The 72,089-nt window shown below is 50.7% G+C and overlaps 1 non-coding gene and 6 pseudogenes across 1 annotated transcript; all 7 read left to right on the top strand.

Moving 5' to 3' along the window:
* Positions 1-22,565: 22,565 nt before the first annotated feature.
* Positions 22,566-22,756, top strand: LOC143429489 (U2 spliceosomal RNA). Its single transcript, XR_013102551.1, has one exon. It is a non-coding gene; the product is annotated as a U2 spliceosomal RNA (small nuclear RNA).
* A 7,352-nt stretch (positions 22,757-30,108) lies between these two features.
* LOC143429511 (U2 spliceosomal RNA) lies at positions 30,109-30,315 on the top strand (annotated as a pseudogene).
* A 7,352-nt stretch (positions 30,316-37,667) lies between these two features.
* Positions 37,668-37,874, top strand: LOC143429509 (U2 spliceosomal RNA; annotated as a pseudogene).
* Positions 37,875-45,164: 7,290 nt separating this feature from the next.
* Positions 45,165-45,371, top strand: LOC143429508 (U2 spliceosomal RNA; annotated as a pseudogene).
* Positions 45,372-52,708: 7,337 nt separating this feature from the next.
* LOC143429497 (U2 spliceosomal RNA) lies at positions 52,709-52,886 on the top strand (annotated as a pseudogene).
* A 7,299-nt stretch (positions 52,887-60,185) lies between these two features.
* On the top strand, positions 60,186-60,356 carry LOC143429540 (U2 spliceosomal RNA; annotated as a pseudogene).
* A 7,300-nt stretch (positions 60,357-67,656) lies between these two features.
* Positions 67,657-67,863, top strand: LOC143429507 (U2 spliceosomal RNA; annotated as a pseudogene).
* Positions 67,864-72,089: the final 4,226 nt, after the last annotated feature.

Below are 72,089 nucleotides of genomic sequence, written 5' to 3'. Positions count from 1 at the left end.
TTGTACCGCTATCGCAAATCTCAAGATCAGGAGTTTTCAAACGCGACGGCTTCTTATATTATGAGTTCGGTACTATAACGAAAGGGTGCTTACAAAATGATGGAAGTAGCTCGATTAAACAGGGAAGGGACCACGGATCGGTCGTGCCTTCCACTTGACGCTGCTAATGGAAGGGAGGACGCGGAATATAATCACAGTATACAGTAGCGTAACTGTCATAATTTTGTTCTGCAAAGAATTTAATGCGCATGCACGTCATTGAATCTCAGTTCGCAATGCCATCTTAACTTCTGCCTCACTTGCTCCTTATTTTCCTTTTCTCTTTCTTTCTTAGCAGGCAAAAAGACAGTTAAACAAAAATAGTTTTGTTTCATAAAAAATCGAATTTCATGATATTATAAGTATATAAAATGATTATATATGAAAAATAATTTTGAAATAATCATTTCAATTATTAAATCAATATTAAGACAATTTGACAAAATTAATATTCATGATACTTATTATTATATAAATAATATATAAAAATGAAAAATAAATAAATTTTTTTCAGAGATAACACAAATGAAATTACAGAACCAAATGTATCTACGGAAAAAGAAGAACTACATTGGTATATGAAATTATATTTTGCATTTTTTTGTTATTTTATATATAAATTTATAGTTCTGTAATACATATTTCTTTTGTTGTAATAATATATATGCAGAAGAGGCTGCAAAAGTTGAAGACGAAAATAGGAAATATATATTAATAGTGGGGGCGTGTACCGGGAGTAAAAGATGACACTCGACCTTTTGCTCTCAATTTTGATATAATAAACAACAATAACAATGGTGGTATAAAAAGTTTCTTATAGTGGGGGCGATGCTGTGACCACGATTCCTTCAAGTCGCTACGCGACTTTATTGGAACTCTAAACGAATTTGCAATTCTCGACGAATGCAATGGGTGTTCTGAACGAACTGTTTTGAGCGAACTATTCTAACCGAACTGTTGCGAGGGCGAAAACGTCGCCCCTTAAAAATGCGTACAGAAAAGGATGGGAAAGCCTAGAATGAAAAGGATGGATGCGCGGACGGGGAAAGTGAACGCTTCACGAAACGCAAGGGATGGAAATTGGTCATAAATAAACCAAGGTTAAGGATCTACCGTACGACGAAATCTTAAAGGAAACAATTGCTGGGCCCGGATGATGGACACGAACCAGGCGGGTGTCGGGTTTAGGAAACGCGCGGGCCTGGTCGCCAAGTGCTAACCCGCGGTAACCAGACCTGCGCTGTGTCATGGGAACGCATTGTTATCTAGCTAGAAAATTTACAACAGGAAAATACTTGGAATCGTAACCGCCACAATAGAATAATTAAAATTATATTTTATATTTTTTTGTAATTTTCTGTAATACATATTTTTGTTGTTGTAGTAATATATGTGCATAAGAGATTGTAACAGTTGAAAAAGGCAATAGGTAATATATATTATTAGAATAATGCATTTTTGTAACTTTAATTTTTAAATTTATAAATTATACCTCAATTGTTTTCAGAATGGAGAAACCTCTGAAATAATTCTACCAACCTGCCATTCTACTACCAGTAATGTTGAGACAGTAATAATGAAACCGTAAGTTTATATTTTTAATGTATTTTATTTTCTTTTACTTTTATTTATTTAATTATATGATTGTGTATCATATATTTAAAAATCCCTTTTTATGAATCTAACAGATTTGAATATTACAGAGGCACATTTGCTGAGAAGTCTGGAACGAGCCTGGTGATGACTTGTACAAAGAAATTGTTGGATGATAGACTCAGAATAAAAAGATTATATGTTTGTTATCGATATATATATATAGTAAGATGTAGAGGAAAATGGAGTAACAACTTCATTGCTCAACGTTTACTGGGCGTATTTATTACTGGTCCACCCGAAGGTTCGTACAAGAATGCCTTCTTAGGCCATTCGTACTAGCCTCGAGGACACCCTCTACGTTATGGCCCATTCGTATGTTTAGACAAGGCCCCGGAGAGGGGTGATTCCGCAGGGAAATGCACACGGCCCTCGTTGACCGCCCGTGCACTCTGTTACCCGATATTTCTTACAATATATATATATATATATATATGTATAATTTAATATTATATATAACTATTAGGTGTATATAAAATAACTTTAAAATAAAATATACAGTATATAATATATATCTTGTACTTTTCATTATATTTTCTTCTGTTGCTTATCTTACGTAATATTTATATTTCTTACATTTTTATAGTCATAATAACATGTATTTTATATTTTTTTAGACTTTTGCTTTCTTTCCTTATTTTTCAGTGCATTAGAAATAATACAACTATTACTTTTATTAAATTTAGATTAACTGGATATGAAAATACGTCGGGGAGACATAGAAAGAGAGCCGAAAAGTAAAGAGTAAGTGAGACAAAAGTTCAGGTGGCACTGCGAAGTGAGATTCCATTCTTTTGCAGGCTGACATCAAAGTTGCCTACAGAGAGTTGCTTAACTGTATATTGTGATATAACGGCGTAACTGTGAGTGGGAAACGATGACGAACGCAAAAGGGAGATACGTGTATCGCAAACAAGTAGAGACCGGTGCACCGCAAGGATACAGCAGAGACACATTTTTCTTGTCCGTTTCTTCAACGCGGCCGGTGATTAGGGCAAGCGGAAAAAGGCTAAATTCGAACTTCAACGTTCTTCTGTCATTCGTCTTTTTTTCTTGCTGCTCGATTCTTTTTCCCCGAACCCGCCTCGTATAATAGGGGGTTAGCCCGTGGTCCGCTTTCCGTTCAGAGTCACTACCACATAAATGTCCGATTATTTTCGCCAGCTGATTGATGGCAGGTTTCCGTGACCAAATTTACTAGCACTCTTAAATAAACGCCGGTGTACCATTAAAATACATGATAGCAGATCAAAAGGTTGAAGGAAGAACTAATAGATGGTCCTATGGAATATGGAAAGATCGACGAAAAATACTCGTTTAGGAAATTTTAGTTTCTCGAAAAGTATAGCGCGTATCGTATATGAGTTTTATGGTCTTTATCGACAGCATTTGAGAAGCATGAAAATCGAGAAAAATATAGTTGATGGAAATACAGAGAAAATTCATACGAGAAGGAAGTTAATGAGAGTACATTGAACGCGTTTTCTTTAGAGTATTCAGACTTCAGTCCCGCTGATATTGTTTGCTATACTGACACAAGTTGAGGAGAACGAGAAAAGAATTGTGACGGTCAGTTTTATGGATGAGAGAGGTGATGCAAAGGTAAACCAGGCGGTAGGTTTATGATTTTATAGTTGGAAATAAATTTCGGAATATATTTATTTTTTCAACAATTTGTGCCCAGCAATTAAGACTGTACAGATCAAGCCCAGAACCGGTAATGACAGACAAAACGAACTAGATATTGAATTAATCCTTCACGAAGATAATCTGCTTGAGGCCATTCGTCTTCTCGATGACTCTGCAATTGTTGGCATTGCACAACCGACAACTCTGATGGACAACATTTTATCCATCTTTGATCGTTCTATTGTCACAACCTTCTACGAGAAGCATGGAATCATTGAAAAAAAACTGAACGAATATTCCCGTCATATTCCCAACATTCGGAGCTTTTTCAACAACTATGAATAAATATCGAAGGGATCAGGCACTATTTACACATATTAATATTCGATAAAATAATATTAAAACCAAAAAGACCTAAAAATGGCACCACGAAGGTACCAATGGAAGACGATGTAATAGTTTATGGTCAGACATTGGAAGAACATAATCAAAATCTTGTGGAATTTCTCGATAGGTTATGACAACACAACTTAAAATTAGAATCCGATAAACGTGACTATTTAAAATCAGAACTTCAGTACCCAGAACATATCATAACTGAGCATGAAGTGAAATTCAAAACAGAAAAGGTAAAGGTTGTTCCAGATTTTCCGGAACCAAAAATGCTCAAGCAAGTAAAACAGTTCCTTGGATTGGCGGGGTATTACCTTAAATTTATAAAGGGATTTTCTGAAATAGCGCATCCATTTAACTTTTTTCTAGTCAAGAATACATAAAAAACGTTTTCGAAGGTTAAGGGAAGCACTGTGATAGATAAACCGCTGGAATGGCTGTATAAAAATAAGGACCCGTCTTCACGCCTAATACGATGGCGAATCGCATTAGAAGAATTCGAATACGAAATAAAATATAAAAGGGGCACCTGAAGGTAATAAAGGTCATTGTATACACCCCTCACAGAGAATCTGTATTTCCTAAAGTACGTAATACGCCTGGCCACTGTATACATTAGATTTGAATGAATAGTTACTATTTTGCAATGTTTCCTGACAACGCGGGATACAACTCATTGAGGAACATGCCAAGAAGAATCCGGATACTTACATTGTATTTCATGATGAAGAATAGTTTTTTCAGCACCAGATGATATCCAACGGATCTTAAAGCAACATCACTGTACAACAGTAAGGGGACATAAAGGCAGGAAGAAAACGTATACCCGTATTGTTTAAATAATTACTATAGGAAGAACATGATTGAAGACATTAAAAATTTTGTTCGAAATTGTTTGGAGTGTCAACGTATTAAAGCGAACAGAAAACCGGGCATTACACCACTAGAATTAACAGATATACCAAAACAATTTAATGATAAAGTCGCATTGAACATTGTCGGACCGCTTAGAAAAACGTCAAGAGGACATAAGTATATATTAAGACGCAATGTTTGTTAACAAAACATAGTTGGGCCTGGCCCTTGGGTAATTACACCGAGAAAGCTGCACTAATGTCTTTTTAAAACATTATATTTATAAATATTGGGCACTCAAAACGGTATTAACAGATAACGGTCGAAATTTCGTGTCGGATTTTATGAAGACATTTGAAAAAATTGTCGGAATTGTACATATATCTACTACTGTTATTCACCGCGAAAGTAATGGCTTCTTCAAAATAAGCCACCAGGTATTAAAGGACTACTTGAAGATGTATATAACATCGAACAAAACGGCTGGGACGACTACCTAAACCTAGCCATTTTTAATTACAACACTAATGTATATGAAGCCACTAAATATACCCCGTACGAGCTAGTATACGGACGTTACGCTAATTTATCATCCAGCAGAAGAGTAAAGACAGTAACACACGTAGACGTACTAAACGAGTTGACACATCGTATAAAGAACCTCCAAAGGAATGCTATGTGCAACCAAGAGGAAGCTAAAAGAAAAACCAAAGAAAATTATGACCGAACTTGCAGACCCTATAACTTCAAGAAGGGGGATTATGCATACGTAATGAGTTATGAATGAAAGTCGGGCAGAGCAAGTGGACTGAACAACCCATTTGAACGGTCCTATCTAGTTTTAGATGTTCCATGCGAAACGAATATTTTAATTCGGAAAGGTCGAAGGTCCATGTTGATACATAAAAACAAATGTAAATTTGCTAATTTGAATATTTCAGGACTCTAATGGTTCGCACACATGGTAACGAGGTGCAGTATGATGTTTGCGAGTTCGAAAATCTGCTAACCTTTGGAAGCGGGAATAAACCGGTTACCGTAAGTCGCCGTCGCGGAACATTATTATGAATATCTTCAAATATGTAATATTGAAATATATATTGTAAATAAAAGATTAATATATGTAGTTAAAATACCGATTCTCCAAACGAATTTCTGCATGCAATACAAAGTACACTCCATACCCAGCGTCCAAACGGACGGTAGTATCATGTGTCCAGAAGCTCTACAAGATTACGCGATTACAAATATAGAAACAACACAAATGTCACCAAGTTCCTTCTTTTTCTTTAAGAACTGTAAAAGATTAAGTAACGTGCACTATTACAGTCGAAGTACCGCATAGCAAACGAAAAGAATTGTTTAGGACGCTGGTTAAGAGAAATCTTCGATAATAATATTAAATTCTGCATAGTCTTTGTAGGAATTATGCGATATACTTTATATCTATCACTTCAAACAGAAAACGATTGGATAATTATCCCGCATAAAAATGATCAATTCTTACTACTTTGCGGTCAAAATTACTAGGCCAAGTATCATACACTTAGAACTTAACTGTAGCTACCACAGGTTTTGTAATATTGGAACCCATACGCATGTCTAATAAAATTGTTACAGAATTACGATTTGATCATCCAAACTATAATTCTTCTCTTATATACGAAACTTACCAACAATTATTACAATCATAGACGAATTGAAAGTTATACATATTGAGATAGCAACGAGATTTTGAACATACCTTGCATATGAATTGTGGTCTACATTGATTATTTATGTAAGTTACAAGCTTTGATTAATGCAGTTTATTAAGTCTTGTTTTTCATCATCAACACGATCTTGCATTCATAATATGTATAATAATTATATTAACCACGATAAGACATACGAAACCGTTCCCATGAATTAAGCCAACTAGAAGGCGATATAATGAAGATATTGTCTAAAATAGACAATTTCTTCATTCTAAGCAAAGGGGTGTCGTTCCCATTAATATTAATTTAAGTATTCTTAGTGTCACCATCGCTCATTAGTCATACTTTTACTTCTTTTACTCATGCTGGATTCCTCATCTTTCAAATCTATTCTCCACCCTTCTATATCGTCATAGCTCAAAGTTTAGTCACCTAAACCTTTAAATAACTCTACTTTTCCATTTTTCGCCAGTCTTCATCTTGTCACACGAACGTCGGTCTTTAATTATTTTGATTTACTTGTTATCCCAAAGCCCGCTTCAATAGTCGAGACACTGAGGCAGAACCGGGCATCGCAGAATGAATGAGTGAGTGTGTGTGATGCCAGCGGTTATATGAGTAACTTGAAAATGAATGACAAGTGTAAAAACGGAAAGACGAAAGAATTGATATGCGAACCTGAAATTGAATGTAATCAAGAAATAGACCCTCAACCCGATTTAGATTGTTACAATACACATTAAACGTATTATTTTAACGAAATATTGGATTTAATTAGTCAGAATCTTATTTGAAACAGATATAGAAATGTTTAACATGTGCGCTCAAAAGTTATTGTTTATTAACAGAAATATCGCTATTGAAAATGTTATGCATGTTATGTGCGTGTTGTCTTTGAGTTGTTCAATGTCCTCGAATATTAGATCTGTGCAAAAACTTTCATTCGCGTAACCAGCTAACATTGAAAGACGGGTTATTTTATAGCAGTACTTTTCTCAAAGTTTCTAAACAAATTTTTTACTTTTTAATTGCTTAAGCCGCATGGCATTTTATAAATATGTTAAATTCTAACAATTTGTTTATACGTCTGATGCAACATTATTATTTATTAAACGGTTTTCTCATATTATTTTTACCAATGTGTCCCAAGTCCCAGTAGGTAATGGATAGGGTGTGATTCTTAACTTTTCATTCTAAGAAACCTTTTCCTTTGATAAAATTATGATTCGGCTTCGTTTTTCAATTATTCACAAGAAAACTGAGAGCATATAGAAACAAGTTTGATGTGTCTCTCCTGTGAGACATATGCAATACTGGAGCGTACATTAGATAAATGAAATTCTTAAATTGTATAAAAACATTTGATTCAATGGAAATATTTGTTGTATGCTTATATTGAAAATTAACTTATTGTTATTACGTTAATAGTATTATAATGACTACGCTAAGTTCGATTTTACTCTCGATGAAGAGTATACGACGGTGTTTTTAACCACCTTGTTCCTTCAGACGCTCGTTATTTAATGATATGCGTCTTCAGCTCTATTTTCCAGTGTCACCCTGGTTTTCTTCTTTCCGCGCTCCTTGCCTTGATGCCTTCTTCGCATAATCATGCTTCGCACGAAGTGTTGGACCATTCAAGAGACGGGTTGACAGAAATCGTACGCTGACAAGAAATAATAGTAACACCGGACGTGCTGTTGCCTTCCGCTCTGAGTAGTTACTAATTACCCAATTAATTGATGCAACGTTAAATAAATAAAAAGAAAGAAAAGTAATAAAACAGTACGTATACATGTATCGTTCACTTCACTGTACGGTTATTGTCACATCAAACAGGCTTGATAATTCTGATATAACTTTTAACCAATAGTGTCACTCTGTAATTAAAAAAAGAATAAATAATAAAAGATACTATTATATGACTAATTCTCTGCTGACATTGACAGCGCAATGTAAACTCTTTAAGACTCATTCTATCATAAACATCTTAATCATAGCTTCAGACTTGTAACTCTTCTAGTCTCCTTATCCTGTGCTCTGCCCTTCACCTGTCCGCTAACCTTTCTATCTCAGCTTATTCACACTTAACCGTATAAATATTAAGTAGCTTTCGCCATCATCATTCTTAGATTACTATTAATCATTACTAGTGTGCGGAATCTGTGTCAAAATATTGTAAAAACCTCTAAGGTCTCTCAACACTTGGTGTTTTCCACATTCTAGGTAGCACTTACGGTTAGTGTTATAAGGCCCTAACCGTAAGTGCTTTTAGGCATATTTTCGATGAGTGTAGATAAGAAACTACGAAGTAAAAATTATTGGTTTACTAACATTCTTTACAGAAATGACAATATAATATGTAATACTATTACGTATACGGCATTTCGAAATCTGGCAATGGCGAAGAAAGCCTTTCCAAAATTCAACCGTTAGATTGGTTGCTTATTGTAAAGCGACTATTCAAACTATTATACCTTTTTAATACCCCGAATAAAGGAATGTATGTCGATAAAAGTTTAGAAAATTTTAATTTCCTTTCGTGAACGGCTTTCTTTCAAGCGATATATAAAAGTTAAAGGACACAAATTTGGACTAAAATTGACTAAATTATGCATGGAATACACGTTTAATCTGATACTTAACTATGGAAGAGAAGGGATACTGTAAGAAAAGAAGTTCCAACGTCGAGACGTTGACGGAAAAACTTTTCGATTCGTATAGAAAATATTAGGCACTTATAATTCTTATAAAACGAATTAAATTATTTGAATTAAAAATATACCGGCTAGCAGTAGTGGCAATAAAGAAATATTCGTCGTAGAATTGACTAGAGCGATTCATGGTGTGCAGGATGATGAAGTTGTCTTTGAGGGGAACGTTTTTAACGACCGTTACATTAAAGTCGTACAAGTACAAGAGTAAAGGAATTACACTGTAAATATGCTTACTAATTTTAGGATTTTTTAATCGATGAAAAAACAATTTCATTAAGTAAATAATGAATAATAAGATAAGTAAAATCTTTCAATTTTACAATTACAAAATGAAGTAAATGAATTAAAATTTATTCTTTATTCCGTACTACCTGCAACGTAACAAAATCCTTAAACTTCAATGTCATTTCTCATATTAGACCAAAATTTCAGACACTTTTTGTTGTTCATTTTTGTTTTCATCCTTAACAATTGCAGATAAAAAGGGTAAGTCTAAAATAGGTTTTTAAGAAAAAACGGAGATATATAAATTATAGTGAAATTAATACGTTACAGTTAAGATGTGATCCCATGTATATACACAAATATTTTATTTGATAATATTGGGAGACACTTTTCTCAGAGCAATAATTCATATTTCGTTCTGATATACAATAATGCAATTATTCAGGATGGGCTATGGCGTTGAGAGTGTCCTCGAAGCTAATACGAATGATCTAAGATGGCATTACTGTACGAATCCTCGGGTTAAGAGCAACTCGAATAAAGTATTTTAGCAAGCCTATGTATCGCTTAGCCAGCAAAATAATATTGAGAACATATTTTAGCACTTAAAAATATCAGCAATGAAAGTTTCTCCATTTTTAGAAACTGTAACCATGAAATTGCGGTAAATTCCTGAAAATATTATTTTATAAATGAATATTTTGTAAAGTTCTCATTTTCTACACGTACAGTTATGTTAGAAACCGTAGGAGGATGACGTAAACTCCATATGGGTGAAGATTACTATATTATCGCGTCTCGCTTTGTGGAATTTCACCGCGTGTTTCACTCTGTGTTTGTAAGGTCCAGATCTAATGCGTGGTAACTCGTGGCGCTGTCCGCCAAACTAATTTTGGACAGCTTGTTTATTACTTAATACTTCCCGACCGTGTTCGAAAAAGTTGAAGCTAGTCATTGATTTCAATGTTCGGTTTCTCTTACAATTCGTCCATTTTTATAAGAGAGATTGTTTCGATTCCATTATTATTCGTTCGTTGGTAGTCGATGACTTACTCATTTCTTGTTGTTACAAGACTGACTTGTCGACTCGATAGAAGTGTTTTGGAAACTCGTCCGCTGTTCCCTTCATCGTATAGGGGATTGGCACTGTTGGCACTTGCCAGAACGATGCAAATTGCCAATCAGTGTGCCCCTTCGAGTATCGTTTACATCCTCTTGTGCCTCCAGGAGTACTTTCGTTTCAAGTTCGAAGTTCCGCTGCGTGAACATATTGGATAGACTCTTAAGAAATACCTTCTTTACAACACGCTATGGTTAACGAGGACATCAACATTAAATTTTCTAAAGACAGAGAAAAAAATTGGCGGTAGTTGACCAAATTGTATATAGAGAGAGTTCTGAATTTAAATAAAACACTTTCGAGGAAGTATAGTTTATCAATTCAGTTGTAATTTTTTCTGTGATACCAGCGCCGTGCCGTTTCGATCATCGTACAATATCCAATTTATTCAGCAGTAAACCTTTCTATTTCAAACTATATTGATTAAAAGACATAATCAGGTGTTTCAATCGCCGTGAAATTCCCCTTGGAACCGTGTAATCCACGGTTTGATCCGGTCAGCTGCAACGGTGGTCCGTGGTCATTTCAGGGCTTCCCTCTTCGATTTTCCACCTCGTACCGATCGTTGGGCAGCATCACTCCGACTCGAAACGGTCCTTTATATTTTGGTAGCAATTAGCGACTACGTCCTGTCGGGGGTTCACTGGTTACTTGCACCAGCATCCAACTCATTCACGGTATACGTGCAAGCTTCCTTTCGTTTCAGTCATGCCTTTCTGCTTTTGGAAGATGTGTGATTTCCGCTCTTAATGTAGCCAGATTTAATCGACCGATAATGCTTTTATCGGTGTCGTGTTAATGCTACTGTTATGTCCACAGTGGTCTTATTGTACTCTTCATGTAGCCACCGTATTTAACCTGTGGCAGCCTTCCGACACTCGCCACTGGAGGGACAGCACCACTTACAGTTTCCCGATAGTACACAAATACCTACCCTTTCCAATATACACAGTTCTAACCTGTCTCTAATATCCCAGCGTTTAAGGCAGGGCCTGCTAGGTAGCCTTACTGATGAGTCCACTAGCAGGCCCAGGACGAAACGTTCTTTTCCTCTCTTTTCCCTCCTTCTTTCCTCTTCTATCCTACAGCAAACCGAAGCACTTCGCTTCAAACCTTTTGACCTACAATGACAAGTGAGGCTCGAGGCAAAGAATTTGGGTCATAAATAATGAACACGAACCTGACTCGTGGTACTTCGTTCGGACAACGAGCAATGAAACAGGCATCGAAACAACGAGCAATGAACGGGCCTGGCTCGTGATGTGTCATTCGAGATAAACAAAAATTAAACGAGTAAGTGTTCTCGATAATCTCAATCGAGGTTTGCTATTGTTCTTTCCTTCATTTGCTAAGGCACGTTCTTGCAAGTCAGGCACGTCAAAGACTAAACAAGTGCAACGGAATTCTTCATAAATTTTTGGAAATAACTTGCCAGTCCCAAGAATTGTCGTACCTGGTTTATATTTTCGGATGGTAACGTGTCCCTGATGGCGTCGATCTTTCGTTGATTTGGCCTCACTTCCTGATCGCATATTTCTCGGTTTAGGTACTTGATGGTTTGCTTGAAGAAGGAATATTTCTCCACTCTAAGAGTCAGGTCATGTGTTCGAAAAGCTTCCAATACTTTCCGTAGCTTGTCGATTCCCTTTTCTACTGTTGTCAAGGGTATAATAACATCGTCCAAGTTTGGGGAGATCCATTGTTCCTTTCAAAGGTTCAAAGACTTTATTTATCAGCCGTTGGAAAGCAGCTAATGTGTTTGTCCGAATTGAATGAATTTTCCGCAACAGGGGTTTAATAATAGCCTAATGCTAAATCAAGTCCTGTAAAATATCGACTGCCTCCCAACCTATCAATCTGATCATTGGTGAGTGGCTAAGATATGTGTTCTTTAAGGTTATCGCATTTAATCGGCGATAGTTAATGCACATTTTAGTATCTCCTGTCTATTATCATACGAGCGTGATTGATACTCTTATTATTTCAATCCTTGATAGGTTCGCGATGATCGACGATGAAATACAATCTCGAAACTCTTCGAGCAACGCGACGCATAATCTTCTCTCTTCGTTTCCGATGTTTCCCAAAATCAAATGAGGCAACATCTCGGCGGTATAAATATCTACCGCGGCGATTATCTGCGGTCTCTTGCAGTTCTTCAAATCGTTAAACGTTAGACGACTCCTCCGTTTCAACATCAAAACGTGCCCTTCTTACTGAAATCTCTTTTGAGCATTACGTTGTGCACTATAAAATACAGATAGAAATGAAAATGGGAAAGAAGAACACCAACTCACATCAAGCTATATTGAATCAGGAGAGACAGAAGAAACGTTCTGGGAACAGAGACATAAAGGAGATAATAGAAAAGAAATTCAGTATTCAGTATTCTGATAAGGAATTAATTAACTTAATAATGGATAGACAACTAAGTGCCAAATTTTCAAAAGTGATAAGACAAAGAAAAGAACAAGAGAGAAACAGAGATCTATCCGACCAAAATGAAAATTGGAATTCCACCTACAGAAGTGAATTCCACAACAAAGTTGAAATAAAGATGAAGAAGGAAATGAAAGACGGAATACTGAAAAGAGAAAAAGAAGCATGTGTTATAGTGTAACTATCAGCAAACAGTGATAAAGGCATCGAATATTATTACTTAATTAATAGAACGAATCAAACCTATTGTCATCACTCTCCATTTATCGAATACATGGTGACAATACGCTCACCTGTAGCAACAGCAATGTCCCAAGAGCCGTTACATTTGTCTTTCGTTCGAATCAAATTTCCAATAGTATTTTACAACCATAGGCCAAGTTATTTACGAAGCATGTAATTGTTCAGAGTCGAGGCGCTTTTCGGATTTGAAATTGAATATGGCCATCCATATGGCAAATAGATGTGACTAATGTATATTTGAATGGAAATATTAAGGAAGGTGTATATATATATATATATATTGAATTATTTGAAGATTGCTTAGAAGAATTAATATCTGATGCAAGTGAAGAAAATGGCTAGTGTGTTAATTAAAGAATTAGGAAGCCATTGTGACGAAGTATGTAAACTAAAGAAAGATATCTACGGGTTACGACAAGCAGGACGAGACTGGAACAAGATGTTGAGTCAGAAGTTGAAGAATCATGGATTATCACCAACGGCGGCTGATCCATATAGGGCATATAATGATACTGGAATACATCAAAAGTTTTGTATGGTCACTTATGTAGACGATATGTTAATTATCTCCTTGAATCATTAATGGATTAAGAAGATTAAAGATGGTTTACGTTCAAAATTTGACATAAAGGATCCCGGACTCGTTCGGTACTTAGGTTTAGGAATTGAAATACGTCAAGGCCAACTAATCATATCTCCCTAACTCAGACAAAATGTATTTTAGATCTGCTCAAACTGCAATCCGGTGAGTACTCTAATTGATAAAGGTGTTTCTTTTCACAGACCTCAGAAGAATACTGGAAACGATAGGAGATCGTACTGTGAATTCGTTGGTTGTCGTATATATATATACATCGGTAACGACGACAAGACTTGCGTATCACACGCAGATAACGTGTTGGGATTCAATTAATGCAACGACGCAATTCAATGAATGCAACGATGATACGCACTGAGCTGCAGCAAAAAGGGTTTTGAAATATCTAAAGGGTACTATTGATTGCAGTGTATTATTAAATTAGAAAATACGTTAAATTAGGTGGACCTTGAAATATATGTTAATGCCGACTGGGGAAGATGCCAAATTGATCACAGATCGGTTACTGGATATATGTTCACTGTATGTCAAGGTGCAATAATTTGGAGGTCCCGGAAACAAAGCTCTTGAAGGAGCTTTAATCATCTGACTTATATAACTATATTTAATGACAACCTGGGCGTTCAGTCACTGGCGAAAAATCCAATGGTCCGTTCCACGACGAAATATTTCGATATTAGGTACCATTTCTATTTGAGAGATTTTAGGAAGGAAAGGAATGTTAGGTTGATGCACACTTTTACAGACAAGATAGAGGTCGATGTAATGACGAAGTTTGTGACTGCCATCAAACACCGTTTTTGCATTGAAGCACTTTTTTATTGAAATAATTTTTTTTTCTTCGTATATTTTATTTTGTTCTTTAATTTAGAGTTGCCGTGAACAATTTTATTTCCTTATAGTTCAAGTTAAGTTTTTGTATATATAGAATGTAGCTTATTATGCGTAAAGCACGTATTGTTCGGTTCTCGGTGTGGTAGACTAGACGACCGATAATGGAAAGCAGTCAGTTGATGTGAGGTCAAAAACATGTTATGAAAAAGATAAAAGAAAAATTGGTTTTAGGTAAGGGCGGAATAAATAATAAACTATAAAAATCCTGATTCCAGGCTATAGAGAACTGCTGTTAGAGATGTACAGTGAAATCTGGAAAATAACAAGCATACCAGAAGCATGGAAGGAAGCGCTGATAATCCTATTGGACAAACGAGGAAATAAAACATTAAGGCCAATTGCACTAATCAACTGCATAGGAAAACTCTTAAAAGGAATTACCAACAGCAGACTGACTGAATGAACAGAAATTAATAATATTATGGATGAAAACCAAAATGGATTCAGAAAAAATTTAGGTACGATTGACAACTTATTATACCTAGCAGCAATACATAGGTAAGGCAAAGTTTTAAAAATTATAAGAAAACTGCAGCAGCATGGACATACAAGGCGTTTATGATAACGTAAACCACAAAGTCTTCAAAAAAATACTGAAAATAAAGAAATGTTCAAATAAGATAACAAATTATATAAATAACTGATTAAGTAACAAGAACAATGAGATTAATAAAAGACTACGATGACAATAAAAGAAGAACAAAATAAAGGTCTCCTACAATGAATAATATTTAGCCTCATATCATCTATAATATACATAAATACGGTAGGAATAACCGTAATATAGGAGAAGATGCAGAAGCATTACAATATGCTGATAATATCGTCCTTTTTACAAAAAGCTTAAATAAAAGAAAATCAAAAGAAAAAAAGTAAAAACCTGGAAAAACTACAACTAAAAGAATAAAAAGAAAGATAATATAAAAATACTAAATAGGTAAGAATCCTGGGAGTACCTTATTGGATAATGAATTAGAAATGAAGAGACACCCGGAACATCCTGAAATACATAACGCATATTAAAAAAGGAATATTTCTATACTATACAACAGAAAAAATTAAAACTTAGTGAATAAAGTATACCAAGCAGGGATAAAAATAGCTACAGGATATATAATAGAATCACTACACCGACAAACATTACGATTATCGAAGCCAGAGTTCTGGATATGGAGAACAGAGCAACTACTAGCCAGCTGTGTTATAACTATCCAGACAACACAGTAAATCCTATAACATTTCAAAAAGCAGCAGTGTATTACAGTGGCGCTCTCAGGTTCCGTAACACTACAGAGGTATCATCAGGATTACACGTATTGAAATGCACCAGAATCCAGTGCTGATATTGCGTGCCAATGACGTTCATTCATAAATTTTGTTAGCAGTGGCATAGGGTGACATTTTCCCAACCAAATTATAAACGAATATTAAAAATGATAAAACTAACTGGATACAGCAATTGTTGGTTGCAAGTGAAAATGTACACTCCTGGTTTAAAAAATTCATGAATGAACATATAACACGCGTGATATGGAACGAGTTGTTACCGCGTACCATCTTAACCATCGACGAATGCGAACAAAGATGGCTATGGAAGTGATGTCATGCGGCGCAAGTGACATCATAGAGCTCTTGCTGTGACAAAGTTGTGTTGTCAGGAAAAATACAGAATTAGAAACAAGTCATAACATAATGATGGATCTGTAATGTTATGGAGGTACATGGCAGCTAATAGGGTGGGAAATCTTATGTTCATCGATGGAATTTTAGATAAGATGAAATATTTCAGAATTTTGTTAAACAATTTGAAATTGAAGACAGTGTAGCGAAATTGAATTTACCGGTCAGACAATGATCCGAAGCATTCCGCAAAAATAGTGAAGGAATGGTTGCTGTATAATGTTCTGCACATATTACCACATACACCGAGAATCTCGATCTCAATCCTATTAATCATTTATGAGATAAGGTAGAAAGAAGACTGCGAAATACAATTATTACTTCGAAAGAAGAATTGAAATGAAATATTACGAAAATGTGGAAGTCAATAGATGCAAATATTACTTCTTATGAAAATTTTAAATTGTTCAACTTAAATCAGTATTAAATGTATTGTTTTGTAATGTCCGGTTATATTTGAATGCTTTGGGATTGAAGCGTGTTTTGAGGCAGCATGTAGAGCGAGCTAAGGATTGACATTTCGCAGAAAACAATACATTATTCTTCCAAACGGGACACTTACAAGTTTGTCGGTTGCGTGTCACAAGATGAAGGCTGGCGAAATATGGAAAAGTAGGGCTATTTAAGGGTTTCGGTGAAATGTACTTTGAACTATAACGGTACAGGAGGGTTGAGAATAGAGCTGAACAGTGAGGAGTCCAGCATATGTAAAAGGAGTGAAAGCATGATAACTAATGAGTGGTGGTGACACTAAAAATACTTAAACTAATATTGATAGGCATGACATAATGAAAATAAGACACGCAATAGACCTTTTGTTATAGCATCCAAATTCATTCAAAAACAGCTCGTAACCATCTCTCGTACTAGACATACAGTTTCATGAATAGTTGTCAAGAAGTGTATATAATTCGATAGAAACTTAGATATCTACATACAATAGTCAATAAAAATACTGTACCCTAAAAATCGTTTTAGCATCGTATCATTTATATATCACGAATGAAATGGTCGAAACTGTGATACAACATATATGTTTTCGACGATTATTATTTTTTACAATTTGGAGTTTTTGTTTTTACTTAATACATTAAAGTGATTCTACATATATTAAAAGTTAAGTCGAAGAGAAAAGAAGGAAACATTTTTGATCGAGGTTTCGTTTTTTCGATAAGATCGAGTTTGAAGTTTCCAGGAATGTATTTGACTGATTTATAAACTAATATACTACAAGTGATACAGTCAATGAGATATTATTCTAGTCGGAAGTATAGAGTGACATTATTTTCATGTAAAGTTTCACTTTTTAAAAAAGTGAATTGGTTTCACTAAATGAAGAAAAGGAAAAAAAGTCATTCTACATTCTTTTCTCGTTTTGTCATTAATTGTGCTATCCATATTATTTATATTCATTCATTGATCAGTCAAGCTTTATATCTTACAAATTTTCAAGCTCTATTTTCTCGAAACCAAAGTTCTGGACAAGAAAAATTTATTCCATATTTTCAACATACTTTTGCACATAGAATCATCTCCCGTTCGACTGACCGTGTTATCTAGAACACTGCATGTTCCATCATCGTTATCACCGTATATTTGGTATCAAAATCAGAATTTCATTAATTGGACTTCTAGTCACCCCATAATTTTACTATAAGTATCTCTCTTTTTATTTGTTTTTTCCCCTGTTTTTATTAAATATAGTGAATTGGAAATTTAATAATAAATTCTTTTCGTAATTGCCAATCGTTATAATATGTCATAAATAATATAATTGACAAAATTATAGGAGCTTGACAAGAAATGATCTCAGTGTGGTGTCCCAGCCGATATATCAAATCGATTTTGATTGCCATAGTAAGAATAATCGACTTTCACGGCGATCAAGAAAGACACGTGCAGACTTTGCGCCGTTATTTTCTTAAGCAAGAGAATCCCAGATTTCCGGTCGAGTGTTCTCATTTTTCGTATAGCTCTCGTGGTATGCAGACATTTTTCCAAATCTTATAATAAAGTAGTAGAACTTCCATTTTTTAATGCCCATATGCAATATGGTTGGTATACGACATTAGACTATTTCAAACAAACATAAATATATTGGATGTGGATATTTTTCAAGCAAATGAACGAAAACAAATTTCACGGTCACATTTATAAAAAATTTCAAAAAGCAAATATTTACTTTATATATACTTTTACTTAACGGAACGTCTGTACGCTTTGAATGCTATACGACTTGTGAGGCCACTCCATAAAAATACTCGGATCCTCCCTCTTAAAGAAAATTGGCAACGTAAAGTCTGCACGTGTTTTTCTTTCAGACCCCTAGGTATAAACAGTTGGAGGCCCTACTCGACCGATAGGTTTTTTTCACGGTTTATGTATTGGATTCTATTTCCTAACACAAGATTCATTTTTGTTTCTCCGTTGACATGTGGAAATAATCCAACATAATCCTTCATTATGCAGTCATAATAATTTCAGATCTGTTAATTTCAATCAAGCTCCTACAACACCCTCAAATTCAGCAGTTCAATCGCGACAAATTAGTCACTGTAGGTATTGCAAACTTTTTGCTGAACTTTCAAATATAACCATTTCTGGATCCCTAACTAACTTAAATGATTTAATTTGTTCATTTCCAATAAAAGAACTCCAACTCCAACGATAAAATCCTTAAATTTCTGATTGATACAAGAGCTTTAGTTTCTCTAATAAAGTCAACCAGTGGTACAAATTTCATAATAAATAATAATGCTTCCGTAATATTAAATGGAGTATTTCCAAATGCACCGGTTGCAACATGCGGTGAAACCGAAATCGAATTAGAAGTACGCTTAAACCAATTAAAGTTAAATTATAAATTTTAGATAACATTATTAATATTCCATTTGATGGATTTTTGGGAGACGATTTCCTAAAACTGTTTTTTCAAAGAATGGTAAACAACGTTTTAATTGGCTTGACTAATAAATAATGTTTCGTTTATCTGGACGATGTTGTTTTTATACGGATCAAGTTTAGACAACCACAATAGGAGACTGCTTAACATATTTTCTACATTGCGAGATAGTAATCTAAAATTGCAGCCCGACAAATGTGAATGTAAAAAAAAATCTTGCTAATACTTAGGATATATAATCGACAAAAGCATAGAACTCAATCCGAAAAAAGTAGATTGTATTCAACGTAATGTGAAACCGAAAAATCAGAAAGTAATTAAAATGTTTCTAGGACTGGTAGGTTATGTAAGAAGTTGAGGAAAATGGAGTAATAATTCGATGGCTCAACATCTACTGGGCGTATTTATTAGTGTCTCACCCGATGGTTCGTACAGGAATGCCTTCTTAGGCCATTCGTATTAGCTTCCAGGACACCCTCAACGCCATGGCCCATCCGTATGTTTAGGCAAGGCCCCGGGGAGGGGCGATGCCGCAGGGAAACACACACGGCCCTCGTTGACCGCTCGTGCACCCCGTTACCCGATATTACTTACAGTTACCACCGGAAATTTATAGAAAACTTTTTTACTGTTGCTAAACCGCTAACTTAATTATTAAAGAAGGACGCTACCTTCCTTTGGACGGATATGCAAGAAGAAGCATTTCTTACCCTAAAAAGAAAATTAATGCACAAACGCATACTTCAGTATCTGTATTTTTCGAAACAGTTTAATTAAAGTACTGACGCCTCTAACGTGGGCATTGGCGGTGTCCTATCACAAATCACAAATACCACGGATTTACCAATCGCCTATTATTTGTGCACTCTTTACAAATCAGAACAAAATTTTTCAACAGTAGAAAAAGAACTCTCGGCAGTAGTTAGGTTAGCGGAAACATTTTAGACCTTATTTATATGGCCGAGAATTTATAATATGTACATACCGATCACCGACCGTTACAGTGGTTGCTCAATTGTCAATATTCCGCTTCTCGTTTGGTTAGATGGAGACTAAGACTTCAAAAGTATCAGTAACAAATCAGATATAAATCAGACAGCAGGAATTCTAATGCTGCCGAACCATTGGGTTTAGTTAACGTAACAATAAGAAAGTAGAACGAAGATTGTATAAAGTTTGAAAAAGGAAACCAAAACATAATCATATTCGAAAAAGTTAGTTCTCCAATAAAGAAATTAAAATAAATTATCCTTTTATTCTGATCGCAAGATCTTGATGGAAGCAATCAGTATTCAAAATACATTTCTATCAAATTCAATTCCAATAAAATGACTCCATCGACAAACGGTATTCATAAGTAAGAAAACCAAGAACAAATCATTTTCATATCATTTTCTACTTGCACACATTCTGGTAAAATAGAACTTCGGGATCTTTTCGAGTGTTTAATAAACGCACGTCATCACATTAAAGAAGAAAAATTCCTTTTGATTCCCTCACATAAAAAACTCGATATAAATCCTATGCTTTTGTCTAAGATGTTGTGATTAGTATTTTCGAAAAATGAAGTCGTACCAATTAATCGATCGTAGCAAATTCGAATCTAGTACTCGAGAACAAATTCAAGAAATATTACGAGAAAATCATAATTTTCCTGACATTGCGGATTCAACAAAACATATTGTAAAGTTAAGGAACGTTATCATTGGGATACAATGAAAAATGATATCAGAATGTACGTCAAATCCTGTTCCTCTTGTCAAATGAACAAAACCAATTTCAAACCTACTAGACAACCGATGGAAATCACTAGTAGTAGTTAGCTTTAACTCAATTAGCTTTAACTGGCAATAAATTTATTTCAATAATGCAGGACGACTTGATTAAATTGAACTTTGCAGAAACGATATTTAATCACGAAGCTCTAATAATCGGGAAAATTGTAACTAAAACCATTACGTGTTTCGGTATTTCTAGAACGATATTATTGGTCGAAGATGCTGATTATATATCGTAATTCCTTAAAGATTTAACTAAATTGTTTAAGACAAAACATTTATCCACTACACTGTATCACCCATAAACAAATGGAACGCTTGAGCGATCATATTTAACCTTTAAAGATTGCCTTATACAGTATGTTCAATCCGACCAAATGGACTGGGGGGAGAAATACCCATCTTCTGCTACACTTAGTTATAATATGTCAAAGCACAAAACAACTAACTTTACTTCATATGAATTGTCATTCGGTTTTAAAGCAAGGAATATTATGACAGAAAGACTAATCCTCGGGCAATTAAAATTAACGATTTCGTATACATTTAAACAAAAGAAGACTAATTTATCCAAGAAATTGTGTCCAAAATTCAAGGGACCGTATAAAAAAAAAGTATTTTCAGACAAAACGGTACAAATTCAAATAGACATGCGGCTAAAAAAGTGTCATACTAATCTATTGAAACACTTTGTTTCAGATGTTGCCCATTAATACTTTATCCATTCCCCTTCTATTCCTACCTTACGTGGTATCTTTCGCTTATATTAACACTGCTCAGAATCAGTCTAGTGACATATTTTATAATAATTTTGTCGAAAGAGAAACTACTAATACTAAATTAACATTACCTGCATTTGAAAAAGCAAACCACCCTTTATTTCAATCTCTAAGCTACTGCATAGAATTCTTACGTCCTGTTTGGTGCAAAAAAGCGAAAGCCTTTACACTCTACTTATTAAAAAAACAAGTTCTCATACCCTCGTTTCGTGTTAATATGTCTATTTCACAATCAAAATACACAAAGTGCTTATTTTTATGATTTTTACATATTTTTACATATTGGCTTTAGTTTCCAAGATATATATAGTGGACATTTTTAGAAAATACGGAATTGTTGTTGAAAAAAAACACTCATCTATTACAATTGTGCAGTTAAGATAGAAAACAATTATGTAATTCTCTTATTTTATAAACAAAAGGTTCGTATTCTTACTCTACATTATCGACTCAATCAATGTGGCATCAAAACTAACCGATATTAAGTTACCGCACATAATACGTACATATCAATTTCTTTTTCTTTTATACAGAAAATGTAGAGTAAAATTGATATCCATTGTATTATACAAATAAATATACGGATATATGTGTACAATATAATACAATAGAGGTAGTTTTAATACAGATTGTAAGTAAAAAATACCGCATACAAATTTTCAAAATTTATCAATTTTTTTTTTCAATACGCTAATCACTTTCAGTTTCCATACGTAATTAAAAATATATTTTCATATTATTTACAACAGAAGAACCCTCTGTGCATCAATATATGTGTGGTAATGTGCAATGTAAGATAGCTAACAATTCACGAAACCAGTAGTTCTGAAGTTCACCGCTACGCGTCGGGCATGGCCTACCGTTTCTCGCGAGCGTATAGATACCCCACAGGGTACATAAAGATGTTTTAAACGTTGTAAAAGCATCGCTTCTCGGCCTGATGGCTAAGATCAAAGTGTAGTATCTGTTCTTATCAGCTTAATATCTGATACACTCCTCATTAGGAGTCAGAATATTAACCTGATTTTTGGAAAAAGGCGGACCGCTGGGGCTTGCTCCACCTCCGCCGCGAGTCGACCCAGTATTGCAGTGCCTCTGGGACCGGCTCAATAAGAGTTCCAAAAATCAGTTTTCTGCACTCTATATCACTTGATCTTCCCCATCAGTAGCTTAAGTATTTATTTAATCTGTGTTTTTCCGACTCGCTCACCGGAGTGTCGCGTTATCATCCGCGTCGCGCGTGCTGTGCTCGTGTTTGGTGCAGTGTTCAGTGCGTTCGGCTTGCTGGTGGACTCTGGACTTGGTAAGTCTAACACTTGGAATTTCGGTGGAGGTCCCTTCCGCGTAGTTAGTTTAAAGTGCTCCCGATGCGGTGGTGTTGAACGCATCGGGTAGACGTTAGACGTCCATACGTGACGTCCCTCCTCCTAGGTCGACCATTTCGACCTCCGAGGAGTTTGAATCCGAGTAGATTCGGTTTGTCTGACCTTATACCCGGTTATAAGTGTAAACTTTACACTTATAGCCGTTGGTTTTGAATTCGACCTCTCCGTGTTTTGGGTGTTAGACTGTTTGCACGTACGCCCGTAAATCGAATTTTTTGCTCGATTTTACGGGTCGTCGCTGCGAAATAGCAGCAATTAGTTTGATTAAAATCACCGATTTATTTGTTTTAATTAAGAGATCGGGGTACACGGAGGCCCTTTACACCCCGTGTAACTCGATACGTCGCGGTCCGGAGTTTTCCAGGCCGTGTGGAGTGTCGTGGAAAGTTAAACCGTTTGCGGTTGCTGGTCACGTACGCGAAGCACGGTTCGTTCGTGCGGGGCTGTGTCCACCGGGCACAGCGGAATTGTTTTATATTATTTTATTCTATTTATTTTATTAGATTCTCCGTCGTCGTTAATTCGTATTAAGTGATTAATTTATTCGCGTTCGCGTTCGGGATTGTCCGTTGTCTATTCTGTGTATATACTTATTTATTCAATTTGTCCTTTGTCTTACGTGTTCGTTCGCTCGACCGTTAACCGTTTGTGTTTGCTCCGGTGAGCGTTTGTTTTATTATTTCGACTTATTATTTTATTAGACGAGCCGAGCGATTGCGTTGCGACACTATCGTAACGATGGCGGGTACAAATAGCAGTGTGAATTCTAGTAATGGTGAATGCGTGGTGAAGCTATTGTACCCGTTCCCGGCAGAATTTCCTTGCCCGTTCTGCTTTGTCGGCAGAACTGCGTGCAAAAAGGGAGCGTGTGTCTATCTGAGACACACGGATTTATTTAAACACCTAAAATTACATCACCCCGGTGCGATTAAAAGGTGGACCTGCGCTGAGTGCGGCTTCGCCGACGATAGCGCTTATGCGCTAAAGAAGGTGAAGGCGCACCACCAGGTCCGCCATCCAGCCACCGGGGGTCCGTGTGTCTCCGTTAGACACAACTCCCTTGCAGGGAGTGCCGCCCGCGCAACGCCCGGCGATAGCGTTGCCGAGTCGCGACCCGTTGACGCGGTGGAGGCGTTCTCCACCGAGAACGAGGCTTCCTTTCCCCCTCTGGGGGCGTCCCCGGTGACCTGTGGGGGCACTACAACGTGTGCCTCCACTACAACAAAAACAACAACAACAACAACAACAATAACTACACCGATAATAACAGCTAATAATCGATCCGCTGTTTCTAGAGCATCGGGGACGGCTGCTTCTACTGCAACCAAGACGACTATGAGAGGGGCCTCCTCCACCAAGTCAACGAGGATAAGTGCAACCACCACCACGCAACCCCGGCGAGGAACTCGTCCACCCACCGCCGGGACAACAAAAAGGACAAATACGACCACGACCACAACAACAACAACGACAGTGGGTTCGAGCGCCGCTACCAGGAGCACCGTTACCCTCGCGGCGCTATTTCAACGTAGCCGGCGCTCCTCCGCGGACGAGGCTAGCCCGAACACAACGAGGACCAGCAGCGGGTCGGGGGTCAAGGGGAGAAGTTCAGGGGGCACCTCCACCACGCCCCCTGCCCCCGCAAGGGGGAAGAAGAGCCCGGCGGCGCCCGCAGCAGCTGGGAGGAAGAGGCGGGCGTCGACCGAGCCTCCCCAACCCGACCCGCCCAGAAGAATTCTTCCGTCAAGGAAAGTGACCCCAACCACCACCTTCGCGGAGGTCACCCGGGGCAGCCCGTCCGCCGTGGCTGGAGCGGCGGTGGTGTCAAGAAACACCAGAGCTACGTCTCTCCCGCCCGCGTTGCCCAGGATAACGCGGGCGGCAGCGAAGAGAATGGGGGGCGCGTCCACCACCTCCAGCGCCCCCCCAGCGACACCACCACTGCAGGGCCCTCCACCTACGCCCTGCAGCGCTCCGGCCACATTAACAACCACGACGATGACGACCACGGTCCGTGGCTCTCCAATTATGACGGTGGCCGTCGTGTCACCTTTGGCGGTCACCGTCGCGGCGCGGACGCCGCCAGCCACGGGCCGCGCCTCCACCCCGCCAGCCAGGACGACTCGGGCGACGTCCCTCCCGCCCGGGTCGTCTGCGAAGAGGCCTATCCGGGGACGCCTGTCCCCTCCGGGGGGCAGAGGGGACACCCAGACCACCGGGGTGTCCCTTCGGGTGGAGGCGCGTGGGGAGGGGACCGAGAAGAGGAGGTCCCTACCTTCGCCCAGGCCCCTCCCCACCATCCATGAGTCATCATCGTCGTCATCGTCGGATGATGAGAGAGCGCCGGCGGCCGCTCCCAAGGAGGGACCGGCCCGGACAAGGCGGAGGCGCCGCTGCCTGGGAAGCAGCGGTACCAGCAGCAGCAGCAGTAGCAGCAGCAGCAGCAACAGGAGTAACACGAGCGCCGCGAGGGGACGATCCACGGCAACACCAGGTGCGGCGAGGAGAAGGCGGTGGGTGGACCGCACCATAACCACCACGGATTCGTCGGGGGAAGAGGAGGCCCCAAGGCAGCCGTCCCCGCGGGTGGAGGGAACCGGTCCCTCCACTCGAAGGTCACCGAGGCTCCCCAGGGAGGAGGAAGGGGGCCTCAATTTAGATAATTTATTACTAGAAAATAGATTTTATTCGTTGACTGACCGGGCAACTAGTCCGGTCAATAATGACAATTGTACTGACTCCCCCGGGCGAAACCGGGGGTGTGTTTGTGTGTGCAGGTGTGGAGGCGCGCGGGGCCCGCCCGCGTCATCATCCCGGGGCGGCGTCGTCGTGGAGGCTCCGGTGAGGACGGCCCCGTCGAGCATTCGGGAAAGCCACCCGGTGAGTGCGACACGTGGGTATCGCGCGGGTACCAGAGGCGGTCGTGCACCTGCAGCGACCGTGGGGCGGCGGCGCGGGACAGCGACATCGGGCCTCCCGGCTGCTTGCGAGCGGGTAGGCGGGGCGTCTCAGCCTCGGGCCCCGCGGCAATCTAGGGTGCCCCATCCCCGAGGTGGAGGTCGCGACGCTGCGTCCGGCGCGCCACCAACCGGTAGACCCCGATCTAGGGGACGCCGGGAGGTGGACGTTGCCGCAAGGGCGCGGTTAGTGGCCTTCGCGGAGGGGGTGGGATCACCCGAGCAACTGGAGGCGCTCGCCACGAAGGTGGACGAGTACTTTCAGGGGCGGAGGGCCGCGGGACCCGGGGCTGGCGCACGGAGTGCCGCCTCCAACGGGGGGGCCGGTCGGCGCCGGCCAGTCGCGGGGAGTGAGGGGCGTCGGGGTGATGTGGCCAATTCGATGGTGAGCGATGGCCCTCCCAGCGTCCCGGATCGCGTAGGGGAGGCTACCCGAATCCAACGTCTTTTCAGGGCGGATCGGAAGCGCGCGGTGCGGGAGATTCTCGCCGGAGAATCTCCCCATTGCAGTGTGCCCCTGGAACGGGTCCAGGAGCACTTTACGAACGTTTACTCGCTCCGAGCCCGCCCTGGTAGCCTTCCCTCTCTCTATGGGGAGGACCCGACCACTGAGTCGAACGATGCCCTGGTTTCCCCCTTCACGGAAGCCGAGGTCAGCCGTCGGTTAAAGCGGATGAAGCTTGCTTCTTCCGCCGGACCCGACGGTCTGACCTATGGTGACCTACGGAGGGGGGACCCAGGAGCGGTCCTCCTTACGGCGGTATTCAACACCTGCCGCCGCATGGAGAAGATTCCGGGGCGCTGGAAGCAGTCCAACACCGTCCTCCTTTTCAAGAAGGGTGATCGCGAGGACCTATCGAATTGGAGGCCTATCGCCCTGGGTGATGTCACCCCCAAGCTCTTCGCGGCGGTCGTCGCCGATCGGCTCACTCGTTGGGCCGTAGTCAACAAGCGGCTCAGCCAAGCACAGAAGGGCTTCTTGCCCTTCGAAGGCTGTCTGGAGCACAACTTTGTGCTTCAGCAGGCCATGGCTGCCGCTCGTAAGCAGCGTAGGGAGGTGGTGGTGGCGTGGTTGGATCTGGCCAACGCTTTCGGATCGGTTCCCCACGCCACCATCATCGATTCGCTGGCCGGTGCCGGCGCTCCCCGGCCGCTCATCAACATCGTCGCCAGCCTTTACGACGGCGTGGCGACGCGGGTCCGTACCGCTGAAGGGTACACGCCCTGGATCCCCATGAAGTCGGGGGTGAGGCAGGGCTGCCCACTTAGCCCGATCCTATTCGACCTTTCCATTGAGGCCATGGTTCGCGGGGCCGTGGACTCGGTGGAGGGTCTGAGTGTGAGAGGGCATAAGGTGACAGCCCTGGCGTACGCAGACGACGTGGCACTCGTCGCGTCATCCGTCGACGGAATGGGAAGGCTGTTGCAAGCAGCAGAGGGGACGGCTCGGCAGCTGGGGCTCTCCTTCAACCCCTCGAAGTGTGCAACCCTGCACATCAGAGGGGACGGGAGGGTTTCTGGCACCGAGTTCCGTCTAGTCGGGGGACTCGTTCCTGCCCTGTCGGAGGGGCAGAGTTACGAGCATCTGGGAGTGCCGACCGGGGTTCGGATCGACCAAACCCCGTATCCGACGATCCAAGCCTTATTAGTAGATCTTCGCGCGGTCGACGATTCCCTGCTCGCCCCCTGGCAAAAAATCGAGACCGTGGCGACATTCCTGTTGCCACGCCTCGATTTCGCGTTCAGGGGAGGCCACGTGCGAAGAACCGCTTTAGCCGATGCCGACAGGGTCATCAAACGCACGGTAAAGAGGTGGTTGCACCTCCCGCAGCGTGCCAGTGCGGAGCTGGTCTATATCCCCCCCGCTTGGGGTGGGTGCGGCCTTCTCCCGCTGGTGGATCTGGCCGACGTGGCGACCGTGTCGCACGCGTTCAGGTTATTGAATGCGAGCGATCCGGTCGTTGCGGACTTGGCCAGGTCAGCGCTGTGTGACGCCGTGCGGGAGAAGGCCGGTCGGACCCTTGGGAGCAGGGGCCTTGCCGACTATCTCTCCGGCTCTTTGTCGGGCGAGATGGCGAGGCCATCGGCGGGCCGGGCTTCGTTCTGGTCGCGAGTAAGGAACGTCGGGATTCGTTCTTGTGCGCGGCTTGGATTCAGTTGGAGGTGGGACGAGGTTCGTGAAGAACTCTCGGTCGTTTGTCGCTCCCGGAATGGGCGTAGCGTTGTTGTGCCGCCTGCTGCCAAGGGCCAAGTCACGCGGAGGCTGAGGGCAGCAGTGGGAGAGTGCTACCTGGAAAGGCTTCTTCGGAAGCCCGACCAGGGGAAGGTTTTCGACGCGACCTCCCGTTGCGCGGTCAGTAACCACTTTCTGCGCACCGGGGGGTTTGTCCGCTTCGCTGATTGGCGCTTCGTTCACCGGGCCCGCCTCGACGTGTTGCCGCTAAATGGAGCACGTCGGTGGGGGACCGGTGACAAGCGTTGCCGGCGTTGCGGGCATGAGTTCGAGGGCCTTCCCCACGTGCTCTCCCACTGCGGTCCTCACTCCGCTGCCCGGCAGCTGCGGCATGACAACCTCGTTCATAGGCTCGTGGCGGCTGCCCGTCTGCCAGGGGAGATCCGGGTCAATAAGCGCGTCCCGGGAGTCGACGGCGAGCTGGCAGCCCTGCGTCCCGACATCGTCGTGGAGCACGGGCTGTCGAAAAACATCGTCGTGGTCGACGTGGCCGTGCCTTTCGAGAACACTCTCGAGGCAATTGAGGAGGCGAGGATGGCGAAGATACGTAAGTATCAGCCCCTCGCCGAATCATTGCGGAGGCGCGGCTACCGAGTCCACGTGGATGCGTTCGTCGTCGGCGCCCTGGGCGCGTGGGACCCGGGAAACGAGTTTGTCCTGGACCTGCTGCGCGTCTCTCAGCGTTATGCAGCGCTGATGAGGCGTCTCATGATATCTGAGACAATAGCCTGGTCCAGAGATATCTACGTGGAGCATGTATCCGGGGTGCGTCAGTACCGGGCTCCACGGGGTACGTCCGAGGCGGGGTCGACATCGGCGGCGCTGAGCGGGAGCAGTGGAGGCGCCCGCGTCCCTGGGGTGGTGTCGCCTGCGGATCCTTAGTGCCTCCACATCTGCGGGCGGAGAGGACTAGCCGCGGGGGTCTGTAGTAAGCTCTCATTTGCTTTATCGTAAAGTATTTTATTTTAATTTATTTTATTTGTTTTGTTTGGCCTGTCTGGTCTGCGCTTCCATCGCCTCCACGCGAAATGAGAATTAAACTGATCCAGCCTAACTTATTTTACTCAACTTACCTTATTTTATGGTATCGGATTTAGTTTATTTTACCTCATTGGATTTTATCTCATTTTATTTTATTTTATTTACTGATTTACTTATTAACGTATTTTATTCTCCTGACTTACTCTATTCTTATTTTACCTACTCTATCGTGGATTGTTTCATCGTACCATAACGTATCCTTTCTCATTTCGCCTTTCAATGCCCTCTTCTTATTATTTTTATTATTGATATTAGTTCTATATTTCTTTATGCGCCCACCTGACTGTGCCATACTATATAGTACTTTAGTATTTTACTTGGTCTGACTGTATTATCTTGTCTATTCTATCGTACTATATTTATTTATTTGCCTATTCAATAGTTTCATTATTATTTTACTACAACTCGAGTACTAAGTGTTGCTTATATGGACCCCCTTGGTGGCTGCTGGGACCTCTCGGCCCTTCATGGATGACTACAGTAAGGCGTATATCCGCACATTGTCGCTCTCAATTCGCTGAGCCCATCGTGCTACGCGCCATATTATGTTAAAGATAATGTATTTGTTATACATAAATTATATACCTTTCTTTATGGTTTATACTTTATATTTATGTTATTATATTGATACTCTATCGAAAAGCTAATTGTTAAACCGTGCCTTGTGTCACGCTGTTATTGATATGTTATAATAATTTATTGAACGTTGCAAAGTTCACTCTACTGTAAATCTGTTATATTGACAATGGACGCTTTAGGGACTTGTCCCACAGCACTACCCTATGTAATATATTTCTACTTTATGATTGAATTTGTGCGGAAACAACACGAATGATCCTGTATACAAGTGTATACCCCTGGGGCTTCGGCCCCGGGGGAACATTAATTGCTAAAATAAACGTCTTATCTGTTCTTATCAGCTTAATATCTGATACACTCCTCATTAGGAGTCAGAATATTAACCTGATTTTTGGAAAAAGGCGGACCGCTGGGGCTTGCTCCACCTCCGCCGCGAGTCGACCCAGTATTGCAGTGCCTCTGGGACCGGCTCAATAAGAGTTCCAAAAATCAGTTTTCTGCACTCTATATCACTTGATCTTCCCCATCAGTAGCTTAAGTATTTATTTAATCTGTGTTTTTCCGACTCGCTCACCGGAGTGTCGCGTTATCATCCGCGTCGCGCGTGCTGTGCTCGTGTTTGGTGCAGTGTTCAGTGCGTTCGGCTTGCTGGTGGACTCTGGACTTGGTAAGTCTAACACTTGGAATTTCGGTGGAGGTCCCTTCCGCGTAGTTAGTTTAAAGTGCTCCCGATGCGGTGGTGTTGAACGCATCGGGTAGACGTTAGACGTCCATACGTGACGTCCCTCCTCCTAGGTCGACCATTTCGACCTCCGAGGAGTTTGAATCCGAGTAGATTCGGTTTGTCTGACCTTATACCCGGTTATAAGTGTAAACTTTACACTTATAGCCGTTGGTTTTGAATTCGACCTCTCCGTGTTTTGGGTGTTAGACTGTTTGCACGTACGCCCGTAAATCGAATTTTTTGCTCGATTTTACGGGTCGTCGCTGCGAAATAGCAGCAATTAGTTTGATTAAAATCACCGATTTATTTGTTTTAATTAAGAGATCGGGGTACACGGAGGCCCTTTACACCCCGTGTAACTCGATACGTCGCGGTCCGGAGTTTTCCAGGCCGTGTGGAGTGTCGTGGAAAGTTAAACCGTTTGCGGTTGCTGGTCACGTACGCGAAGCACGGTTCGTTCGTGCGGGGCTGTGTCCACCGGGCACAGCGGAATTGTTTTATATTATTTTATTCTATTTATTTTATTAGATTCTCCGTCGTCGTTAATTCGTATTAAGTGATTAATTTATTCGCGTTCGCGTTCGGGATTGTCCGTTGTCTATTCTGTGTATATACTTATTTATTCAATTTGTCCTTTGTCTTACGTGTTCGTTCGCTCGACCGTTAACCGTTTGTGTTTGCTCCGGTGAGCGTTTGTTTTATTATTTCGACTTATTATTTTATTAGACGAGCCGAGCGATTGCGTTGCGACACTATCGTAACGATGGCGGGTACAAATAGCAGTGTGAATTCTAGTAATGGTGAATGCGTGGTGAAGCTATTGTACCCGTTCCCGGCAGAATTTCCTTGCCCGTTCTGCTTTGTCGGCAGAACTGCGTGCAAAAAGGGAGCGTGTGTCTATCTGAGACACACGGATTTATTTAAACACCTAAAATTACATCACCCCGGTGCGATTAAAAGGTGGACCTGCGCTGAGTGCGGCTTCGCCGACGATAGCGCTTATGCGCTAAAGAAGGTGAAGGCGCACCACCAGGTCCGCCATCCAGCCACCGGGGGTCCGTGTGTCTCCGTTAGACACAACTCCCTTGCAGGGAGTGCCGCCCGCGCAACGCCCGGCGATAGCGTTGCCGAGTCGCGACCCGTTGACGCGGTGGAGGCGTTCTCCACCGAGAACGAGGCTTCCTTTCCCCCTCTGGGGGCGTCCCCGGTGACCTGTGGGGGCACTACAACGTGTGCCTCCACTACAACAAAAACAACAACAACAACAACAACAATAACTACACCGATAATAACAGCTAATAATCGATCCGCTGTTTCTAGAGCATCGGGGACGGCTGCTTCTACTGCAACCAAGACGACTATGAGAGGGGCCTCCTCCACCAAGTCAACGAGGATAAGTGCAACCACCACCACGCAACCCCGGCGAGGAACTCGTCCACCCACCGCCGGGACAACAAAAAGGACAAATACGACCACGACCACAACAACAACAACGACAGTGGGTTCGAGCGCCGCTACCAGGAGCACCGTTACCCTCGCGGCGCTATTTCAACGTAGCCGGCGCTCCTCCGCGGACGAGGCTAGCCCGAACACAACGAGGACCAGCAGCGGGTCGGGGGTCAAGGGGAGAAGTTCAGGGGGCACCTCCACCACGCCCCCTGCCCCCGCAAGGGGGAAGAAGAGCCCGGCGGCGCCCGCAGCAGCTGGGAGGAAGAGGCGGGCGTCGACCGAGCCTCCCCAACCCGACCCGCCCAGAAGAATTCTTCCGTCAAGGAAAGTGACCCCAACCACCACCTTCGCGGAGGTCACCCGGGGCAGCCCGTCCGCCGTGGCTGGAGCGGCGGTGGTGTCAAGAAACACCAGAGCTACGTCTCTCCCGCCCGCGTTGCCCAGGATAACGCGGGCGGCAGCGAAGAGAATGGGGGGCGCGTCCACCACCTCCAGCGCCCCCCCAGCGACACCACCACTGCAGGGCCCTCCACCTACGCCCTGCAGCGCTCCGGCCACATTAACAACCACGACGATGACGACCACGGTCCGTGGCTCTCCAATTATGACGGTGGCCGTCGTGTCACCTTTGGCGGTCACCGTCGCGGCGCGGACGCCGCCAGCCACGGGCCGCGCCTCCACCCCGCCAGCCAGGACGACTCGGGCGACGTCCCTCCCGCCCGGGTCGTCTGCGAAGAGGCCTATCCGGGGACGCCTGTCCCCTCCGGGGGGCAGAGGGGACACCCAGACCACCGGGGTGTCCCTTCGGGTGGAGGCGCGTGGGGAGGGGACCGAGAAGAGGAGGTCCCTACCTTCGCCCAGGCCCCTCCCCACCATCCATGAGTCATCATCGTCGTCATCGTCGGATGATGAGAGAGCGCCGGCGGCCGCTCCCAAGGAGGGACCGGCCCGGACAAGGCGGAGGCGCCGCTGCCTGGGAAGCAGCGGTACCAGCAGCAGCAGCAGTAGCAGCAGCAGCAGCAACAGGAGTAACACGAGCGCCGCGAGGGGACGATCCACGGCAACACCAGGTGCGGCGAGGAGAAGGCGGTGGGTGGACCGCACCATAACCACCACGGATTCGTCGGGGGAAGAGGAGGCCCCAAGGCAGCCGTCCCCGCGGGTGGAGGGAACCGGTCCCTCCACTCGAAGGTCACCGAGGCTCCCCAGGGAGGAGGAAGGGGGCCTCAATTTAGATAATTTATTACTAGAAAATAGATTTTATTCGTTGACTGACCGGGCAACTAGTCCGGTCAATAATGACAATTGTACTGACTCCCCCGGGCGAAACCGGGGGTGTGTTTGTGTGTGCAGGTGTGGAGGCGCGCGGGGCCCGCCCGCGTCATCATCCCGGGGCGGCGTCGTCGTGGAGGCTCCGGTGAGGACGGCCCCGTCGAGCATTCGGGAAAGCCACCCGGTGAGTGCGACACGTGGGTATCGCGCGGGTACCAGAGGCGGTCGTGCACCTGCAGCGACCGTGGGGCGGCGGCGCGGGACAGCGACATCGGGCCTCCCGGCTGCTTGCGAGCGGGTAGGCGGGGCGTCTCAGCCTCGGGCCCCGCGGCAATCTAGGGTGCCCCATCCCCGAGGTGGAGGTCGCGACGCTGCGTCCGGCGCGCCACCAACCGGTAGACCCCGATCTAGGGGACGCCGGGAGGTGGACGTTGCCGCAAGGGCGCGGTTAGTGGCCTTCGCGGAGGGGGTGGGATCACCCGAGCAACTGGAGGCGCTCGCCACGAAGGTGGACGAGTACTTTCAGGGGCGGAGGGCCGCGGGACCCGGGGCTGGCGCACGGAGTGCCGCCTCCAACGGGGGGGCCGGTCGGCGCCGGCCAGTCGCGGGGAGTGAGGGGCGTCGGGGTGATGTGGCCAATTCGATGGTGAGCGATGGCCCTCCCAGCGTCCCGGATCGCGTAGGGGAGGCTACCCGAATCCAACGTCTTTTCAGGGCGGATCGGAAGCGCGCGGTGCGGGAGATTCTCGCCGGAGAATCTCCCCATTGCAGTGTGCCCCTGGAACGGGTCCAGGAGCACTTTACGAACGTTTACTCGCTCCGAGCCCGCCCTGGTAGCCTTCCCTCTCTCTATGGGGAGGACCCGACCACTGAGTCGAACGATGCCCTGGTTTCCCCCTTCACGGAAGCCGAGGTCAGCCGTCGGTTAAAGCGGATGAAGCTTGCTTCTTCCGCCGGACCCGACGGTCTGACCTATGGTGACCTACGGAGGGGGGACCCAGGAGCGGTCCTCCTTACGGCGGTATTCAACACCTGCCGCCGCATGGAGAAGATTCCGGGGCGCTGGAAGCAGTCCAACACCGTCCTCCTTTTCAAGAAGGGTGATCGCGAGGACCTATCGAATTGGAGGCCTATCGCCCTGGGTGATGTCACCCCCAAGCTCTTCGCGGCGGTCGTCGCCGATCGGCTCACTCGTTGGGCCGTAGTCAACAAGCGGCTCAGCCAAGCACAGAAGGGCTTCTTGCCCTTCGAAGGCTGTCTGGAGCACAACTTTGTGCTTCAGCAGGCCATGGCTGCCGCTCGTAAGCAGCGTAGGGAGGTGGTGGTGGCGTGGTTGGATCTGGCCAACGCTTTCGGTTCGGTTCCCCACGCCACCATCATCGATTCGCTGGCCGGCGCCGGCGCTCCCCGGCCGCTTATCAACATCGTCGCCAGCCTTTACGACGGCGTGGCGACGCGGGTCCGTACCGCTGAAGGGTACACGCCCTGGATCCCCATGAAGTCGGGGGTGAGGCAGGGCTGCCCACTTAGCCCGATCCTATTCGACCTTTCCATTGAGGCCATGGTTCGCGGGGCCGTGGACTCGGTGGAGGGTCTGAGTGTGAGAGGGCATAAGGTGACAGCCCTGGCGTACGCAGACGACGTGGCACTCGTCGCGTCATCCGTCGACGGAATGGGAAGGCTATTGCAAGCAGCAGAGGGGACGGCTCGGCAGCTGGGGCTCTCCTTCAACCCCTCGAAGTGTGCAACCCTGCACATCAGAGGGGACGGGAGGGTTTCTAGCACCGAGTTCCGTCTAGTCGGGGGACTCGTTCCTGCCCTGTCGGAGGGGCAGAGTTACGAGCATCTGGGAGTGCCGACCGGGGTTCGGATCGACCAAACCCCGTATCCGACGATCCAAGCCTTATTAGTAGATCTTCGCGCGGTCGACGATTCCCTGCTCGCCCCCTGGCAAAAAATCGAGACCGTGGCGACATTCCTGTTGCCACGCCTCGATTTCGCGTTCAGGGGAGGCCACGTGCGAAGAACCGCTTTAGCCGATGCCGACAGGGTCATCAAACGCACGGTAAAGAGGTGGTTGCACCTCCCGCAGCGTGCCAGTGCGGAGCTGGTCTATATCCCCCCCGCTTGGGGTGGGTGCGGCCTTCTCCCGCTGGTGGATCTGGCCGACGTGGCGACCGTGTCGCACGCGTTCAGGTTATTGAATGCGAGCGATCCGGTCGTTGCGGACTTGGCCAGGTCAGCGCTGTGTGACGCCGTGCGGGAGAAGGCCGGTCGGACCCTTGGGAGCAGGGGCCTTGCCGACTATCTCTCCGGCTCTTTGTCGGGCGAGATGGCGAGGCCATCGGCGGGCCGGGCTTCGTTCTGGTCGCGAGTAAGGAACGTCGGGATTCGTTCTTGTGCGCGGCTTGGATTCAGTTGGAGGTGGGACGAGGTTCGTGAAGAACTCTCGGTCGTTTGTCGCTCCCGGAATGGGCGTAGCGTTGTTGTGCCGCCTGCTGCCAAGGGCCAAGTCACGCGGAGGCTGAGGGCAGCAGTGGGAGAGTGCTACCTGGAAAGGCTTCTTCGGAAGCCCGACCAGGGGAAGGTTTTCGACGCGACCTCCCGTTGCGCGGTCAGTAACCACTTTCTGCGCACCGGGGGGTTTGTCCGCTTCGCTGATTGGCGCTTCGTTCACCGGGCCCGCCTCGACGTGTTGCCGCTAAATGGAGCACGTCGGTGGGGGACCGGTGACAAGCGTTGCCGGCGTTGCGGGCATGAGTTCGAGGGCCTTCCCCACGTGCTCTCCCACTGCGGTCCTCACTCCGCTGCCCGGCAGCTGCGGCATGACAACCTCGTTCATAGGCTCGTGGCGGCTGCCCGTCTGCCAGGGGAGATCCGGGTCAATAAGCGCGTCCCGGGAGTCGACGGCGAGCTGGCAGCCCTGCGTCCCGACATCGTCGTGGAGCACGGGCTGTCGAAAAACATCGTCGTGGTCGACGTGGCCGTGCCTTTCGAGAACACTCTCGAGGCAATTGAGGAGGCGAGGATGGCGAAGATACGTAAGTATCAGCCCCTCGCCGAATCATTGCGGAGGCGCGGCTACCGAGTCCACGTAGATGCGTTCGTCGTCGGCGCCCTGGGCGCGTGGGACCCGGGAAACGAGTTTGTCCTGGACCTGCTGCGCGTCTCTCAGCGTTATGCAGCGCTGATGAGGCGTCTCATGATATCTGAGACAATAGCCTGGTCCAGAGATATCTACGTGGAGCATGTATCCGGGGTGCGTCAGTACCGGGCTCCACGGGGTACGTCCGAGGCGGGGTCGACATCGGCGGCGCTGAGCGGGAGCAGTGGAGGCGCCCGCGTCCCTGGGGTGGTGTCGCCTGCGGATCCTTAGTGCCTCCACATCTGCGGGCGGAGAGGACTAGCCGCGGGGGTCTGTAGTAAGCTCTCATTTGCTTTATCGTAAAGTATTTTATTTTAATTTATTTTATTTGTTTTGTTTGGCCTGTCTGGTCTGCGCTTCCATCGCCTCCACGCGAAATGAGAATTAAACTGATCCAGCCTAACTTATTTTACTCAACTTACCTTATTTTATGGTATCGGATTTAGTTTATTTTACCTCATTGGATTTTATCTCATTTTATTTTATTTTATTTACTGATTTACTTATTAACGTATTTTATTCTCCTGACTCACTCTATTCTTATTTTACCTACTCTATCGTGGATTGTTTCATCGTACCATAACGTATCCTTTCTCATTTCGCCTTTCAATGCCCTCTTCTTATTATTTTTATTATTGATATTAGTTCTATATTTCTTTATGCGCCCACCTGACTGTGCCATACTATATAGTACTTTAGTATTTTACTTGGTCTGACTGTATTATCTTGTCTATTCTATCGTACTATATTTATTTATTTGCCTATTCAATAGTTTCATTATTATTTTACTACAACTCGAGTACTAAGTGTTGCTTATATGGACCCCCTTGGTGGCTGCTGGGACCTCTCGGCCCTTCATGGATGACTACAGTAAGGCGTATATCCGCACATTGTCGCTCTCAATTCGCTGAGCCCATCGTGCTACGCGCCATATTATGTTAAAGATAATGTATTTGTTATACATAAATTATATACCTTTCTTTATGGTTTATACTTTATATTTATGTTATTATATTGATACTCTATCGAAAAGCTAATTGTTAAACCGTGCCTTGTGTCACGCTGTTATTGATATGTTATAATAATTTATTGAACGTTGCAAAGTTCACTCTACTGTAAATCTGTTATATTGACAATGGACGCTTTAGGGACTTGTCCCACAGCACTACCCTATGTAATATATTTCTACTTTATGATTGAATTTGTGCGGAAACAACACGAATGATCCTGTATACAAGTGTATACCCCTGGGGCTTCGGCCCCGGGGGAACATTAATTGCTAAAATAAACGTCTTATCTGTTCTTATCAGCTTAATATCTGATACACTCCTCATTAGGAGTCAGAATATTAACCTGATTTTTGGAAAAAGGCGGACCGCTGGGGCTTGCTCCACCTCCGCCGCGAGTCGACCCAGTATTGCAGTGCCTCTGGGACCGGCTCAATAAGAGTTCCAAAAATCAGTTTTATCTAGTCAAACCCACACACTTGATCTTCTCCGTCAGTAGCTATAAGTATTCGTTTTAACCTGTGTTCGACTCGCTCACCGGAGTGTCGCGTCATCATCCGCGTCGCGCGTGCTGTGTCCGTGTGTGGTGCAGTGATCAGTGCGTTCGGCTTGCTGGTGGACTTCGGACTTGGTAAGTCTAGCACTTGGAATATCGGTGGAGGTCCCTTCCGCGTGATTAGTTTAAAGTGCTCCCGATGCGGTGGTGTTGAACGCATCGGGTAGACGTTAGACGTCCATACGTGACGTCCCTCCTCCTAGGTCGACCATTTCGACCTCCGAGGAGTTTGAATCCGAGTAGATTCGGTTTGTTCGTCCTTGTACCCGGTTATAAGTGTAAACTTTACACTTATAGCCGTTGGTTTTGAATTCGACCTCTCCGTGTTTTGGGTGTTAGACTGTTTGCACGTACGCCCGTAAATCGAATTTTTTGCTCGATTTTACGGGTCGTCGCTGCGAAATAGCAGCAATTAGTTTAATTAAATTCACCGTCTATTTGTTTAATCAAGTGATCGGGGTACACGGAGGCCCTTTACACCCCGTGTAACTCGATACGTCGCGGTCCGGAGTTTTCCAGGCCGTGTGGAGTGTATCGTGAAAAGCTAAACCGTCGCGGTTGCTAGTCACGTACGCGAAGCACGGTTCGTTCGTGCGGGGCTGTGTCCACCGGGCACAGCGGAATTGTTTTATATTACTTTATTTTACTTTATTTTATTAGATTCTCCGTCGTCGTTAATTCGTATTAAGTGATTAATTTATTCGCGTTCGCGTTCGCGTTGTCCGTTGTCTATTCTAGTGTATATACTTATTTATTATTGTCCCTTGTCTTACGTGTTCGTCCCGTTCCGACCGTTATACCGTCTGTGTTTGCTCCGGTGAGCGTTTTGTTTTATTATTCTGATTATTTATTTTATTTCGACGAGCCGAGTGTTTGCGTTGCGACACTATCGTAACGATGGCGGGTACAAGCAATGGTAATTCGAGCAACAGTGAGTGCGTGGTGAAATTGCTGTACCCGTTCCCTGCCGAATTTCCCTGCCCCTTCTGCTTTGTAGGCAGAACGGTGTGCAGAAAGGGAGCGTGTGTCTATCTGAGACACACGGATTTATTTAAACACCTGAAACTTCATCACCCCGGTGCGATAAAGCGATGGACCTGTGCTGAGTGCGGCTTCGCCGACGATAGCGCTTATGCGCTAAAGAAGGTGAAGGCGCACCACCAGGTCCGTCATCCAGCCACCGGGGGTCCGTGTGTCTCCGTTAGACACAACTCCCTTGCAGGGAGTGCCGCCCGCGCAACGCCCGGCGACAGCGTTGCCGAGTCGCGACCTCGTGACGTGGTGGATCTCTCCACCGAGAGTGAGGTCTCCTTTCCCCCCCTGGGTGTGTCCCCGGTGACCTGTGGGGGCGCAACGACGTGCGCCTCCACCAGACCGCGAACAGTTACTGCTCGTTTAAATGTTTCCAGAGCATCGGGGACGGCTGCCTCAACTGCAGCAACAACAACAACAACAACGACGACAACAACAACAACAACATCCACAGCGTCGAAGGGGGCCTCCTCGAGTACGTCAAAGAGGACAACCGCTAATACCACCACGCAACCCCGGCGAGGAACTCGTCCACCCACCGCCGGAAAAACAAGGACTACAAGGAGCTCCACCACTACAGCTACAACGACCACGACAACGACGGTAGTGGGGAGCAGCGCCGCGACAAGGAGCAGCGTCACCCTCGCGGCGTTCCTTCAACGAAGCCGGCGCTCCTCCGCGGACGAGGCGAGCCCCAACTCCACCAGGACCAGCAGCGGGTCGGGGCCCAAGGGGAGGATTTCAGGGGGCTCTACCACCACGCCCCCTGCCCCCGCAAGGGGGAAGAAGAGCCCGGCGGCGCCCGCAGCAGCTGGGAGGAAGAGGCGGGCGTCGACCGAGCCTCCCCAACCCGACCCGCCCCGACGAATTCTTCCGTCAAGAAGGGTGACCCCCACAACCACCTTCGCGGAGGTCACCCGGGGCAGCCCGTCCGCCGTGGCTGGAGCGGCGGTGGTGTCAAGGAGTACAAGAGCGACGTCTCTCCCGCCCGCGTTGCCCAGGATAACGCGGGCGGCAGCGAAGAGGATGGGGGGCGCGTCCACCACCTCCAGCGCCCCCCCAGCGACACCACCACTGCAGGGCCCCCCACCTACGCCCTGCAGCGCTCCGGCCACCCTTACAACAACCACGGTGACGACATCGGTCCGTGGCTCGCCTATAATGACGGCGGCCGTCACAACACCTACGGCGGTCGCCGTCGCGGCGCGGACGCCGCCAGCCACGGGCCGCGCCTCCACCCCGCCAGCCAGGACGACTCGGGCGACGTCCCTCCCGCCCGGGTCGTCCGCGAAGAGGCCCATTCGGGGACGCCTGTCCCCTCCGGGGGGCAGAGGGGACACCCAGACCACCGGGGTGTCCCTTCGGGTGGAGGCGCGTGGGGAGGGGACCGAGAAGAGGAGGTCCCTACCTTCGCCCAGGCCCCTCCCCACCATCCATGAGTCATCATCGTCGTCATCGTCGGATGATGAGAGAGCGCCGGCGGCCGCTCCCAAGGAGGGACCGGCCCGGACAAGGCGGAGGCGCCGCTGCATAGGCAGCAGCGGCAGCAGCAGCAGCAGCAGCAGTAGCAGCAGCAGCAACAACAGCAGGAACAGCCATACGAGCGCCGCGAGGGGACGGACATCCACGACACCAGGAGCGGCGAGGAGAAGGCGGTGGGTGGACCGTACCATAACCACCACGGACTCGTCGGGGGAAGAGGAGGCCCCAAGGCAGCCGTCCCCGCGGGTGGAGGCCCCGGTTACCTCCACCCGAAGGTCACCGAGGCTCCCCAGGGAGGAGGAGGGGGGCCTCAGTTTAGATAATTTATTGTTAGAAAATAGATTTTATCCTTTGACCGACCGGGCGTCTAGCCCGGTCAATTTTGATCAGATTACTGACTCCCCCGGGCGAAACCGGGGGTGTATTTGTGTGTGCAGGTGTGGAGGCGCGCGGGACCCGCCCGCGTCATCATCCCGGGGCAGCGTCGTCGTGGAGGCTCCGGTGAGGACGGCCCCGTCGAGCATTCGGGAAAGCCACCCGGTGAGTGCAACACGTGGATGTCGTGCGGGTACCAGAGGCGGTCGTGCACCTGCAGCGACCGTGGGGCGGCGGCGCGGGACAGCGACATCGGGCCTCCCGGCTGCTTGCGAGCGGGTAGGCGGGGCGTCTCAGCCTCGGGCCCCGCGGCAATCTAGGGTGCCCCATTCCCGAGGTGGAGGTCGCGACGCTGCGTCCGGCGCGCCACCGACCGGTAGACCCCGATCTAGGGGACGCCGGGAGGTGGACGTTGCCGCAAGGGCGCGGTTAGTGGCCTTCGCGGAGGGGGTGGGAACACCCGAGCAACTGGAGGCGCTCGCCACGAAGGTGGACGAGTACTTTCAGGGGCGGAGGGCCGCGGGACCCGGGGCTGGCGCACGGAGTGCCGCCTCCAGCGGGGGGGCCGGTCGGCGCCGGCCGGTCGCGGAGAGTGAGGGGCGTCGGGGCGATGTGGCCAATTCGATGGTGAGCGATGGCCCTCCCAGCGTCCCGGATCGCGTAGGGGAGGCTACCCGAATCCAACGTCTTTTCAGGGCGGATCGGAAGCGCGCGGTGCGGGAGATTCTCGCCGGAGAATCTCCCCATTGCAGTGTGCCCCTGGAACGGGTCCAGGAGCACTTTACGAACGTTTACTCGCTCCGAGCCCGCCCTGGTAGCCTTCCCTCTCTCTATGGGGAGGACCCGACCACTGAGTCGAACGATGCCCTGGTTTCCCCCTTCACGGAAGCCGAGGTCAGCCGTCGGTTAAAGCGGATGAAGCTTGCTTCTTCCGCCGGACCCGACGGTCTGACCTATGGTGACCTACGGAGGGGGGACCCAGGAGCGGTCCTCCTTACGGCGGTATTCAACACCTGCCGCCGCATGGAGAAGATTCCGGGGCGCTGGAAGCAGTCCAACACCGTCCTCCTTTTCAAGAAGGGTGATCGCGAGGACCTATCGAATTGGAGGCCTATCGCCCTGGGTGATGTCACCCCCAAGCTCTTCGCGGCGGTCGTCGCCGATCGGCTCACTCGTTGGGCCGTAGTCAACAAGCGGCTCAGCCAAGCACAGAAGGGCTTCTTGCCCTTCGAAGGCTGTCTGGAGCACAACTTTGTGCTTCAGCAGGCCATGGCTGCCGCTCGTAAGCAGCGTAGGGAGGTGGTGGTGGCGTGGTTGGATCTGGCCAACGCTTTCGGTTCGGTTCCCCACGCCACCATCATCGATTCGCTGGCCGGCGCCGGCGCTCCCCGGCCGCTTATCAACATCGTCGCCAGCCTTTACGACGGCGTGGCGACGCGGGTCCGTACCGCTGAAGGGTACACGCCCTGGATCCCCATGAAGTCGGGGGTGAGGCAGGGCTGCCCACTTAGCCCGATCCTATTCGACCTTTCCATTGAGGCCATGGTTCGCGGGGCCGTGGACTCGGTGGAGGGTCTGAGTGTGAGAGGGCATAAGGTGACAGCCCTGGCGTACGCAGACGACGTGGCACTCGTCGCGTCATCCGTCGACGGAATGGGAAGGCTATTGCAAGCAGCAGAGGGGACGGCTCGGCAGCTGGGGCTCTCCTTCAACCCCTCGAAGTGTGCAACCCTGCACATCAGAGGGGACGGGAGGGTTTCTAGCACCGAGTTCCGTCTAGTCGGGGGACTCGTTCCTGCCCTGTCGGAGGGGCAGAGTTACGAGCATCTGGGAGTGCCGACCGGGGTTCGGATCGACCAAACCCCGTATCCGACGATCCAAGCCTTATTAGTAGATCTTCGCGCGGTCGACGATTCCCTGCTCGCCCCCTGGCAAAAAATCGAGACCGTGGCGACATTCCTGTTGCCACGCCTCGATTTCGCGTTCAGGGGAGGCCACGTGCGAAGAACCGCTTTAGCCGATGCCGACAGGGTCATCAAACGCACGGTAAAGAGGTGGTTGCACCTCCCGCAGCGTGCCAGTGCGGAGCTGGTCTATATCCCCCCCGCTTGGGGTGGGTGCGGCCTTCTCCCGCTGGTGGATCTGGCCGACGTGGCGACCGTGTCGCACGCGTTCAGGTTATTGAATGCGAGCGATCCGGTCGTTGCGGACTTGGCCAGGTCAGCGCTGTGTGACGCCGTGCGGGAGAAGGCCGGTCGGACCCTTGGGAGCAGGGGCCTTGCCGACTATCTCTCCGGCTCTTTGTCGGGCGAGATGGCGAGGCCATCGGCGGGCCGGGCTTCGTTCTGGTCGCGAGTAAGGAACGTCGGGATTCGTTCTTGTGCGCGGCTTGGATTCAGTTGGAGGTGGGACGAGGTTCGTGAAGAACTCTCGGTCGTTTGTCGCTCCCGGAATGGGCGTAGCGTTGTTGTGCCGCCTGCTGCCAAGGGCCAAGTCACGCGGAGGCTGAGGGCAGCAGTGGGAGAGTGCTACCTGGAAAGGCTTCTTCGGAAGCCCGACCAGGGGAAGGTTTTCGACGCGACCTCCCGTTGCGCGGTCAGTAACCACTTTCTGCGCACCGGGGGGTTTGTCCGCTTCGCTGATTGGCGCTTCGTTCACCGGGCCCGCCTCGACGTGTTGCCGCTAAATGGGGCACGTCGGTGGGGGACCGGTGACAAGCGTTGCCGGCGTTGCGGGCATGAGTTCGAGGGCCTTCCCCACGTGCTCTCCCACTGCGGTCCTCACTCCGCTGCCCGGCAGCTGCGGCATGACGGCCTCGTTCATAGGCTCGTGGCGGCTGCCCGTCTGCCAGGGGAGATCCGGGTCAATAAGCGCGTCCCGGGAGTCGACGGCGAGCTGGCAGCCCTGCGTCCCGACATCGTCGTGGAGCACGGGCTGTCGAAAAACATCGTCGTGGTCGACGTGGCCGTGCCTTTCGAGAACACTCTCGAGGCAATTGAGGAGGCGAGGATGGCGAAGATACGTAAGTATCAGCCCCTCGCCGAATCATTGCGGAGGCGCGGCTACCGAGTCCACGTAGATGCGTTCGTCGTCGGCGCCCTGGGCGCGTGGGACCCGGGAAACGAGTTTGTCCTGGACCTGCTGCGCGTCTCTCAGCGTTATGCAGCGCTGATGAGGCGTCTCATGATATCTGAGACAATAGCCTGGTCCAGAGATATCTACGTGGAGCATGTATCCGGGGTGCGTCAGTACCGGGCTCCACGGGGTACGTCTGAGGCGGAGTCGACATCGGCGGCGCTGAGCGGGAGCAGTGGAGGCGCCCGCGTCCCTGGGGTGGTGCCGCCTGCGGATCCTTAGTGCCTCCACACCTGGGTTGGGAGAGTGTGTCGATATGGTCTGGAGTGAGCTTTCTTTTCTTTTCCTTTCTTTGCTTTACTTTCTTTATTTTCTTTATTTTCTTTTTCTTATTCCTTTTCTTTTTCTATATACATAGCCTCCACACTAAGAGATTAATGGCGCCTAGACACAGTCGGTGAAGGACTTTATTAATTAATTTATAATTTGTACTGTATGATATTCTTTTATATTTTACTGTATCCTATTTTACCTTATCTGACTGTTATCTTATTCTGTTTTACTGTTTGGACATTTATCGTAAATTTTAACCACTAACTTATACTATCGCATTTTACTGCAGTAGCCTATTTTATGTTCACTCTTCTTTGTTCTACGCGCCTGTGGGTGTCAATTAAATTATGATTGCACTATTTTACTATTTTATACTATTATTTTACTCATTCAGTGCGAATCATTCTTCTAATTTAGACAATGCATTAATTAATTAAACTATTTATTTCTGCCTAATTTATTCTTGCTGCTCTGGACCGATTGATGGCGCCTAATACCTCCCAACCGGACTCGTATGACTAGGATGAGGCGTATATCCGCACATTGATGCTCTTCTCTAGGCTTTCAAGTGCTGCGTGATACATGGTGTGCCAAATTCTTATAAATGTTATATATATAAAATATGCTTTATACTTTGTATATACTATCTTATTATATTGTTACTTTGTTGTTAAATTAATTTACCGATCCGTGCCTCATGTAACACGGTTGTTACTATATGTACTCAATTTATTGAATGTTATAATTCTCACCTCATTGTAATAGGGGTACGCTCGTAATGGACGCGGTAAAAACTTTTTCCCGCAAGCCTTATATTATAAATGATATATAACTAAATTCGTGCGGAAGCGATGCGAATTATTCTGTAAAATAAGTGTATACCCCTGGGGCTTCGGCCCCGGGGGAACATTAATTGCTAAAATAAACGTCTTATCTGTTCTTATCAGCTTAATATCTGATACACTCCTCATTAGGAGTCAGAATATTAACCTGATTTTTGGAAAAAGGCGGACCGCTGGGGCTTGCTCCACCTCCGCCGCGAGTCGACCCAGTATTGCAGTGCCTCTGGGACCGGCTCAATAAGAGTTCCAAAAATCAGTTTTATCTAGTCAAACCCACACACTTGATCTTCTCCGTCAGTAGCTATAAGTATTCGTTTTAACCTGTGTTCGACTCGCTCACCGGAGTGTCGCGTCATCATCCGCGTCGCGCGTGCTGTGTCCGTGTGTGGTGCAGTGATCAGTGCGTTCGGCTTGCTGGTGGACTTCGGACTTGGTAAGTCTAGCACTTGGAATATCGGTGGAGGTCCCTTCCGCGTGATTAGTTTAAAGTGCTCCCGATGCGGTGGTGTTGAACGCATCGGGTAGACGTTAGACGTCCATACGTGACGTCCCTCCTCCTAGGTCGACCATTTCGACCTCCGAGGAGTTTGAATCCGAGTAGATTCGGTTTGTTCGTCCTTGTACCCGGTTATAAGTGTAAACTTTACACTTATAGCCGTTGGTTTTGAATTCGACCTCTCCGTGTTTTGGGTGTTAGACTGTTTGCACGTACGCCCGTAAATCGAATTTTTTGCTCGATTTTACGGGTCGTCGCTGCGAAATAGCAGCAATTAGTTTAATTAAATTCACCGTCTATTTGTTTAATCAAGTGATCGGGGTACACGGAGGCCCTTTACACCCCGTGTAACTCGATACGTCGCGGTCCGGAGTTTTCCAGGCCGTGTGGAGTGTATCGTGAAAAGCTAAACCGTCGCGGTTGCTAGTCACGTACGCGAAGCACGGTTCGTTCGTGCGGGGCTGTGTCCACCGGGCACAGCGGAATTGTTTTATATTACTTTATTTTACTTTATTTTATTAGATTCTCCGTCGTCGTTAATTCGTATTAAGTGATTAATTTATTCGCGTTCGCGTTCGCGTTGTCCGTTGTCTATTCTAGTGTATATACTTATTTATTATTGTCCCTTGTCTTACGTGTTCGTCCCGTTCCGACCGTTATACCGTCTGTGTTTGCTCCGGTGAGCGTTTTGTTTTATTATTCTGATTATTTATTTTATTTCGACGAGCCGAGTGTTTGCGTTGCGACACTATCGTAACGATGGCGGGTACAAGCAATGGTAATTCGAGCAACAGTGAGTGCGTGGTGAAATTGCTGTACCCGTTCCCTGCCGAATTTCCCTGCCCCTTCTGCTTTGTAGGCAGAACGGTGTGCAGAAAGGGAGCGTGTGTCTATCTGAGACACACGGATTTATTTAAACACCTGAAACTTCATCACCCCGGTGCGATAAAGCGATGGACCTGTGCTGAGTGCGGCTTCGCCGACGATAGCGCTTATGCGCTAAAGAAGGTGAAGGCGCACCACCAGGTCCGTCATCCAGCCACCGGGGGTCCGTGTGTCTCCGTTAGACACAACTCCCTTGCAGGGAGTGCCGCCCGCGCAACGCCCGGCGACAGCGTTGCCGAGTCGCGACCTCGTGACGTGGTGGATCTCTCCACCGAGAGTGAGGTCTCCTTTCCCCCCCTGGGTGTGTCCCCGGTGACCTGTGGGGGCGCAACGACGTGCGCCTCCACCAGACCGCGAACAGTTACTGCTCGTTTAAATGTTTCCAGAGCATCGGGGACGGCTGCCTCAACTGCAGCAACAACAACAACAACAACGACGACAACAACAACAACAACATCCACAGCGTCGAAGGGGGCCTCCTCGAGTACGTCAAAGAGGACAACCGCTAATACCACCACGCAACCCCGGCGAGGAACTCGTCCACCCACCGCCGGAAAAACAAGGACTACAAGGAGCTCCACCACTACAGCTACAACGACCACGACAACGACGGTAGTGGGGAGCAGCGCCGCGACAAGGAGCAGCGTCACCCTCGCGGCGTTCCTTCAACGAAGCCGGCGCTCCTCCGCGGACGAGGCGAGCCCCAACTCCACCAGGACCAGCAGCGGGTCGGGGCCCAAGGGGAGGATTTCAGGGGGCTCTACCACCACGCCCCCTGCCCCCGCAAGGGGGAAGAAGAGCCCGGCGGCGCCCGCAGCAGCTGGGAGGAAGAGGCGGGCGTCGACCGAGCCTCCCCAACCCGACCCGCCCCGACGAATTCTTCCGTCAAGAAGGGTGACCCCCACAACCACCTTCGCGGAGGTCACCCGGGGCAGCCCGTCCGCCGTGGCTGGAGCGGCGGTGGTGTCAAGGAGTACAAGAGCGACGTCTCTCCCGCCCGCGTTGCCCAGGATAACGCGGGCGGCAGCGAAGAGGATGGGGGGCGCGTCCACCACCTCCAGCGCCCCCCCAGCGACACCACCACTGCAGGGCCCCCCACCTACGCCCTGCAGCGCTCCGGCCACCCTTACAACAACCACGGTGACGACATCGGTCCGTGGCTCGCCTATAATGACGGCGGCCGTCACAACACCTACGGCGGTCGCCGTCGCGGCGCGGACGCCGCCAGCCACGGGCCGCGCCTCCACCCCGCCAGCCAGGACGACTCGGGCGACGTCCCTCCCGCCCGGGTCGTCCGCGAAGAGGCCCATTCGGGGACGCCTGTCCCCTCCGGGGGGCAGAGGGGACACCCAGACCACCGGGGTGTCCCTTCGGGTGGAGGCGCGTGGGGAGGGGACCGAGAAGAGGAGGTCCCTACCTTCGCCCAGGCCCCTCCCCACCATCCATGAGTCATCATCGTCGTCATCGTCGGATGATGAGAGAGCGCCGGCGGCCGCTCCCAAGGAGGGACCGGCCCGGACAAGGCGGAGGCGCCGCTGCATAGGCAGCAGCGGCAGCAGCAGCAGCAGCAGCAGTAGCAGCAGCAGCAACAACAGCAGGAACAGCCATACGAGCGCCGCGAGGGGACGGACATCCACGACACCAGGAGCGGCGAGGAGAAGGCGGTGGGTGGACCGTACCATAACCACCACGGACTCGTCGGGGGAAGAGGAGGCCCCAAGGCAGCCGTCCCCGCGGGTGGAGGCCCCGGTTACCTCCACCCGAAGGTCACCGAGGCTCCCCAGGGAGGAGGAGGGGGGCCTCAGTTTAGATAATTTATTGTTAGAAAATAGATTTTATCCTTTGACCGACCGGGCGTCTAGCCCGGTCAATTTTGATCAGATTACTGACTCCCCCGGGCGAAACCGGGGGTGTATTTGTGTGTGCAGGTGTGGAGGCGCGCGGGACCCGCCCGCGTCATCATCCCGGGGCAGCGTCGTCGTGGAGGCTCCGGTGAGGACGGCCCCGTCGAGCATTCGGGAAAGCCACCCGGTGAGTGCAACACGTGGATGTCGTGCGGGTACCAGAGGCGGTCGTGCACCTGCAGCGACCGTGGGGCGGCGGCGCGGGACAGCGACATCGGGCCTCCCGGCTGCTTGCGAGCGGGTAGGCGGGGCGTCTCAGCCTCGGGCCCCGCGGCAATCTAGGGTGCCCCATTCCCGAGGTGGAGGTCGCGACGCTGCGTCCGGCGCGCCACCGACCGGTAGACCCCGATCTAGGGGACGCCGGGAGGTGGACGTTGCCGCAAGGGCGCGGTTAGTGGCCTTCGCGGAGGGGGTGGGAACACCCGAGCAACTGGAGGCGCTCGCCACGAAGGTGGACGAGTACTTTCAGGGGCGGAGGGCCGCGGGACCCGGGGCTGGCGCACGGAGTGCCGCCTCCAGCGGGGGGGCCGGTCGGCGCCGGCCGGTCGCGGAGAGTGAGGGGCGTCGGGGCGATGTGGCCAATTCGATGGTGAGCGATGGCCCTCCCAGCGTCCCGGATCGCGTAGGGGAGGCTACCCGAATCCAACGTCTTTTCAGGGCGGATCGGAAGCGCGCGGTGCGGGAGATTCTCGCCGGAGAATCTCCCCATTGCAGTGTGCCCCTGGAACGGGTCCAGGAGCACTTTACGAACGTTTACTCGCTCCGAGCCCGCCCTGGTAGCCTTCCCTCTCTCTATGGGGAGGACCCGACCACTGAGTCGAACGATGCCCTGGTTTCCCCCTTCACGGAAGCCGAGGTCAGCCGTCGGTTAAAGCGGATGAAGCTTGCTTCTTCCGCCGGACCCGACGGTCTGACCTATGGTGACCTACGGAGGGGGGACCCAGGAGCGGTCCTCCTTACGGCGGTATTCAACACCTGCCGCCGCATGGAGAAGATTCCGGGGCGCTGGAAGCAGTCCAACACCGTCCTCCTTTTCAAGAAGGGTGATCGCGAGGACCTATCGAATTGGAGGCCTATCGCCCTGGGTGATGTCACCCCCAAGCTCTTCGCGGCGGTCGTCGCCGATCGGCTCACTCGTTGGGCCGTAGTCAACAAGCGGCTCAGCCAAGCACAGAAGGGCTTCTTGCCCTTCGAAGGCTGTCTGGAGCACAACTTTGTGCTTCAGCAGGCCATGGCTGCCGCTCGTAAGCAGCGTAGGGAGGTGGTGGTGGCGTGGTTGGATCTGGCCAACGCTTTCGGTTCGGTTCCCCACGCCACCATCATCGATTCGCTGGCCGGCGCCGGCGCTCCCCGGCCGCTTATCAACATCGTCGCCAGCCTTTACGACGGCGTGGCGACGCGGGTCCGTACCGCTGAAGGGTACACGCCCTGGATCCCCATGAAGTCGGGGGTGAGGCAGGGCTGCCCACTTAGCCCGATCCTATTCGACCTTTCCATTGAGGCCATGGTTCGCGGGGCCGTGGACTCGGTGGAGGGTCTGAGTGTGAGAGGGCATAAGGTGACAGCCCTGGCGTACGCAGACGACGTGGCACTCGTCGCGTCATCCGTCGACGGAATGGGAAGGCTATTGCAAGCAGCAGAGGGGACGGCTCGGCAGCTGGGGCTCTCCTTCAACCCCTCGAAGTGTGCAACCCTGCACATCAGAGGGGACGGGAGGGTTTCTAGCACCGAGTTCCGTCTAGTCGGGGGACTCGTTCCTGCCCTGTCGGAGGGGCAGAGTTACGAGCATCTGGGAGTGCCGACCGGGGTTCGGATCGACCAAACCCCGTATCCGACGATCCAAGCCTTATTAGTAGATCTTCGCGCGGTCGACGATTCCCTGCTCGCCCCCTGGCAAAAAATCGAGACCGTGGCGACATTCCTGTTGCCACGCCTCGATTTCGCGTTCAGGGGAGGCCACGTGCGAAGAACCGCTTTAGCCGATGCCGACAGGGTCATCAAACGCACGGTAAAGAGGTGGTTGCACCTCCCGCAGCGTGCCAGTGCGGAGCTGGTCTATATCCCCCCCGCTTGGGGTGGGTGCGGCCTTCTCCCGCTGGTGGATCTGGCCGACGTGGCGACCGTGTCGCACGCGTTCAGGTTATTGAATGCGAGCGATCCGGTCGTTGCGGACTTGGCCAGGTCAGCGCTGTGTGACGCCGTGCGGGAGAAGGCCGGTCGGACCCTTGGGAGCAGGGGCCTTGCCGACTATCTCTCCGGCTCTTTGTCGGGCGAGATGGCGAGGCCATCGGCGGGCCGGGCTTCGTTCTGGTCGCGAGTAAGGAACGTCGGGATTCGTTCTTGTGCGCGGCTTGGATTCAGTTGGAGGTGGGACGAGGTTCGTGAAGAACTCTCGGTCGTTTGTCGCTCCCGGAATGGGCGTAGCGTTGTTGTGCCGCCTGCTGCCAAGGGCCAAGTCACGCGGAGGCTGAGGGCAGCAGTGGGAGAGTGCTACCTGGAAAGGCTTCTTCGGAAGCCTGACCAGGGGAAGGTTTTCGACGCGACCTCCCGTTGCGCGGTCAGTAACCACTTTCTGCGCACCGGGGGGTATGTCCGCTTCGCTGATTGGCGCTTCGTTCACCGGGCCCGCCTCGACGTGTTGCCGCTAAATGGAGCACGTCGGTGGGGGACCGGTGACAAGCGTTGCCGGCGTTGCGGGCATGAGTTCGAGGGCCTTCCCCACGTGCTCTCCCACTGCGGTCCTCACTCCGCTGCCCGGCAGCTGCGGCATGACGGCCTCGTTCATAGGCTCGTGGCGGCTGCCCGTCTGCCAGGGGAGATCCGGGTCAATAAGCGCGTCCCGGGAGTCGACGGCGAGCTGGCAGCCCTGCGTCCCGACATCGTCGTGGAGCACGGGCTGTCGAAAAACATCGTCGTGGTCGACGTGGCCGTGCCTTTCGAGAACACTCTCGAGGCAATTGAGGAGGCGAGGATGGGGAAGATACGCAAGTATCAACCCCTCGCCGAATCATTGCGGAGGCGCGGCTACCGAGTCCACGTAGATGCGTTCGTCGTCGGCGCCCTGGGCGCGTGGGACCCGGGGAATGAGTTTGTCCTGGACCTGCTGCGCGTCTCTCAGCGTTATGCAGCGCTGATGAGGCGTCTCATGATATCTGAGACAATAGCCTGGTCCAGAGATATTTACGTGGAGCATGTATCCGGGGTGCGTCAGTACCGGGCTCCACGGGGTACGTCCGAGGCGGGGTCGACATCGGCGGCGCTGAGCGGGAGCAGTGGAGGCGCCCGCGTCCCTGGGGCGGTGTCGCCTGCGGATCCTTAGGGCCTCCACATCTGCGGGCGGAGAGGACTGGCCGCGAGGGTCTGGAGTAAGCTCGGGTTCATTTTAATTTACTATATTAATTTATTCTATTTTGTTCGGTTTTATTGTGATGGTTCGCGCTCTTATTGCCTCCACGCGAAATGGGAACTAAATTAACTTAACTTAACTTACCCTATTTATTTATCTATTTAACTTACCTTGTTCATTCTACTTTAGTTTATCTTATTTCATTGGACTCTATTATATTGTATTTTATTCTATCTATCTACTTATTTTACCTATCAGACTCTATTTTATTTTAGTTAGTTTACTCATTCTATGCTGTTTTATCTCATAATAATCTATTCTTTCTCATTTCGCCTTTCAATGCTTCCTTCTTATTTCTTATGCGCGTACCTTGCTCCACTGTACCAGGTACTATTTTATTCCATCTGACTCTATCACTCTATCTTATTTTACTGTATTTATTGTCTTATTTTATTCTATTACAACCTGAGCTCTAATTACTGTTTCTCGGGGCCTCTCGGCGGCGGCTAGTACCTCTTGACCCTACTCGAGTGACTGCAGTAAGGCGTATATCCGCACACTGATGCTCTGAATCCATTGAGTCCATCGTGCTACGCGTCATACTATGCTGAAGAGGATATATTATTTATACACTAATTATATATTTTTTTTTCCCTATATTCTATACTTTACATCTATGTTATTATATTGACATTTTATCGAAAAGTTGATTTGTTAAACCGTGCCTTGTGTCACGATGTTTGTTGATATATTGCGATAACTTATTGAACGATGCAATGTTCACCTAACTAAAAATCTGTTACATTCACATTGGACGCTTTAGGGACTTGTCCCACACAGCACTATCCTATGTAATATATATATATATTTTGTGATTGAATTTGTGCGGAAATAACACGAATTATCCTGTAAAACAAGTGTATACCCCTGGGGCTTCGGCCCCGGGGGAACATTAATTGTTAAATAAACGTCTTATCTGTTCTTATCAGCTTAATATCTGATACACTCCTCATTAGGAGTCAGAATATTAACCTGATTTTTGGAAAAAGGCGGACCGCTGGGGCTTGCTCCACCTCCGCCGCGAGTCGACCCAGTATTGCAGTGCCTCTGGGACCGGCTCAATAAGAGTTTCCAAAGATCAGATATATTCTTTTAACCATTAAACCCACACACTTGATCTTCTCCGTCAGTAGCTATAAGTATTCGTTTTAACCTGTGTTCGACTCGCTCACCGGAGTGTCGCGTTATCATCCGCGTCGCGCGTGCTGTGCTCGTGTTTGGTGCAGTGTTCAGTGCGTTCGGCTTGCTGGTGGACTCTGGACTTGGTAAGTCTAACACTTGGAATTTCGGTGGAGGTCCCATTTCGCGTGATTAGTTTAAAGTGCTCCCGATGCGGTGGTGTTGAACGCATCGGGTAGACGATAGACGTCCATACGTGACGTCCCTCCTCCTAGGTCGACCATTTCGACCTCCGAGGAGTTTGAATCCGAGTAGAATCGGTTTGTCTGACCTTATACCCGGTTATAAGTGTAAACTTTACACTTATAGCCGTTGGGTTTGAATTCGACCTCTCCGTGTTTTGGGTGTTAGACTGTTTGCACGTACGCCCGTAAATCGAATTTTTTGCTCGATTTTACGGGTCGTCGCTGCGAAATAGCAGCAATTAGATTAATTAGAATCACCGTCTATTTGTTTTATCAAGTGATCGGGGTACACGGAGGCCCTTTACACCCCGTGTAACTCGATACGTCGCGGTCCGGAGTTTTCCAGGCCGTGTGGAGTGTCGTGGAAAGTTAAACCGTCGCGGTTGCTAGTCACGTACGCGAAGCACGGTTCGTTCGTGCGGGGCTGTGTCCACCGGGCACAGCGGAATTGTTCTATATTATTTTATTTTAGTTTATTTATTCTAGTAGATTCCGTCTCGTTCGTTAATTCGTACTGATTTATTAATTTATTCGCGTTCGCGTTCGCGTTGTCCGTTGTGATATCTGTATATACTTATTTATTTAATCGTGTCCTTCGTCTTTTGTGTACGTCCCGTTCCGACCGTTACCGTCTGTGTTTCGCTCCGGTGAGCGTTTGTTTTATTATTGATATTATTTATTTTATTAGACGAGCCGTGTGTTGCGTTGCGACACTATCTTCACGATGGCGGGTAATAGCAGTAATAATACAAGTTCAAGTGAGAATAGCGTGGTGTTGCTGCATTACCCGTTCCCGGCAGAATTTCCTTGCCCGTTCTGCTACCTTGGCAGAACTGTGTGCAAAAAGGGAGCGTGTGTCTATCTGAGACACACGGATCTATTCAAACATTTAAAGATCCATCACCCCGGTGCGATCAAAAGGTGGGTGTGCGGTGAGTGCGGCTTCACCGACGAAAGTGCGTATGCGCTGAAGCGTGTGAAGTCGCACCACCAAACAAAACACCCGTCCACCGGGGGTCCGTGTGTCTCCGTTAGACACAACTCCCTTGCAGGGAGTGCCGCCCGCGCAACGCCCGGCGATAGCGTTGCCGAGTCGCGACCTCTTGACGCGACGGAGTTATCCGTCGAGAGCGAGGTCTCTTTCCCCCCCTTGGGTGTGTCCCCGGTGACCTGTGGGGGCGCAACGACGTGCGCCTCCACCAGACCGCGAACAGTTACTGCTCGTTTAAATGTTTCCAGAGCATCGGGGACGGCTGCCTCAACTGCAGCAACAACAACAACAACAACGACGACAACAACAACAACAACATCCACAGCGTCGAAGGGGGCCTCCTCGAGTACGTCAAAGAGGACAACCGCTAATACCACCACGCAACCCCGGCGAGGAACTCGTCCACCCACCGCCGGGACAACAAAAAGGACAACAGGATCCACCACCACTACCACTACTACTACTACCACGGTGGGATCCAGCGCCGCGACGAGAAGCTCCGTCACCCTCGCGGCGCTATTTCAACGAAGCCGGCGCTCCTCCGCGGACGAGGCTAGCCCCAAGTCGACGAGGACAAGTGGCGGGCCGGTGTCAATGGGGAGGGCCTCAGGGGGCAAAACCACCACGCCCCCTGCCCCTGCAAGAAACAAGAAGAGTCCGGCGGCGTCCGCGTCAACCGCAAGGAAGGCGCGGGCGTCGACCGAGCCCCCCCAACCCGGTCCGCCCCGACGAACTGGACCAGCCCGGAAAGTGACCCCAACCACCACCTTCGCGGAGGTCACAAGGGGCAGCCCGTCCGCCGTGGCCGGAGCGGCGGTGGTGTCGAGGAATATGAGGGCGACGTCTCTCCCGCCCGTCCCAATGAGAGTGACCAGGGCCACAGCGAAGAGGATGGGGGGTGCGCCCACCACCTCCAGCACCCCCCCAGCGACACCACCACTGCAGGGCCCTCCACCTACGCCCTGCAGCGCTCCGGCCACATTAACAACCACGACGATGACGACCACGGTCCGTGGCTCGCCTATAATGACGGTGGCCGTCCAAACACCTACGGCGGTCACCGTCGCGGCGCGGACGCCGCCAGCCACGGGCCGCGCCTCCACCCCGCCAGCCAGGACGACTCGGGCGACGTCCCTCCCGCCCGGGTCGTCCGCGAAGAGGCCCATTCGGGGACGCCTGTCCCCCCCGGGGGGCAGAGGGGACACCCAGACCACCGGGGTGTCCCTTCGGGTGGAGGCGCGTGGGGAGGGGACCGAGAAGAGGAGGTCCCTACCTTCGCCCAGGCCCCTCCCCACCATTCATGAGTCATCGTCGTCATCGTCGGACGATGAGAGAGCGCCGGCGGCCGTTCCCAAGGAGGGACCGGCCCGGACAAGGCGGAGGCGCCGCTGCATAGGCAGCAGCGGCAGCAGCAGCAGCAGCAGTGGCAGCAGCAGCAGCAACAGCAGGAACAGCCACACGAGCGCCGCGAGGGGACGGACTGGACCAACACCAGGAGCGGCGAGAAGGCGGTGGGTGGACCGCACTATAACTACCACGGATTCGTCGGGGGATGAGGAGGCCCCAAGGCAGCCGTCCCCGCGGGTGGAGGGAACCGGTCCCTCCACTCGAAGGTCACCGAGGCTCCCCAGGGAGGTGGAGGGGGGCCTCAACTTAGATAATTTATTGTCCGAAAATAGATTTTATCCATTGACTGACCGGGCGTCTAGCCCGGTCAATTTTGAACAAATTATTGACTCCCCCGGGCGAAACCGGGGGTGTGTTTGTGTGTGCAGGTGTGGAGGCGCGCGGGACCCGCCCGCGTCATCATCCCGGGGCAGCGTCGTCGTGGAGGCTCCGGTGAGGATGGCCCCGTCGAGCATTCGGGAAAGCCACCCGGTGAGTGCGACACGTGGGTATCGTGCGGGTACCAGAGGCGGTCGTGCACCTGCAGCGACCGTGGGGCGGCGGCGCGGGACAGCGACATCGGGCCTCCCGGCTGCTTGCGAGCGGGTAGGCGGGGCGTCTCAGCCTCGGGCCCCGCGGCAATCTAGGGTGCCCCATCCCCGAGGTGGAGGTCGCGACGCTGCGTCCGGCGCGCCACCAACCGGTAGACCCCGATCTAGGGGACGCCGGGAGGTGGACGTTGCCGCAAGGGCGCGGTTAGTGGCCTTCGCGGAGGGGGTGGGATCACTCGAGCAACTGGAGGCGCTCGCCACGAAGGTGGACGAGTACTTTCAGGGGCGGAGGGCCGCGGGACCCGGGGCTGGCGCACGGAGTGCCGCCTCCAGCGGGGGGGCCGGTCGGCGCCGGCCAGTCGCGGGGAGTGAGGGGCGTCGGGGTGATGTGGCCAATTCGATGGTGAGCGATGGCCCTCCCAGCGTCCCGGATCGCGTAGGGGAGGCTACCCGAATCCAACGTCTTTTCAGGGCGGATCGGAAGCGCGCGGTGCGGGAGATTCTCGCCGGAGAATCTCCCCATTGCAGTGTGCCCCTGGAACGGGTCCAGGAGCACTTTACGAACGTTTACTCGCTCCGAGCCCGCCCTGGTAGCCTTCCCTCTCTCTATGGGGAGGACCCGACCACTGAGTCGAACGATGCCCTGGTTTCCCCCTTCACGGAAGCCGAGGTCAGCCGTCGGCTAAAGCGGATGAAGCTTGCTTCTTCCGCCGGACCCGACGGTCTGACCTATGGTGACCTACGGAGGGGGGACCCAGGAGCGGTCCTCCTTACGGCGGTATTCAACACCTGCCGCCGCATGGAGAAGATTCCGGGGCGCTGGAAGCAGTCCAACACCGTCCTCCTTTTCAAGAAGGGTGATCGCGAGGACCTATCGAATTGGAGGCCTATCGCCCTGGGTGATGTCACCCCCAAGCTCTTCGCGGCGGTCGTCGCCGATCGGCTCACTCGTTGGGCCGTAGTCAACAAGCGGCTCAGCCAAGCACAGAAGGGCTTCTTGCCCTTCGAAGGCTGTCTGGAGCACAACTTTGTGCTTCAGCAGGCCATGGCTGCCGCTCGTAAGCAGCGTAGGGAGGTGGTGGTGGCGTGGTTGGATCTGGCCAACGCTTTCGGATCGGTTCCCCACGCCACCATCATCGATTCGCTGGCCGGTGCCGGCGCTCCCCGGCCGCTCATCAACATCGTCGCCAGCCTTTACGACGGCGTGGCGACGCGGGTCCGTACCGCTGAAGGGTACACGCCCTGGATCCCCATGAAGTCGGGGGTGAGGCAGGGCTGCCCACTTAGCCCGATCCTATTCGACCTTTCCATTGAGGCCATGGTTCGCGGGGCCGTGGACTCGGTGGAGGGTCTGAGTGTGAGAGGGCATAAGGTGACAGCCCTGGCGTACGCAGACGACGTGGCACTCGTCGCGTCATCCGTCGACGGAATGGGAAGGCTATTGCAAGCAGCAGAGGGGACGGCTCGGCAGCTGGGGCTCTCCTTCAACCCCTCGAAGTGTGCAACCCTGCACATCAGAGGGGACGGGAGGGTTTCTAGCACCGAGTTCCGTCTAGTCGGGGGACTCGTTCCTGCCCTGTCGGAGGGGCAGAGTTACGAGCATCTGGGAGTGCCGACCGGGGTTCGGATCGACCAAACCCCGTATCCGACGATCCAAGCCTTATTAGTAGATCTTCGCGCGGTCGACGATTCCCTGCTCGCCCCCTGGCAAAAAATCGAGACCGTGGCGACATTCCTGTTGCCACGCCTCGATTTCGCGTTCAGGGGAGGCCACGTGCGAAGAACCGCTTTAGCCGATGCCGACAGGGTCATCAAACGCACGGTAAAGAGGTGGTTGCACCTCCCGCAGCGTGCCAGTGCGGAGCTGGTCTATATCCCCCCCGCTTGGGGTGGGTGCGGCCTTCTCCCGCTGGTGGATCTGGCCGACGTGGCGGCCGTGTCGCACGCGTTCAGGTTATTGAATGCGAGCGATCCGGTCGTTGCGGAATTGGCCAGGTCAGCGCTGTGTGACGCCGTGCGGGAGAAGGCCGGTCGGACCCTTGGGAGCAGGGGCCTTGCCGACTATCTCTCCGGCTCTTTGTCGGGCGAGATGGCGAGGCCATCGGCGGGCCGAGCTTCGTTCTGGTCGCGAGTAAGGAACGTCGGAATTCGTTCATGTGCGCGGCTTGGATTTAGTTGGAGATGGGACGAGGTCCGTGAAGAGCTCTCGGTTGTGTGCCGCTCCCGGAATGGGCGTAGCGTTGTTGTGCCGCCTGCTGCCAAGGGCCAAGTCACGCGGAGGCTGAGGGCAGCAGTGGGAGAGTGCTACCTGGAAAGGCTTCTTCGGAAGCCCGACCAGGGGAAGGTTTTCGACGCGACCTCCCGTTGCGCGGTCAGTAACCACTTTCTGCGCACCGGGGGGTTTGTCCGCTTCGCTGATTGGCGCTTCGTTCACCGGGCCCGCCTCGACGTGTTGCCGCTAAATGGAGCACGTCGGTGGGGGACCGGTGACAAGCGTTGCCGGCGTTGCGGGCATGAGTTCGAGGGCCTTCCCCACGTGCTCTCCCACTGCGGTCCTCACTCCGCTGCCCGGCAGCTGCGGCATGACAACCTCGTTCATAGGCTCGTGGCGGCTGCCCGTCTGCCAGGGGAGATCCGGGTCAATAAGCGCGTCCCGGGAGTCGACGGCGAGCTGGCAGCCCTGCGTCCCGACATCGTCGTGGAGCACGGGCTGTCGAAAAACATCGTCGTGGTCGACGTGGCCGTGCCTTTCGAGAACACTCTCGAGGCAATTGAGGAGGCGAGGATGGCGAAGATACGTAAGTATCAGCCCCTCGCCGAATCATTGCGGAGGCGCGGCTACCGAGTCCACGTAGATGCGTTCGTCGTCGGCGCCCTGGGCGCGTGGGACCCGGGAAACGAGTTTGTCCTGGACCTGCTGCGCGTCTCTCAGCGTTATGCAGCGCTGATGAGGCGTCTCATGATATCTGAGACAATAGCCTGGTCCAGAGATATCTACGTGGAGCATGTATCCGGGGTGCGTCAGTACCGGGCTCCACGGGGTACGTCTGAGGCGGAGTCGACATCGGCGGCGCTGAGCGGGAGCAGTGGAGGCGCCCGCGTCCCTGGGGTGGTGTCGCCCGCGGATCCTTAGGGCCTCCACATCTGCGGGTCGAGTGGCCTGCCGCTGAGTACATGGGTGGACATTGATTGCCTCCACTTTAAAATTAGAGGAAGGGTGAGACAAGGGTCGATTAGGTGATAACTGGAGTACCTGATTCTACTCAACTTTATCTTATTTTATTCTATTATACTTATTCTACTTTAGTTATTCTATTCTGCTTTACTTGACTTTATTTTATTTTATTTTATCTTATTTTATCTTATTTTAGCTTATTTTATTGTATCTGATTTTATTCTATTTTACTTTAGTCTACTTCTTTCTATCGAGTTACTTACTCATTTTAATTTATTCAACTACTCTATACACCCATATACCTATTTGTTGTCTACTTATGTATTTGTATATTTAGCTATTTATTTATCTATTTAACTACTTATTTATTTACCTGTCTACCCAGATACTTAGTTATTGTACTCAGCTTCAATATGCATATGATGGAATCCATGTCTGGTTGAGTGATGGAACTGACTCCTCAGTGGCTGGCACCTCTCGACGGGACTCGTTTGACTACAGTAAGGCGTGAATCCGCACACTGGCGTCGAAATTTCATCTAGTCCACTATGCTATGCATTACGCTTATATATTATAAGACTACTATGGCTGTTATGTATATATAAACCAGATTTTACCTTATTTTTTTTACTTCTGTAGACTCTATGTTATTTTTATTTTATTGGAAAGTAATCTGTAATCTGCTAACACGTGGCCTATGACACGCTATCGTTTTGTATCAATTGCTGAATGATACTATGCGTACCTCATAGTGAGGTTATAGAATTAATGGACGCTGTGGGGATTTATCCCCTAGCCTGATTATAGAAAGATGATTTATAATTGAATTCGTGCGGAAATAATGCGAATCTATTGTATAAAACAAGTGTATACCCCTGGGGCCTCGGCCCCGGGGGAACATTAATTGCTAAATAAACGTCTGTTCTTATCAGCTTAATATCTGATACACTCCTCATTAGGAGTCAGAATATTAACCTGATTTTTGGAAAAAGGCGGACCGCTGGGGCTTGCTCCACCTCCGCCGCGAGTCGACCCAGTATTGCAGTGCCTCTGGGACCGGCTCAATAAGAGTTTCCAAAGATCAGATATATTCTTTTAACCATTAAACCCACACACTTGATCTTCTCCGTCAGTAGCTATAAGTATTCGTTTTAACCTGTGTTCGACTCGCTCACCGGAGTGTCGCGTTATCATCCGCGTCGCGCGTGCTGTGCTCGTGTTTGGTGCAGTGTTCAGTGCGTTCGGCTTGCTGGTGGACTCTGGACTTGGTAAGTCTAACACTTGGAATTTCGGTGGAGGTCCCTTCTCGCGTGATTAGTTTAAAGTGCTCCCGATGCGGTGGTGTTGAACGCATCGGGTAGACGTTAGACGTCCATACGTGACGTCCCTCCTCCTAGGTCGACCATTTCGACCTCCGAGGAGTTTGAATCCGAGTAGATTCGGTTTGTTCGACCTTATACCCGGTTATAAGTGTAAACTTTACACTTATAGCCGTTGGGTTTGAATTCGACCTCTCCGTGTTTTGGGTGTTAGACTGTTTGCACGTACGCCCGTAAATCGAATTTTTTGCTCGATTTTACGGGTCATCGCTGCGTAATAGCAGCTCTAGATTAATTAAATTCACCGATTTATTTGCTTTAATTAAGAGATCGGGGTACACGGAGGCCCTTTACACCCCGTGTAACTCGATACGTCGCGGTCCGGAGTTTTCCAGGCCGTGTGGAGTGTCGTGGAAAGTTAAACCGTCGCGGTTGCTAGTCACGTACGCGAAGCACGGTTCGTTCGTGCGGGGCTGTGTCCACCGGGCACAGCGGAATTGTTCTATATTATTTTATTTTAGTTTATTTATTCTAGTAGATTCCGTCTCGTTCGTTAATTCGTACTGATTTATTAATTTATTCGCGTTCGCGTTCGCGTTGTCCGTTGTGATATCTGTATATACTTATTTATTTAATCGTGTCCTTCGTCTTTTGTGTACGTCCCGTTCCGACCGTTACCGTCTGTGTTTCGCTCCGGTGAGCGTTTGTTTTATTATTGATATTATTTATTTTATTAGACGAGCCGTGTGTTGCGTTGCGACACTATCTTCACGATGGCGGGTAATAGCAGTAATAATACAAGTTCAAGTGAGAATAGCGTGGTGTTGCTGCATTACCCGTTCCCGGCAGAATTTCCTTGCCCGTTCTGCTACCTTGGCAGAACTGTGTGCAAAAAGGGAGCGTGTGTCTATCTGAGACACACGGATCTATTCAAACATTTAAAGATCCATCACCCCGGTGCGATCAAAAGGTGGGTGTGCGGTGAGTGCGGCTTCACCGACGAAAGTGCGTATGCGCTGAAGCGTGTGAAGTCGCACCACCAAACAAAACACCCGTCCACCGGGGGTCCGTGTGTCTCCGTTAGACACAACTCCCTTGCAGGGAGTGCCGCCCGCGCAACGCCCGGCGATAGCGTTGCCGAGTCGCGACCCGTTGACGCGGTGGAGGCGTTCTCCACCGAGAACGAGGCCTCTTTTCCCCCTCTGGGGGCGTCCCCGGTGACCTGTGGGGGCACGACGACCTGTGCCTCCACTACAACAAAAACAGCAACAACAACAACAACAACAACAACACCGACAATTATATTGAATACGCGATCTGTTGCTTCTAGAGTATCGGGGACGGCTGCTTCTATTGCAACCAAGACGACTACGACGGGGGCCTCCTCCACCAAGTCAACGAGGATAAATGCAACCACCACCACGCAACCCCGGCGAGGAGCTCGTCCACCCACCGCCGGGAAAACGACAAGGACAACGAGAGCCACCACTACTACTACTACGACTACTACCACGGTGGGCTCGAGCGCCGCAACACGAAGTTCCGTCACCCTCGCGGCGCTATTCCAAAGAAGCCGGCGCTCCTCCGCGGACGAGGCGAGCCCCAACTCCACCAGGACCAGCAGCGGGTCGGGGCCCAAGGGGAGGATTTCAGGGGGCTCTACCACCACGCCCCCTGCCCCCGCAAGGGGGAAGAAGAGCCCGGCGGCGCCCGCAGCAGCTGGGAGGAAGAGGCGGGCGTCGACCGAGCCTCCCCAACCCGACCCGCCCCGACGAATTCTTCCGTCAAGAAGGGTGACCCCCACAACCACCTTCGCGGAGGTCACCCGGGGCAGCCCGTCCGCCGTGGCTGGAGCGGCGGTGGTGTCAAGGAGTACAAGAGCGACGTCTCTCCCGCCCGCGTTGCCCAGGATAACGCGGGCGGCAGCGAAGAGGATGGGGGGCGCGTCCACCACCTCCAGCGCCCCCCCAGCGACACCACCACTGCAGGGCCCCCCACCTACGCCCTGCAGCGCTCCGGCCACCCTTACAACAACCACGGTGACGACATCGGTCCGTGGCTCGCCTATAATGACGGCGGCCGTCACAACACCTACGGCGGTCGCCGTCGCGGCGCGGACGCCGCCAGCCACGGGCCGCGCCTCCACCCCGCCAGCCAGGACGACTCGGGCGACGTCCCTCCCGCCCGGGTCGTCCGCGAAGAGGCCCATTCGGGGACGCCTGTCCCCTCCGGGGGGCAGAGGGGACACCCAGACCACCGGGGTGTCCCTTCGGGTGGAGGCGCGTGGGGAGGGGACCGAGAAGAGGAGGTCCCTACCTTCGCCCAGGCCCCTCCCCACCATCCATGAGTCATCATCGTCGTCATCGTCGGATGATGAGAGAGCGCCGGCGGCCGCTCCCAAGGAGGGACCGGCCCGGACAAGGCGGAGGCGCCGCTGCATAGGCAGCAGCGGCAGCAGCAGCAGCAGCAGCAGTAGCAGCAGCAGCAACAACAGCAGGAACAGCCATACGAGCGCCGCGAGGGGACGGACATCCACGACACCAGGAGCGGCGAGGAGAAGGCGGTGGGTGGACCGTACCATAACCACCACGGACTCGTCGGGGGAAGAGGAGGCCCCAAGGCAGCCGTCCCCGCGGGTGGAGGCCCCGGTTACCTCCACCCGAAGGTCACCGAGGCTCCCCAGGGAGGAGGAGGGGGGCCTCAGTTTAGATAATTTATTGTTAGAAAATAGATTTTATCCTTTGACCGACCGGGCGTCTAGCCCGGTCAATTTTGATCAGATTACTGACTCCCCCGGGCGAAACCGGGGGTGTATTTGTGTGTGCAGGTGTGGAGGCGCGCGGGACCCGCCCGCGTCATCATCCCGGGGCAGCGTCGTCGTGGAGGCTCCGGTGAGGACGGCCCCGTCGAGCATTCGGGAAAGCCACCCGGTGAGTGCAACACGTGGATGTCGTGCGGGTACCAGAGGCGGTCGTGCACCTGCAGCGACCGTGGGGCGGCGGCGCGGGACAGCGACATCGGGCCTCCCGGCTGCTTGCGAGCGGGTAGGCGGGGCGTCTCGGCCTCGGGCCCCGCGGCAATCTAGGGTGCCCCATTCCCGAGGTGGAGGTCGCGACGCTGCGTCCGGCGCGCCACCGACCGGTAGACCCCGATCTAGGGGACGCCGGGAGGTGGACGTTGCCGCAAGGGCGCGGTTAGTGGCCTTCGCGGAGGGGGTGGGAACACCCGAGCAACTGGAGGCGCTCGCCACGAAGGTGGACGAGTACTTTCAGGGGCGGAGGGCCGCGGGACCCGGGGCTGGCGCACGGAGTGCCGCCTCCAACGGGGGGGCCGGTCGGCGCCGGCCGGTCGCGGAGAGTGAGGGGCGTCGGGGCGATGTGGCCAATTCGATGGTGAGCGATGGCCCTCCCAGCGTCCCGGATCGCGTAGGGGAGGCTACCCGAATCCAACGTCTTTTCAGGGCGGATCGGAAGCGCGCGGTGCGGGAGATTCTCGCCGGAGAATCTCCCCATTGCAGTGTGCCCCTGGAACGGGTCCAGGAGCACTTTACGAACGTTTACTCGCTCCGAGCCCGCCCTGGTAGCCTTCCCTCTCTCTATGGGGAGGACCCGACCACTGAGTCGAACGATGCCCTGGTTTCCCCCTTCACGGAAGCCGAGGTCAGCCGTCGGTTAAAGCGGATGAAGCTTGCTTCTTCCGCCGGACCCGACGGTCTGACCTATGGTGACCTACGGAGGGGGGACCCAGGAGCGGTCCTCCTTACGGCGGTATTCAACACCTGCCGCCGCATGGAGAAGATTCCGGGGCGCTGGAAGCAGTCCAACACCGTCCTCCTTTTCAAGAAGGGTGATCGCGAGGACCTATCGAATTGGAGGCCTATCGCCCTGGGTGATGTCACCCCCAAGCTCTTCGCGGCGGTCGTCGCCGATCGGCTCACTCGTTGGGCCGTAGTCAACAAGCGGCTCAGCCAAGCACAGAAGGGCTTCTTGCCCTTCGAAGGCTGTCTGGAGCACAACTTTGTGCTTCAGCAGGCCATGGCTGCCGCTCGTAAGCAGCGTAGGGAGGTGGTGGTGGCGTGGTTGGATCTGGCCAACGCTTTCGGTTCGGTTCCCCACGCCACCATCATCGATTCGCTGGCCGGCGCCGGCGCTCCCCGGCCGCTTATCAACATCGTCGCCAGCCTTTACGACGGCGTGGCGACGCGGGTCCGTACCGCTGAAGGGTACACGCCCTGGATCCCCATGAAGTCGGGGGTGAGGCAGGGCTGCCCACTTAGCCCGATCCTATTCGACCTTTCCATTGAGGCCATGGTTCGCGGGGCCGTGGACTCGGTGGAGGGTCTGAGTGTGAGAGGGCATAAGGTGACAGCCCTGGCGTACGCAGACGACGTGGCACTCGTCGCGTCATCCGTCGACGGAATGGGAAGGCTATTGCAAGCAGCAGAGGGGACGGCTCGGCAGCTGGGGCTCTCCTTCAACCCCTCGAAGTGTGCAACCCTGCACATCAGAGGGGACGGGAGGGTTTCTAGCACCGAGTTCCGTCTAGTCGGGGGACTCGTTCCTGCCCTGTCGGAGGGGCAGAGTTACGAGCATCTGGGAGTGCCGACCGGGGTTCGGATCGACCAAACCCCGTATCCGACGATCCAAGCCTTATTAGTAGATCTTCGCGCGGTCGACGATTCCCTGCTCGCCCCCTGGCAAAAAATCGAGACCGTGGCGACATTCCTGTTGCCACGCCTCGATTTCGCGTTCAGGGGAGGCCACGTGCGAAGAACCGCTTTAGCCGATGCCGACAGGGTCATCAAACGCACGGTAAAGAGGTGGTTGCACCTCCCGCAGCGTGCCAGTGCGGAGCTGGTCTATATCCCCCCCGCTTGGGGTGGGTGCGGCCTTCTCCCGCTGGTGGATCTGGCCGACGTGGCGACCGTGTCGCACGCGTTCAGGTTATTGAATGCGAGCGATCCGGTCGTTGCGGACTTGGCCAGGTCAGCGCTGTGTGACGCCGTGCGGGAGAAGGCCGGTCGGACCCTTGGGAGCAGGGGCCTTGCCGACTATCTCTCCGGCTCTTTGTCGGGCGAGATGGCGAGGCCATCGGCGGGCCGGGCTTCGTTCTGGTCGCGAGTAAGGAACGTCGGGATTCGTTCTTGTGCGCGGCTTGGATTCAGTTGGAGGTGGGACGAGGTTCGTGAAGAACTCTCGGTCGTTTGTCGCTCCCGGAATGGGCGTAGCGTTGTTGTGCCGCCTGCTGCCAAGGGCCAAGTCACGCGGAGGCTGAGGGCAGCAGTGGGAGAGTGCTACCTGGAAAGGCTTCTTCGGAAGCCCGACCAGGGGAAGGTTTTCGACGCGACCTCCCGTTGCGCGGTCAGTAACCACTTTCTGCGCACCGGGGGGTTTGTCCGCTTCGCTGATTGGCGCTTCGTTCACCGGGCCCGCCTCGACGTGTTGCCGCTAAATGGAGCACGTCGGTGGGGGACCGGTGACAAGCGTTGCCGGCGTTGCGGGCATGAGTTCGAGGGCCTTCCCCACGTGCTCTCCCACTGCGGTCCTCACTCCGCTGCCCGGCAGCTGCGGCATGACGGCCTCGTTCATAGGCTCGTGGCGGCTGCCCGTCTGCCAGGGGAGATCCGGGTCAATAAGCGCGTCCCGGGAGTCGACGGCGAGCTGGCAGCCCTGCGTCCCGACATCGTCGTGGAGCACGGGCTGTCGAAAAACATCGTCGTGGTCGACGTGGCCGTGCCTTTCGAGAACACTCTCGAGGCAATTGAGGAGGCGAGGATGGCGAAGATACGTAAGTATCAGCCCCTCGCCGAATCATTGCGGAGGCGCGGCTACCGAGTCCACGTAGATGCGTTCGTCGTCGGCGCCCTGGGCGCGTGGGACCCGGGAAACGAGTTTGTCCTGGACCTGCTGCGCGTCTCTCAGCGTTATGCAGCGCTGATGAGGCGTCTCATGATATCTGAGACAATAGCCTGGTCCAGAGATATCTACGTGGAGCATGTATCCGGGGTGCGTCAGTACCGGGCTCCACGGGGTACGTCTGAGGCGGAGTCGACATCGGCGGCGCTGAGCGGGAGCAGTGGAGGCGCCCGCGTCCCTGGGGTGGTGCCGCCTGCGGATCCTTAGTGCCTCCACACCTGGGTTGGGAGAGTGTGTCGATATGGTCTGGAGTGAGCTTTCTTTTCTTTTCCTTTCTTTGCTTTACTTTCTTTATTTTCTTTATTTTCTTTTTCTTATTCCTTTTCTTTTTCTATATACATAGCCTCCACACTAAGAGATTAATGGCGCCTAGACACAGTCGGTGAAGGACTTTATTAATTAATTTATAATTTGTACTGTATGATATTCTTTTATATTTTACTGTATCCTATTTTACCTTATCTGACTGTTATCTTATTCTGTTTTACTGTTTGGACATTTATCGTAAATTTTAACCACTAACTTATACTATCGCATTTTACTGCAGTAGCCTATTTTATGTTCACTCTTCTTTGTTCTACGCGCCTGTGGGTGTCAATTAAATTATGATTGCACTATTTTATTATTTTACACTATTATTTTACTCATTTAGTGCGAATCATTCTTCTGATTTAGACAATGCATTAATTAATTAAACTATTTATTTCTGCCTAATTTATTCTTGCTGCTCTGGACCGATTGATGGCGCCTAATACCTCCCAACCGGACTCGTATGACTAGGATGAGGCGTATATCCGCACATTGATGCTCTGCTCTAGGCTTTCAAGTGCTGCGTGATACATGGTGTGCCAAATTCTTATAAATGTTATATATATAAAATATGCTTTATACTTTGTATATACTATCTTATTATATTGTTACTTTGGTGTTAAATTAATTTACCGATCCGTGCCTCATGTAACACGGTTGTTATTATATGTACTCAATTTATTGAATGTTATAATTCTCACCTCATTGTAATAGGGGTACGCTCGTAATGGACGCGGAAAAAACTTTCTCCCGCAAGCCTTATATTATAAATGATATATAACTAAATTCGTGCGGAAGCGATGCGAATTATTCTGTAAAATAAGTGTATACCCCTGGGGCTTCGGCCCCGGGGGAACATTAATTGCTAAAATAAACGTCTTATCTGTTCTTATCAGCTTAATATCTGATACACTCCTCATTAGGAGTCAGAATATTAACCTGATTTTTGGAAAAAGGCGGACCGCTGGGGCTTGCTCCACCTCCGCCGCGAGTCGACCCAGTATTGCAGTGCCTCTGGGACCGGCTCAATAAGAGTTTCCAAAGATCAGATATATTCTTTTAACCATTAAACCCACACACTTGATCTTCTCCGTCAGTAGCTATAAGTATTCGTTTTAACCTGTGTTCGACTCGCTCACCGGAGTGTCGCGTTATCATCCGCGTCGCGCGTGCTGTGCTCGTGTTTGGTGCAGTGTTCAGTGCGTTCGGCTTGCTGGTGGACTCTGGACTTGGTAAGTCTAACACTTGGAATTTCGGTGGAGGTCCCTTCTCGCGTGATTAGTTTAAAGTGCTCCCGATGCGGTGGTGTTGAACGCATCGGGTAGACGTTAGACGTCCATACGTGACGTCCCTCCTCCTAGGTCGACCATTTCGACCTCCGAGGAGTTTGAATCCGAGTAGATTCGGTTTGTTCGACCTTATACCCGGTTATAAGTGTAAACTTTACACTTATAGCCGTTGGGTTTGAATTCGACCTCTCCGTGTTTTGGGTGTTAGACTGTTTGCACGTACGCCCGTAAATCGAATTTTTTGCTCGATTTTACGGGTCATCGCTGCGTAATAGCAGCTCTAGATTAATTAAATTCACCGATTTATTTGCTTTAATTAAGAGATCGGGGTACACGGAGGCCCTTTACACCCCGTGTAACTCGATACGTCGCGGTCCGGAGTTTTCCAGGCCGTGTGGAGTGTCGTGGAAAGTTAAACCGTCGCGGTTGCTAGTCACGTACGCGAAGCACGGTTCGTTCGTGCGGGGCTGTGTCCACCGGGCACAGCGGAATTGTTCTATATTATTTTATTTTAGTTTATTTATTCTAGTAGATTCCGTCTCGTTCGTTAATTCGTACTGATTTATTAATTTATTCGCGTTCGCGTTCGCGTTGTCCGTTGTGATATCTGTATATACTTATTTATTTAATCGTGTCCTTCGTCTTTTGTGTACGTCCCGTTCCGACCGTTACCGTCTGTGTTTCGCTCCGGTGAGCGTTTGTTTTATTATTGATATTATTTATTTTATTAGACGAGCCGTGTGTTGCGTTGCGACACTATCTTCACGATGGCGGGTAATAGCAGTAATAATACAAGTTCAAGTGAGAATAGCGTGGTGTTGCTGCATTACCCGTTCCCGGCAGAATTTCCTTGCCCGTTCTGCTACCTTGGCAGAACTGTGTGCAAAAAGGGAGCGTGTGTCTATCTGAGACACACGGATCTATTCAAACATTTAAAGATCCATCACCCCGGTGCGATCAAAAGGTGGGTGTGCGGTGAGTGCGGCTTCACCGACGAAAGTGCGTATGCGCTGAAGCGTGTGAAGTCGCACCACCAAACAAAACACCCGTCCACCGGGGGTCCGTGTGTCTCCGTTAGACACAACTCCCTTGCAGGGAGTGCCGCCCGCGCAACGCCCGGCGATAGCGTTGCCGAGTCGCGACCCGTTGACGCGGTGGAGGCGTTCTCCACCGAGAACGAGGCCTCTTTTCCCCCTCTGGGGGCGTCCCCGGTGACCTGTGGGGGCACGACGACCTGTGCCTCCACTACAACAAAAACAGCAACAACAACAACAACAACAACAACACCGACAATTATATTGAATACGCGATCTGTTGCTTCTAGAGTATCGGGGACGGCTGCTTCTATTGCAACCAAGACGACTACGACGGGGGCCTCCTCCACCAAGTCAACGAGGATAAATGCAACCACCACCACGCAACCCCGGCGAGGAGCTCGTCCACCCACCGCCGGGAAAACGACAAGGACAACGAGAGCCACCACTACTACTACTACGACTACTACCACGGTGGGCTCGAGCGCCGCAACACGAAGTTCCGTCACCCTCGCGGCGCTATTCCAAAGAAGCCGGCGCTCCTCCGCGGACGAGGCGAGCCCCAACTCCACCAGGACCAGCAGCGGGTCGGGGCCCAAGGGGAGGATTTCAGGGGGCTCTACCACCACGCCCCCTGCCCCCGCAAGGGGGAAGAAGAGCCCGGCGGCGCCCGCAGCAGCTGGGAGGAAGAGGCGGGCGTCGACCGAGCCTCCCCAACCCGACCCGCCCCGACGAATTCTTCCGTCAAGAAGGGTGACCCCCACAACCACCTTCGCGGAGGTCACCCGGGGCAGCCCGTCCGCCGTGGCTGGAGCGGCGGTGGTGTCAAGGAGTACAAGAGCGACGTCTCTCCCGCCCGCGTTGCCCAGGATAACGCGGGCGGCAGCGAAGAGGATGGGGGGCGCGTCCACCACCTCCAGCGCCCCCCCAGCGACACCACCACTGCAGGGCCCCCCACCTACGCCCTGCAGCGCTCCGGCCACCCTTACAACAACCACGGTGACGACATCGGTCCGTGGCTCGCCTATAATGACGGCGGCCGTCACAACACCTACGGCGGTCGCCGTCGCGGCGCGGACGCCGCCAGCCACGGGCCGCGCCTCCACCCCGCCAGCCAGGACGACTCGGGCGACGTCCCTCCCGCCCGGGTCGTCCGCGAAGAGGCCCATTCGGGGACGCCTGTCCCCTCCGGGGGGCAGAGGGGACACCCAGACCACCGGGGTGTCCCTTCGGGTGGAGGCGCGTGGGGAGGGGACCGAGAAGAGGAGGTCCCTACCTTCGCCCAGGCCCCTCCCCACCATCCATGAGTCATCATCGTCGTCATCGTCGGATGATGAGAGAGCGCCGGCGGCCGCTCCCAAGGAGGGACCGGCCCGGACAAGGCGGAGGCGCCGCTGCATAGGCAGCAGCGGCAGCAGCAGCAGCAGCAGCAGTAGCAGCAGCAGCAACAACAGCAGGAACAGCCATACGAGCGCCGCGAGGGGACGGACATCCACGACACCAGGAGCGGCGAGGAGAAGGCGGTGGGTGGACCGTACCATAACCACCACGGACTCGTCGGGGGAAGAGGAGGCCCCAAGGCAGCCGTCCCCGCGGGTGGAGGCCCCGGTTACCTCCACCCGAAGGTCACCGAGGCTCCCCAGGGAGGAGGAGGGGGGCCTCAGTTTAGATAATTTATTGTTAGAAAATAGATTTTATCCTTTGACCGACCGGGCGTCTAGCCCGGTCAATTTTGATCAGATTACTGACTCCCCCGGGCGAAACCGGGGGTGTATTTGTGTGTGCAGGTGTGGAGGCGCGCGGGACCCGCCCGCGTCATCATCCCGGGGCAGCGTCGTCGTGGAGGCTCCGGTGAGGACGGCCCCGTCGAGCATTCGGGAAAGCCACCCGGTGAGTGCAACACGTGGATGTCGTGCGGGTACCAGAGGCGGTCGTGCACCTGCAGCGACCGTGGGGCGGCGGCGCGGGACAGCGACATCGGGCCTCCCGGCTGCTTGCGAGCGGGTAGGCGGGGCGTCTCGGCCTCGGGCCCCGCGGCAATCTAGGGTGCCCCATTCCCGAGGTGGAGGTCGCGACGCTGCGTCCGGCGCGCCACCGACCGGTAGACCCCGAATCTAGGGGACGCGGGAGGTGGACGTTGCCGCAAGGGCGCGGTTAGTGGCCTTCGCGGAGGGGGTGGGAACACCCGAGCAACTGGAGGCGCTCGCCACGAAGGTGGACGAGTACTTTCAGGGGCGGAGGGCCGCGGGACCCGGGGCTGGCGCACGGAGTGCCGCCTCCAACGGGGGGGGCCGGTCGGCGCCGGCCGGTCGCGGAGAGTGAGGGGCGTCGGGGCGATGTGGCCAATTCGATGGTGAGCGATGGCCCTCCCAGCGTCCCGGATCGCGTAGGGGAGGCTACCCGAATCCAACGTCTTTTCAGGGCGGATCGGAAGCGCGCGGTGCGGGAGATATCTCGCCGGAGAATCTCCCCATTGCAGTGTGCCCCTGGAACGGGTCCAGGAGCACTTTACGAACGTTTACTCGCTCCGAGCCCGCCCTGGTAGCCTTCCCTCTCTCTATGGGGAGGACCCGACCACTGAGTCGAACGATGCCCCTGGTTTCCCCCTTCACGGAAGCCGAGGTCAGCCGTCGGTTAAAGCGGATGAAGCTTGCTTCTTCCGCCGGACCCGACGGTCTGACCTATGGTGACCTACGGAGGGGGGACCCAGGAGCGGTCCTCCTTACGGCGGTATTCAACACCTGCCGCCGCATGGAGAAGATTCCGGGGCGCTGGAAGCAGTCCAACACCGTCCTCCTTTTCAAGAAGGGTGATCGCGAGGACCTATCGAATTGGAGGCCTATCGCCCTGGGTGATGTCACCCCCAAGCTCTTCGCGGCGGTCGTCGCCGATCGGCTCACTCGTTGGGCCGTAGTCAACAAGCGGCTCAGCCAAGCA

This window comes from Xylocopa sonorina, chromosome 11 (assembly GCF_050948175.1).
Source record: "Xylocopa sonorina isolate GNS202 chromosome 11, iyXylSono1_principal, whole genome shotgun sequence".
Taxonomy (NCBI): domain Eukaryota; kingdom Metazoa; phylum Arthropoda; class Insecta; order Hymenoptera; family Apidae; genus Xylocopa; species Xylocopa sonorina.
This window is presented reverse-complemented; position numbering and strand designations above follow the sequence as displayed.